Here is a 72,089-nt window from a genome sequence, read left to right on the forward strand (position 1 = left end):
CATGTGACAAAAGTCTGTACAAAATTTAGTCAACACTTCAGCATAGATGGGAGTGGGCCAGGAGGCCTCACCTCTCCTGGAGGGGCTACTGGCAGTTAATGTCAGCTGGGGGCAGGGGTTGGTGGTTAGGGGGAAGGGAGTGTCATTTTCTTCTGTGGTTTCCTCACTGATATGGTGCCCATGCTCTAGTAAATAACCCCCTACTCAAGATCATATGAACAACTCTAATTACCTCATGGGTCACATGCGGGGCAGCTACCTACCAACCCCACAGTTCCCCAGAGTTTTCTTGAGTGCAAGCAGCAGGAAATATTAGATAGAAGGATTTAGATTGTGGAGATAAACAGATAGAAAATACAGGATATAAACTTGTTCCAATGGACCCTGACTGTCTCTGCCCCAGGGTATTTATAGAGACGCCAAGAGGTGGAGCAAAAGACCTACCCCACCCCCCAGCACAGCCAAATGTAGACCATCTCAGACACCTGCACTCAGGCATGTGGTCCAATCATCCTCTCCATGCAGACCCGCTGGGTAAAGCCACGAGGAACCTGAAAATGGGCTCCCACAGTCACACACAAAACAGAATATGAAAAGAGAAGGAGAGCCGGGCGGTGGTGGCGCACGCCTTTAATTCCAGCACTTGGGAGGCAGAGCCAGGCGGATCTCTGTGAGTTCGAGGCCAGCCTGGTCTACAGAGCGAGATCCAGGAAACGTGCAAAGCTACACAGAGAAACCCTGTCTCGAAAAACCAAAAAAAAAAAAAAAAAAAAAAAAAAAAAAAAAAAAAAGAAAAGAAAAGAAAGAAAAGAGAAGGAGGATATGTTGTAAAGATGGGGTGGTGAAGGAGAGGAACAGGATGGAAAACAGCCAAAATCCACTATATACACACATGTATGAAACCATCAAAAGATTTTAAAACAAAAACAAACAAATCCATGTTCACTTTAGAAGCTGTTTTGATTTCTACCTTGGTATTTGGAGAAGAAGAATGCCAAGAATGGTATAAAAGAGGAAAAGTTGCTTTTGGTATTTATTTTCACAATTACTTCCTGCAGTTCTTGCCTACTCAACAACTTTTGGAAAATACAGGCATTTACCGGCATTGCATAGAACCTCTGCCTCCTCACAGCAGCCCTGCTCTCATATGTCCTTGTAGCACCAAAGCTAATACTTTTCCATCTCCTGGGCTCCCCTTTTTCATTCTGTCTTCTCTTCACTCACAGCTCTAGCTGTATCTTTAGCAGGCTGGCTAATTTTCACAACAATGCAAACGTTTACTGCTCTCTGTGTGTCTGTTATTGTGAATTGAAGTACAGGCTCTGAGAGCATCCTACCATTGAGTGATAGCCTCACCACTGTCCTTATTTCTCATTTTGAGACAGGGTTTCACTAAGGTGTCCAGCATGCTTTCAGATTCACTCTGTGGTGCAGGCGGGTCTTGAATTTGCAATCCTCCAGCCTCAGGCCTGATTGTCAGGAATTATAGGCTTGCTTTGCTGGGTCAGGCTCTGAGCTCCGATTTATCACAAACTATAAACAAGCAAAAATTTAAAAATGCAAATATTGACCATAGTAGACAAGTAATTAAGATTGACTGTGCTGCAAAACCAGCTTCAAATCTGAAGATTTTAGTGATTAATGACTTAAGTACATGCAAGCCCATGTACTACCACAAACTAAAAAACTTAAGATTCAAACAGACTTTTTTTTTTTTTAAATGCTTGTATTCAAACCCAGTGCCTTGGAGGCATTACACAAGTATATTACCACTGGGCAACAACCCTGCACCAAATCAAAATTTTAATTCTTTCATCAGGTAAAGTTAGAAACATCCGTAATCCAAGAACTCTATAGTTGAAGAACTCAAGACTGTAATTTTGAGTCTTTCTTGAGATATAATGAAACTGCAGCTCAAAAAAAAAAAAAAAAAAAAAAAAAGACAAGAAAAAAAAAAGAAAAGGAAAGGAAAAAACAATCTTCCACGTACATGATACAGGCTAAAATTTCTATTTGTGTCAAAGAAATTCATCAAAACATTAAAAACACATAATACACAAACAGAATATATTTTAATTCATTATTACACTGATTTCCATTGGAATACCTGTGTGACATTCGCCCCTCTAGAGCTGGTTAAGATAGCAATCATTACTATTTACATCTATCCTCATCTCTCCAAGGTCACAACTTAGGAATGACTATTAAAAACAATCATTTATTGACTGATTTTCCACAAGTACAGAAGGAAATTGAAACTAAAATCTATACATTTTGACGTTTGTATTTTATTTTGCTTTTTAACATTAAGGGTATTGGCGTCCACAGGTACTAAAAAGCACATTTGGAACAAAAATGAGCTTCAGTTGATCATATTTCATAATAATCAAAGTATATTATTTTAATATAGTTATATAGCTCCAACGTACCATGTATTGTCAATGTCCTGTATAGGCTTTGGTTTGATGTAAGGTTCTGACTCTAAGAAGCTTTCATTAACTCGGCAGTAGTACTCATTAGTGAAATCAATTCTCTGAGAAAGTTATATTTAGGTTAAAAAAAAATTTAAGTGCTATACCTAAAATTTGAATTAACAGAATTTAATAGCTAAGTTCATTCTTCCTATTTTCCTTCCTTTTAACCTATTCACCGTGTGTGTGTGTTTGTGTGTGCGTGCGTGTGTGTGTGTGTGTGTGTGTGTGTGTGTGTGTGTGTAGGCCAAGAGGTGGAAGTCAGGTGTCTTCTTCAGTCACTTGTCTCTGTCTTATGGAAACATGCATGCAGGTGCCTGAGGATCCAGAAGATGGTGCTGGATGCTGTGGAGCTGTAAGTGGTTGTGAGCTGCCTGAGGAGGATCATAGGAACCAAACTCTGGTCCTTTCCAAGAATGGAAATGTGCTCTTCACCACTGAGCCATCTCCAGCATTCCGCCTTGTGTTTTGAGACAAGGTCTCTCAGTGAGTTTACTGATTCGTTAGACTGACTGGACAAACCCCCAGGACACTCATGCCTCTGCCTCTTTAAACCAGGGACTCAATATTTATGTCTCTGAACGCAGTTTCTTAAATGGGTGCAGAGGGTCTGAACGGAAGTCTGCATGCTTGCATAGCAAACACCTTAATGCCTGAGCCATTTTTCTAGCCCCCCATTTCACAGATGCTTTGGGTAATCGATTCTGTTTCCTATTCCAGGGAAAATCTAGTTCTTAGTTGCATACTACAAACTGCTACAATTATTATGTTCAACATTTATTGTGCCTAAAGTCTCTTCAAGTTCAAACAGACTAGCAAAGGGGCAAAATACATACATTTGTATAGTTAAAACAACTGCAGAACAGCCAAGTAAAATATATGTGTCTATATGGTAAAACTGGGAAATACTGCAATTACTTTCTCTAGGGTCTTAGCAATTCAATTCTAAAGTATACTAATTAAGGGTGCTTAGGATGTGATGAATTTAGGGCAAAGCCAAAATATCATATTTCAGTGTAATGAATACTGATGGTAATTATTATATATTCTTTGCCAAAAGAAATATATAATATATCCCTCATCACAAAATTAAATAAAGCCAATGCTTTATTTAATATGTAAATATACTTGAGATTTAGTTTCTGACCTTCATAAAATGTTAATGTCCAGTGGAAAATTGTGTGGTGATATTTTATCTGTGTCCCACAATAAAGTTTATCTGAGGATCAGAAGAAAAAGCCAGGCACTATAGTAAACATAGAAGTCAGGCAGTGGTAGCACACACCTTTAATCCTGTCACTCAGGAGGCACAGATTCCCTCTGGATCTCTGTGAGTTCAAGGCCACACTGGGAACAGAGCCAGACATGGTGGCACACACCTTAATTCTAACACTAGTTAACCATAAAGGTCTGGAGGTCTGTACAGACAGGCAGGAAGTGACAGAGCTGGGCAGGAAGAGGAAGTGATGTAGATCGGTAGAGAAGAAGTGAGATGGCAGAACAGAAAGGCACATAGGAATATATACATTGTATATATACATATATACATATATACAATGTACACAGGAAGTAGGTCTCTTTGGCAGAGGATCTCCAAGCGGGTAAGAACATGGCTGGCTTCTTTCTGCTTTTATGATCTTTCAGCTTTTCACCCCAATATCGGCTTTGGGGTTTTTATTTAATAAGACCTTTTAAGATTCACGTTACAATATTGGAAAAACTTCACTTGACTTAATAACAGCTTTAAGTGTAAGTAAAACAGACAGATGCAGCAGTTAGCTTTGGATTGAACAGTGAGGTCCCAGAGACAGTGGTGTGCATGTGTTCTTTAGTTCTCTACCCCTGACTGTTGCAGTCTGAGCTCAGTGATGGGTAAGTTGGGAAAAGAAAATCATTCTCAACACTAGTCAGATTAAACTTGAAGTGACACTCTACAGTACCACCACTAGCACAGCAGGCCAGGAGAACGGTAGTGAGACGACCAGATATAGGCTGAAGCTCAACATTCATTAACGTTATTTTGACGCATTTCTCCAACACTGAATCTAGTCTTTACAAGAGATGGATTCATGTTCATCCCACTTCTGGAGCACACTTCATTCCAACAGGATCTATCTTGGTAGAAATATAGTTAGTCTCATGAGATAAAATTGTGAAGCACAACAAAAATGTTCACAGGCTGACTCTAAATTTAAGAAAATCTAAGCCATCATTCTAATTTATAAAACTATGAATTTTTTAGTTAATAATGGAAAGAACACTTAAAATATTTTCGAGGTCCCCAAATTTTATAAGATTTAAAGATCAATAAATATATCTAATCTTACTTGAGAAATAAGTAGCATTACAATTAAATAATACTCCAACAGATTCTAGTAGTTTTCATTAGAGATTGGGGTTCATTCTAACCCAGTGTTTGATTAACTGATGTGCAATAGCTCGGCTTGGTGGTACAAAGAATGCTTGCTGCTTCCCTTTGGTAAGAACATCCATAACCTAAAACACAACCAGAAGACAACACAACACATCAGTGGAGCCGCTAATGTTGCATTTCCAATTGCTTTGGTGAATCAGTGTTTCGGTTTTTAAACGTTCCAGGAAGGCATATCAAAACAAGGCCATGAATAAAAACAAAATATATCTTCTGTATTTAACTTCAAGGAGAAGTTAACTTTTTGGTATAGATTCCTTTTCCACAATTCCTACAAAATGCTACATTGTGTCCTTTTATTTCTATACAAAATTTGGGCTTTGTAAAACAAAACAAAACAACAACGAAAACAATAAGAAACCCCAAACCAGTCCATTAATTTATCTCCTTTACTTAGGGATGTAATTTTAAAAAGTTCTCATGAATATATAGTATGACATATTTATGCATTTAATAACATCTATGTCTTTCTCGCCCTTCAGTATATTTCTTTCTTCCTTCTCTTTCTACATATATATATTTAAAGATGGAGTCTCACTATACAGTCCAGGCTGGCCTGGGACTCACTATATATATTGTACTCAGACTCTTGGCTATTCATACGCTTCGGTATCATCTTTATATATACACAAGAACTTCAAAAACTTCAAGCATTTTTTACTGATTTTTGAGAGCTATTTGCTTTAACGTAAATATCTGAGATTAATATTTGTTATGTCCGAACTAATTTAAATACTTTGAGTTCACTAACAGAGATTATCCTTCATTCACCAGCCAGTATAAAATGTGAAAATTGGAATGGCACAGATTCGTCATTCTAGGAGAATCTCTCAGAATGAGTCAAACAGGACACATCAGCAACACACATTTTTTATATGGAATTATCAATTACATTATAATCCATTCATAACGAGAGGGCGGCAGTCACTCATTCAACTTGCTGGAATATGCTTCCTTGCTGCATGCCCAAACCAATACTATCAGGGAACAATCAATATAATAAGGAAATGAGATTGAACTTTACCTGTTCTCTGGTGAACCATCGGGCATCCTCTATTTCATTCTTGTCAACTTTAATTTCTGTAGACACTGCCACAGCTAAACAACCAATCATTAAGGAGGAGGGCATTGGCCATGGCTGACAAGAGACATACTGAACATGGCCAACTTTGACTCCGCTTTCCTCCTCCACTTCTCTCCGCACGGCGTCTTCTATTGTCTCCCCTAATCAGAAGAGGCAAAAGAACAGCAGCGGCTCAACATGACTTGGACACTGGGAACTCCAAACAGGGCAGACATTTGGAAACCGCTCTGGAGAGAGCCCCCATTCAATGAATGCTAATTCTAGACTGGAAGTGAAAAAAGCCTTACATTTGGAAGTCTGTGGCCACAAATAGAATAGCAAAATGCCAACAATCAACTTCCGTTTCTTAAAAGCCCCAATTTGGCAGTTCTGTAAAAACAATAATTACAAAATCTGCAACTATCTATCACATACTCCTGACTAAACGTTATTAAAAATGTTATTACCTCATGCATCACTATTCATAAGCCATTATTTCATGAGTTTTATAAATGGTTAGTTTTGCCCTCCATTAAAAATCATCTTTTATTCTGAGATGGGGTCTTATGAAGCTCATGTTGGCTTTGAACTTGCTATGTAGCTGAGGTTATCCTTCATCCATAGAGTCTAGTGCCTCCACTTCACAAGAGTTGGGGTTGCAGACAAGCATGTACTATGACACCCAGCTTCCATCAAAACCTTGAAATTCAAATCACAATGAATTCTTTCTAAATATTGTTTTACTTGTGAATAAATGTTCTGGGTTTGTTGGAGCTTCAAATAATAAAAAGATATTAAGTAAAATTAATTTGGATGTTTAGGAGTTTTAAAATTTATAAGTATTTAATGAAACATATTTTTAAATACAGCTTTTTTTTTTTTTTTCCCAAGATAGGGTTTCTCTGTGTAGTTTTGTTGACTGTCCTGGATCTTTCTCTGTAGACCAGGCTGACCTCGAACTCACAGAGATCCGCCTGCCTCTGCCTCCTGAGTGCTGGGATTAAAGGTGTGTGCCACCGCCGACTGGCTTAAATACAGCTTTTATTTCAAATAAGTTGATGCATTCTCTAAATATAAGTTCTTGTATTTGTTACACAAAATACACAGTTAAAATAAGCCATAGACTAGTTGAAAAGATTTGCCAGACCATAATAACAATAAATGCCTAAAATCAATTTTAATTAAGGCTGAGAAATGGAAACAAAACAGACAAAGAACACAACTATCTACAAAGAAAAGAAAAGGAATACTGGACGTGTAATACACATTTGACAATGATGTTCCATCAGCAGAGCAATGGGAACACACACGCAGGAATGACACACTACTTCTTACCTCTCTGAAGGACAATCTATAATTTGAAACCCCAGGCTGGGCCTGGTGGCACTTGCCTATAATCCCAGGATGTGGTAAGCCCAGGCAAGAGGATAAATTGGAAGCTTATCTGAGCTATAGAGCAAACACTCTTTCAAAGTGTGAAAATTCCAAATTGTGAAAAGTCCAAGGTGGTAAAGATATGGACTAATGTAACATTCAAGTATTGTTGGTGGGGGTGTTATCAGGGAAAACTTAGAGGCACTTGACAACATTTCGTGAAGTCTAATATGCTAATATATGCAGTGGCAATTCTACTCTCTATATACACCTGAAATAGCTCTTGCAAGTGTACATAAAGAGAGGAACAAAAATACTACATACAGTAATGTTTTAAATAGTCAAAATCCTGAAATAAATTAAATATCCACAGAACAGATGAATATACACCAGAAAATTAATGTGTGAAATACTACTTAGTAGTTTAAAATGGATTACACTTTAAAAAAGTATTCATTTTTTTCATATATTATGTTTTGATTATATTCTTCCTTCTCCCCCATTCTTCCCAGATCCTCATCGTCTACTTATCCACCTAATTTCATGTCCTCCCTCTCTTGAAAAAGCAAAAAAACAAAACAAAAACAAAAAATAAAAACAGACGAACTAAGGAGGGGGAAGAAGAAGAAAAGGAGGAGGAGGAGCAGAAGGAGGAGGAGCAGGAGAAGGAGGAGCAGGAGAAGGAGGAGGAGGAGAAAAGAAATACCAAAACAAAACAAAAACACATGGAGTTAATTTTGTGTTGGCCAATTATTTTTGGGAATGGGACTTGTCCTAGATTGTGGTTGATAGTCTCAGTGACACTCCATTGGAGAAAACTGATTTTCCCTTTCACAGAAGGTATCTACTGCAAATAACTTTTTTGTTAGAGGTGGTACTTTGTGTCCACATCCCCTTCTCAGTGCAACATGGTGTTTAGGAGCAAGGACTCAGAAGTGGAATTGCCTGGGTTTGAATCCCTTCTCTATCACTGTGATTTGGGACAAGTTACACAGTCCTTGTGTCATAGTGCCCTCACCTGTGAAAGCCTTGTAAAAGTGCCCACTTTATAAGGCTGTAAAAGGACCACAAGATGCAATATGGGCAAGCTTCCAGCTGAGTGCCAGGTAATACATGCTTACTATTATAATTACCCAGCAGTGCAAACTAACACTGTATGTTGAGATTAAATTTTACTAATCCAGATATCCATTCACTTACTCTGGGATACCTAATAAAATCCTATTACATGTGAGGCATTGGCTCTGACTGTTTGATGTGTAAAAATGGATGAAAGAGAACATTATATCTCACAGAACTGATGTGCTACTGAAGCCGATAATCTATACATTATATATGTATTATAAGGTGGTGTTGATCACTGTAGGGAAAAGTCAGGTAGGATGCCTAGGATTGTGACTGCAGGTATAGGGGTTAAGGACAATGATATAACCCTTAGAAAGGGTGGCACTTACATCTAGCACTGAAGAGAGGTGTAAGCCACCTGGATTGCTGGTCAAAAAGTAATGTATGACAAAGCATATATGAAATTTTTTTTAAAAAACAAATACCTTACTTGTAAAAATTTGAAAAGATACAATGCTTAAAATTTGTGATTAAAATATTATTTAAAACATTTTGGGGTTGGCCAGATGATTCAGCAGGCAAAGGCATTTGTCACCGAGCTGGATGACTTAAACATACATGGGCCACACATGGTTAAGAAAGAGAAAACTGACAGAGTTGCTGTCTGTCTTTAACAGTGCACACCCTCATATATGCATATATATGTGCATGCACTAAAGACAATGTAGTAAAACATTTAAATGTCTCCATTTTATAGCATCGTATTTATTGGAGACTGTATCTCATATGTGATCTGATTCAAAATTCTAAAAATTATTCAGAAAAGGCTTACCAGGTTCAATAAATCCAGCGAGACAAGTAAACATGCCTGGGGGAAATCGCTTTTGCCTGCCTAAAAGACATTTGGTTCCATCTGGATGGATAACCTGCATGATTACTACTGGATCTGTTGAAAAAAACAAAAAGAAAAACAAAAAACCAGACACACAAGTAACGGGAAATATAATTAGACTCATTATGCAATAATAATATTCAGGTATATCTCTTACAAGAAGACAATTCCTGTTTACATATGACACCTCCTTTCTGCTCTAATGTGCTTGACAAATATCTGAGAAATTGCATAGAATACTTTCAGTAAGTGAAAGGAAGATGGGTTTTGCCATCCTTACTTCCAATCTGAGCAATATTTATTTTGTACTTGGGTACACTAGGCACACTGAAAAATTCAAATTTTACTAAAAAAAAAAAAAAAAAAAAGTACAGTAAATTGCTTTCGTCCTTTCATACCAATGCTCAATAAAATGCTTTTAAAAGTGAGCATGGCTCCTTAGTTAGCTTTGAATCACTAAAATAACAACACTTAGGTAACAGTTAATCTTTCTAGCAGTCACTAACTTAAAACACCCTCCTCACTAGATCCTGAGGAGAGCCAGGAACTAAGTTCCTTAGCAAGGAAAGATACAGCCATTAAGTCGCCACTTCCTCCCTGAGACTCCATCAGGAACTGCCAAGTCAATCTACTTCCTTTGTAATTTTAAGGGCTAGATTATGGAATTTCTCCAGGTAGAACAGAAACACAGCAGCAACTAGGAGGAGAGTTATAACCACAAGACTGGGTAACGGTCTAACAGGAACAGAGCACTGGAGACTTGATTATTCCTGAGTCAAGAGGAGTCACGCTGACTAGCTTTGAAATGAAGCATCCCAACACAGCAAATTCATGAACTAATTAAACTAAAGGTAAGACACGACTCATTGTGAACAATGCAGTCTTTTTACTGAATAACCATGACATACATTCAATAAAAATGTTCCTTAAAAACTTTCTTTCCAGTCTATCGTCTGACCCAAGATTCCAGGTAGCTGAGATTTCATTATCAAAAAACAAATATCCCCACCCACCCAAAAAAAAACAAAACAAAACATAAAAAGGCTTGAGTTTGCAGAGGCAGCTCAACAGTTAAGTATGCTTGCTGCTCTTAGAACCAGAGTTCATAGCCTGCCACCCACACTGGGTAGTTCTCAGTGAACTATGACTTCAGCTCAATAGGATGACACTCTCTTCTGGTCTATAACAGCACCTGCACACACATGTTCATACCTATATGCATGTACACACACATATATACATACATACATACACACACACACACACACACACACACACACACACACACACACACACTTTAAAAAAAGAAAAGCCTTACCAACTCTTGGATAAGATGTATTGTGGACGCCATGGAGACTAGGGCAGTTTTCTCTTAAACACACTCTTTTATATCCACCTTCTTCGATTTTGGTTGCGCTGCCACAGGTTGGGCAGAACTTGTATCGACTATGCCATGCAAGAACAGATCTCGCTTGAGCTACGACCCCTTTTAAAAAGAAGTATGAGAAGTCTTATTTCCATGCAAACTGGAATAACACGTAGGTACCATGCTCTGAAGCTACAGTGAGCACATACATTGTTTTCTGAATAGCTGCTTGACCAATGGCTTTCGTATTTATTTTTATGGTGTGTCATTATTATTAACTTTTATATTTTGTTTTTAAACACTTTATTGTAATAATCTCACAAATAAAATGATCACATAGCTAGGTTATGGTAGCCATTCAAAAAAGCTACTTTTATTTTCAACTTAATTTTCAATATAACAAGTGAAAATCTATGTTCATCACCACTATTCTATCTGCTTTCTCTCTTCTAGGCCACTGCAGGAACGAATCCACTCTTAACAAGGCACCTCGTCTCCACTCTACCTATTTATCTAAAATTCATACTTTATGAAGTAGCTAGCATTAACCTTGTTTTTTATAACACACACACAAATACACGCATAAACACACACACACACACACACACACACACACTCACACAATGTGGGTGGGCAGAGGGAGGCACTATTCCTGTAGCAGCAATAAATGGGCATTTAGAATAAAACTCTAGTTGTTTTTCCTTTTTTATTTGATATTAAAAAGCCCACCAACAGAAAACAAAACAGCTGAGGTCTTTGGCATCATGTTCAAAGTACTACAGGGGCTCAAAGGTTAAAAAGAATTAAACGAAACCATCACACATGGAGGTTCACTCTAAGGAAACTATCTTGGCTGACTAATGCCGCTGCCAGCACTAGAAGAGTGTCCTGGAGTGACAGCTTGAGGGAGTTCTCATGTTTACTGCTCACAGGCATGTGCCACCCAGATCTCACACACACACACACACACACACACACACACCTCCATACTCGCTTTAAAACCGGACCGTTACCGACAGAGAAACATTTCCTTTCCTCACCAGCTTCTTTTTCTTTCAACTGCAAAAGAGCTGGCATCGGAGGGTGAAGAAAATAACAATTTTCATGTCTTTGCTTAAACTCTTCGGCGGCAGCAGGTTCTATACCGAGAGCAAACCAAGCAACCAAACCATCCTCGTCCTCCACCGGGACTCCTCCAGCGTAACTGTGCGATCCCTTCCGCCGCATCTCAAGTTCTACTCCAAGGAACACCAAGGTGACCGTCTCAGGCTGAGCCAAGTAATCCTTCACATCCGTGTAGTTCAGCTGGCAGAGCTTGACTTCCGGCTGCTGTGAACTCTCTTTATTGCCGCCCAGAGTGACCAAGGGGTTTAAGTCTGAGAAAAGGACATAGACTGTGGCCGGGTGGCTCTCCTTAGCCTGCAGCCAGTCAGAATTATTTCTTTTGTCACTTTTCCGGTCCAGTAGTGTTCTGCTAAAATAATTTTCACATTCGTCTACTTCATTGGTTAGGAACCAAGGCTTCTTCCCACCTTTTGCATTCGCTAACATGTTAGCTATATGCTTATAACCCCAAAATACAGCGATATCGAGCGCAGTTTGCCTTGATTTATTGACAAGTGATCTGTCACATCTAGACAGAAGAAGAAAAATGGAAAGGAAAATCAAATGAGAAGTAAAGCTTTTCTCTTGTATTTTACTAAAATATATACATAGCCCCACTACTGAATGTGTGTATGCACTTTTTTTTTTCTTCCATCATTTGGTTCATAGCTCACTACTGAAGCTTAAAAGAATCATGTAACAATTGTAAGAAATGAAAGGTTAATGATAGTAGACATCTAAATAAAAAGGAAAATGTGTCTCTATATGCCATAAAGAAATGCAAACATTCTATATACTCCATGGTAGCCATAAGGAGACTCACACTTTTTGTTTTGTTTGGTTTTTCGAGACAGGGTTTCTCTGTGTAGCTTTGCACCTTTCCTGGAACTCACTCTGTAGCCCAGGCTGGCCTCAAGACTCACACTTTTTAGAAGAAAGGCATTAAACTCCCCATGGACATTCTTTTTGACAAAGTATGAAGGGTTAACTTATCAACTAAGGAAATTATTTCTCAAATGTAGCTCAGAGCTAGAGAGCTTGCCTGATAGGCATGAAGACTTGTGTTCAATTCCTAACACTGACCAAAAAAAAAAAAAAAGTTGCTTTAGTGAGAAATTAGGCTATCTTTCATATGATAAACTGAGCAATGAGCTATTTTTTTTTTTTTTTTTTTTGGTTTTTCGAGACAAGGTTTCTCTGTGTAGCTTTGCGCCTTTCCTGGGACTCACTTGGTAGCCCAGGCTGGCCTCGAACTCACAGAGATCCGCCTGGCTCTGCCTCCCGAGTGCTGGGATTAAAGGCGTGCGCCACCACCGCCCGGCCTGCAATGAGCTATTTAATAGCTAATCAATATAAAACTGTCTACATAAAAATGTGTGTTGTTGGTTGTTTTTTGTCTTTTGGCTCTTTGGGGGGCCCACCATCCCAAATAAATCACACACACACACGGAGGCTTATTCTTAATTATGAATGCCTGGCCTTAGGTTGGCTTGTTTCTTGTCAGCTTTTCCTAACTTAAATTAGCCCGCCTGCCTTTTACCTTTCTGTATCCTTGTATACCTTTCTTTCTCACTCCATTGCTGGTTGTGTAGCTGGGTGACTGGCCCTTGATGTCCTCCTCTTTCTCTAGCTCCTAGATCTCTCCTCTCCCAGATTTCTCCTTCTTTATATTCTCTCTGCCTGCCAGCCCTGCCTATCCTTTCTCCTGCCTCTCTATTGGCCATTCAGCTCTTCATTAGACCATCAGGTGTTTTAGACACGCACAGTAACACAGCTTCACAGAGTTAAACAAATGCAACATAAACAAAAGTAACACAGCTTAAAATAATATTCCCCAACAAATTGAAAGGACACAATAGGTCCTTTTAGGTGGTACAGCCCTAAGACGTTTACCCTTTCTCAAGCAGAAGCTGGACAATATCAGGGTGCCCATTCCTTGCAGCATACATTAAGGCAGTCCAGCCATTTTCGGAGGTTGAGTTGAGAAGAGATGGAGAATGACTGAGTATCCCTGCCAACCTGGCAACATCCCCTTCTGCAGCCGAACAGTGGAGTTCAGAAATTATTTCCTGTTTTGGATTTCTTGTTATGGACGACATTTCTTCCTTAAAGAAAAAAAAAAAAAACAAGAAAAAAAAAACAAGAAAAACCTTATTTGCAGTTGCTTTTTGCATGAGTGGATGAACATTATTTAAGTGCTAATCTTGGAAAAACAGTACGTTTCCAAACCAATACACCTGTCAAAAGATAATTCATAGTCAACTGTTATTGCCATGCAGATTTAGAAAATTTTATCAGTTGAGAATTATAATTCAATATGTGCCCAAGAGTCGGTTCACAGAATAACAAAAGAGCTCTGGTAATAGAGGTGAGGGTCTTAGGATGGTAGGAGAGCAGTAAGAACACAAAAAGGAGTGGGCATCTGTTGTGGATATCTTTCTGTAGGAGGTACAGAACAGGGCAGGGGCCCAGAGGAAAGAGGGTTAAAACACACAACATTAGAGGCAGATGTTTCAGCAGCTGATGAGTACATCCTATCCTGTGTCATAGATGTCATCTCGCAAGGAAATTATGGCTCCTCAGTTATTCAAGAGCTTTTAAAACTTCACATGAAAACAATTTACTGGTTAACCTTACATAATTAATTTTGCAATCCATATGGTACCGAGCTTTGTTCATGGTGTGAGGTAGACTAGATCAGGACTGATTTTCATCCCTGGATAATTCATGACTCAGCACTGTTCTTGAAATTATCTTTGTCTCATTGCACTGCATGGTTATCCTTGTCACAAATGAGATGACAACGCATTTTTGTATCTGTGGTTGGAAACACATTTTGTTGGCCACTATAGTCCTTGAAGCAGTTTTTAAAATGATTAACCTCGTCTGCCTTGGTCTTCTGTTTTGTTGTAAACAAAGCAAAGCCATGGTTCTTAATTTGTAGTCCTGAGTGGTGTTAAAAAAATTAGCTTGAAAATCGTTCATGTTTCAACTATCTGCTAACTACAAAATATTCTTTCTTTTTTTCTTAGTACTACTGCAAGTTCAACCCAGAGTCTTGTCACTTGGATTTCGAAACAGCAATCAGTTTAGCAATAGTTAAATCTGCAGTGTAGTCTGCACAGAGTTGAGGAAAATAAATGATAAGTCAAAGATTAACTTTTTGATCTGGCATCTGCTTTCCTGATTGTGTCTTCTATTATTTATAAATAGTTTAAAACTGTTCAAGGGAACTCAAAAAACTTGCTTAAAATCTGTTTGCAAATGAAATCAGGTGTAACATAGCTGATTTATTTTACTTATTTTCCCACTTTTTCATACTGAAGTTTTAAAATACTTTAAAATATTGTAGCCACGGCAGTAATAAACCAGGACTTTATTTTGAAGCGCTGCTAAGTGCCTTCCAAACTCCCTTTCTCTTAAATCAGATCCACAAACTCCTGCTACACAGCTTTGAGAACTTCAAAGGAAGTTCACGTTGACTGCTTCACTGTTCTCTGTTCAGAGGTCGTGATTTCAGAGTTCACGGTCACTCCCTCACTGTCCTCATAGATCAGCCCGGGTGACTGCAACATTGGTCATCCAAGCATGGGTCATACACTACCATCAATGCAATACGTACGCACAAAACATTCTCTGGACTAAGACGTGAAAGAAAATAAGCCCCCTGTCCTTTAGCGTCCTCAACACCGAAGTCATTTAGAAATACTGCCAGGACTCCTTCGAGGGAAGGCAGCTGCAGTACCTGTAAATCATTTCTTATTGGCAGGTCCTGTGGAGGGATTAAAGCCTTGCTCCTGCTTTCCAAGGCTATTCGGAGAGGACCATCAGAAGAGACTTGAGTTTTAAGGGAACCAGATCTTAACCAAACCAATATCCATTTTTACTCAGAAGTAACCCGGGGCCCTAGACCTGCCCAGCATGGCTCTAGCAGGCTATAATAAAGCCTCAGAGTGGACCTGTCAATTAAGCCACCAACCATCCTTTAATAAATCCCACTCACTGGGCTGTCAAGACCAAGTTAACCCATTAAGAGCAAACCCCTCAAGCACGGTCTTTGCATACGGCCAAATGCCTTGAACAGTTTTTTTTTTTTTTCCTTCTTCTTCTTCTATTGTACGCTTCCTTCTTTCAAGGAGAGACACATCCGAAGTCGTCTGCTTTACCCCCTAGAAAACTTGGCTGGAGATTTTAGCAGCTATGGCCCGCAGGCAGGGACAGGTCGGCGTCCCGCGCCTGCGCCCTCTAAGCCCGCGCCAGGCTGCGCCACCAGCCCGTGAGGGACGCCCAGGGACAGCCCGCCCTGGAAGGTCTCGGGGCCGACTGACGCTGCTGAGGCTACTAACCCAAGAGTGACCAGAGAAACCGCAACCGCGATGCAAGACTCCACTGGCAAAGTCAGCTCTCACAGTTCCCAGGGCTGGAGGTAACCTTCGGGACTTCCGGCGGAGGGCCACCGTCCTCGCACAGCTTTATGGGAGATGTAGTTTAAAGACCATCCACTGTGCCTGGCTGGAGATTGGGGCGGGGTCGGGGTCCGGGTGGGGACCAGGACTTGTAACTGAAGATGGGCTAATCCCTCCCTCCAGATGGAGGTGTGCAGAGCAAAGTGCTGACGATGTGATAACTAGGTCTGTGGAAATGGTCTTGTTTTCCAGTAGTTCTCATCCAGCTCCCGAACTTGGCTTCCTATGATAGAGTTCACTGCCACTGAGTTTTCTATAGTGTTGTATAAAATGTTGTACAATCTGTTCACACATTAGATTAGGAGCAACCTCTACATCTGTCGATTTATTTTCATCCGATCTATCTTGTTTTCCCACTTTTTTTCATGCTGAAGTTTTCAAATACTTTAAAATACTATAACTAAACTGTAATCTTTCAGGACTTTATTCTGAAGCAGTGACGAGTGTCTTCCAACCTGCCTTTCTCCTGTCACTTTCCACAAACTGGACTCTGTGAAAGACTCAGCACACATTATACGGAAGATGCCACCAGAGTCTGCCTACTTACTGTGTAGTCCTTACAAAATTATGTGTGGAGCTTCCGCCATACCTCCTGGATTATAGGTTTACATAAAACAATGCATGAAAAACTCTTGCGACCAGAGTCGACATCCACAACACAATATTGTTGCTTTTCTTAATTTAATTTCCTATGATTTCATCTTCCAAAACCTAAAAAGTTGTGTGACTCTTTGAATAGCTTGGTGTGTAGTGAGTGATCTTCTAATCCCCAAACCAGGGAATTGTACTTGTCAATCAGCAACACCTGAGGTGTATCTTGAGACTGAGCATTGCTTCCTCTGCTTCTCAGCCTCTTTCTCACATTAAAATTGCATATACCTATTGACAGTACCTGTGTGATGCTTGAACTGGGACTAAACCCAGAGCCTCATGTGTGCATGGTAAAGATTCTATTAGTGAGCTACAACCTCTGATACTTCCATGACCTGTTTTTCCCTTTGTCTTTTGCTTTCTTTCTGTGAGTAGTTATTGTGGTAGTTTGAATAAGAATGGCTTCCACAGGCTCATACACTTGAGTCCAGTTGGTAGAACTCATTAGGAAGGATTGGGAGGTATGGCCTTGTTGGAGGACGTGTGTCACTGGAAGTGGGATTTGAAGTGTCAGAAGCCCATGCCATTTCCAATTAGCCTTCTCCGCCCCCACCTCTGCCTCCTCCCTGCAGGGAAGTATGTAAGCCCTCAGCTATGGCTCCATTGCCCCACCTGCCTGACTGCTGCCATGCTCTCCATCATGATGTTCATGGACTCAATTTGCAGAAACTGTTAAGTACTCCCCAATCAACTCTTTCTTCTGTAAATTGCCTTTGTCATGGTGTTTTGTCACAGCAGTAGAAAAGAAGGAAGGTGGATTATAATTACCAGACACAGCTATTAGATATTTCCCAATCCCAGGCTTACTCTCCTTCCTCCACCATTTGTTGGTGACAATATCTTTCTTGTGGTTCTTGCTGGAAGCCTCCTCCTCTGAGACCGCTCTGAGAACATCGATGGCCACCCTTTAGGCTCCCTTGTGGACTCCACTCTCAACCTCTTTACTGGATCCATGAATATTTATGGGCTTTGAAGGTACCCTAAGTGGCTGTTCCGAACCTTCAGGAAAAACACACACACACACACACACACAAAAAAAAAAAAAAACAACAAAACAACAAAACAAAACAAAACAAAACAAAAACAAAACAAAACAAAACAAAAAAACAAAAAACGTACCCTCACTCCAACAATTGCATGGGGAATGAGCCAGACCATTTTTCTTCATAGGTTTTCCTCTTGTCCCTTGACAGCCAGTATTGTTCTGAAGCAGTGACATCATCCTCTGTATGGTTTAAGAAATTTAGTGTAAATAAGGCCTCGTTTAAAGAACTGGTAGGAGTAGAGAATTCTTCCCATTTTTGGCTTTTCTAATTATTGTTTGAAGCATCCATGGACTATTTCTCCACTAGTTTGTCCCTGTGGGTTGTAAGGAATTCCTGTGTTGTGAACTATTTTATGTTGGGCATGAAAGTTTTGAAATGCACAAGAGTTAAAGCTTGAGCACTGTCTGTCTTGAGGCTCTGTGGACACAACAACAGTGGGTACATTGCTTAATTCTTTGCCTAGCCTGTTCTCAGGAGAAGGAAAATTCCTTGCATGGAAGAAGAGGCATTTTGATAGTACAGAGCAAGCATGGCTATTGTGAGCTTGTATTAAGGTGGACTGCATAGTGGCAGGGAAGCAGATAGAGACCTGAAGGCCAAGGTATTGTCTTATGTATTACCTGTCAGCCAGTGGTCAGGAAGACCTGAGTGTAAATTAATATAACCAATGTGGTGATTCAAGAGTTCCTGAGTCCTGTGGAAAAGATGGTATCACTCTTGATCATGGGTCCAACAAATATAGGCTGTCTCCCAAGGCTTGCATTACTCTTACTACATAGGGGCCGTCACTGTAAATATTGATGGGAGAGAAGGCAAAAATCTTCTAAAACTGTGAAAACAGCAAAGAGTTCTGCTCATTAACCTGAGGTATGGGATATGCATTTTATTTTAGAACCTGGGGAAGAGTGGTAAACAACTATGATGTTTCTAGAACCATCTGTGTAGACAGTGTTAGCTGAAGCAAAGGATTGAGATTGTGTGACTTTGGAAAAAATAAGCCCATTAGTGGATGCAAAGTACAGCATGGTAGAAGATGAGAATCAAACTGGCCAGGGTAAGTCAGTGATATTTTACCTAGCATTTGTATAATGCATTTGTGCTCCCTCGAGGCTAATTTTGACACACAGTCCTAGTAAGAGTTAAGTACCATGGAGGGGGAATGTCCCCAAATGTCTTGCTGTTGCAGATTATCTCAGTAAGGGTCCAGGCGATTTTAAGATGGCTAATGAAAGAGGCAAGGCAAGTCCCACCTCTGACTAGACTACTGGCGGTAGCCACATCCACTGCAGTTAGAGTCATCCTAGCCTGGGAAGTAAGATGATGTGGAGAAAAGGAGTTGGCATCTTCTTCTACAATTTGGAAAAAGAGAAGAACATTCCTAGGTAGTAAGGTTAAGTGGGAGTCTGGGCCAATTAACATCACCCACTAGTTTTTGATAATCACGAAGAGTTTTGAGACATTTCTTGCAAATTTCTAGCTTTTGAGAGAACACAGTGTTCTCTCTGATTTTACATAGATATTGGAGTGAAGATGGCTTTTGACCCTTCCCTGGAGGGCTGGCTGGCAGTTTCAGAGGTTTAGTCCATTATTGTCCTGGTGGGGAGCATGGTGGTGCACATGGCACCGGAGCAGGAGCCGAGAGCTACATCCTGACCCACAGGTTGAGAGAGACAGACACTGGGTTGTTCTGTGTACCCAGTCTGTAACTGTTTCTCCACCAAAGCAGTGGCAGCAGTCAATGTACCCCACCTCCACCTCAAATCCTACTATGCCTAGCAACAAGGCCCATATACTCTTGTAGGGATGGCTTGGGTCCCCATATTAGAGGTTGCTATAAATTGGTTGGTGGAACTGAGATTCCATCTTCCGCTGACTGATGTTGTTACCTGACAGAGCTGATGACTGGTGTTCTTTGGTTGCTGAGGGTCATCTGTCTGCCCTGTTGATTCTTGGGACTCCATTGGGTGATACCCCCCCCCCCCCTACTGTTTGGTTGGGCCAGGGCAGGCTACAGAGGCTGTTTCCCCAATTTTCCCAGAGGTTATCCATTAATATTTGTTTGTGAACAGCATTCATTATCCCAGTGGATTCCTTTCTGACAGCTCAAGCATAGGGCTGTGCAGACCATTCAGGAGATACAAGTGTTGGTTTTTTGCGGTGCTCTTACCCTGTGAGGAAAAGTCACAAAACACGACAGAATCCACTAACATGAGTTTTATTAAGATAAGGGAGAGGGACAGATGTGGACAGGTCTGTGGAAAGACATGTGAGTGAAGTGGAGCCAGGAATCATGGCACCGGGTTATAAAGGCTGGGCCGAGCCTGCGTGCACAGGCCCATGTAGCTATTCCACACATGCGGGTAGATCACATGGTTGCACTGCGTGCTTTATGCAACCACGCAAAGCCACAGGGTCCTGGTCACATGAGACGTTTTTGACCAGGAAATGGCTAGGCAGAAGTGACTAGGTCCTGCCGGGCATGCGTGACCATGCCTAACCTTAGGGGCGTGTTGTGAATCCATATCAACAAGGCCCTGCTTCTTTTTTGATTGAAATCCCTTTGGTAGCTCTTATTGGCAAAATGTCCTGTTTCTTCACATGCATAGCATGTACCACTTGTTCCCCCAGGGCATACAACTTCCTTAAGGGTAGTTGAGAGAGAGCCACTGACCTTGAAGGTGGCTAGGACCTATATTGGCATACAATCTAATCATCTTTTGTACATTCAAGCATCTATAGAAACTCCTGAGGGCCTTCTTACAAGTGTTGTTAGCATTTTCAAAAGCCAATTGTTTCATAAGCACCTTTTCGACTTCAGGGTCATTTAGAAGGAGCCCTGCATCTTGTAAGAGCTGGGCCATAAAATCTGTGTACAAGTATTCCAGGCCCTGGTGAATGTCAGTCAGTGACAAGGTTTTTTTCCTTTTAGTGGGCAACTGTCTCCATGCCCTTACGACAGCTATACTAATTTGTGGGTAGGCCTGTGTAATTTGTAATTTGTTGGCAGGGTAATGTTGTCATTGGTACCTAGAAGCATGTCTGGGGTTGTAGAAATTCCATGGTGTAGAAATTACGTTGCTGCCGGTCCTAACATAATGCTATAAACCCAGTTTTAAATAACAGGTAAAGCCCTGGGTTGATGTAAAACTTTTACCATGTTTAACTACTCAGAGGGAAGCCAGGGAATGTTACTGAGGACACTCTGAACAAGTCCTTGGTTAAATGGAGCAGGAGACCCAGAAAGCATACAGGACTGTTTGATCTTAAGGATTTGAAAAGCACAGTCTCATGGTGATGCAGCATTTCCTCCAGGAGATTTAGTTCAGGATGCTCAGATATGGGTAAGCTGTCCAACCACAGTGTCTTCCTCCTAATCTCTCCTAAAGCAGGCCTGCTGGAAGGAGTGAGACCACTCCCCCTTGAATCTTTCCATGGCCCAGACTCAAGGAGCAATATTGTCATGGGTTGGTGGCTTTGTCCTCCTAAACATTCTCCTCAGTATCGGCATTTGTGGCATCAGGCAGGTTGGGACAAGCGTGAACTGAATCACTATCTGTAGCTTTTTCCCAGGGAGAAGTGGCTGATTCTTTGTAACCTGAAGGGGAAGACCTTTGGGAATGATCTGGCAAAGTCTGTTCTCCTGTGAGGTAGGGGCTCTGCACTTATGGATCACAATGTAAGGTTCTACAGACTGAAATTGATAATGGGAAAAATGTTTTTGTCGTCCCTGTATGTAACCCAGCTCTTGTCCTATTCTTTCCCAAGTGGCTAAATGCACTGTTTCATGTTGTGTGATACCATTTTAAGATGCGTTATGTTATCATTTCTGGCATCCTCCAGCCACACCTGGGGTCCCAAGGCCACATATGTGCCATCAGCATTCAGACAAAATGCTTAGTTACCCCAGGGCCTTCTTATGTAATCTACACCCATGTGTGGTGTGGTTACATAAGCCCCTATACACATGCATGTGCTGAGATACCTTTAAAAGTGGACCCACCCGTCCCACACTCTCTCTCCCTCATGTTTCTTCCAGACGGGCCTTTGCACCCCCACTTTATCCCTTTCTCAGACTCTCTACCAATAAAACTCTTTTTTGTTTTTTTGAGACAAGGTTTCTCTGTGTAGCTTTGGATCCTGTCATGGAACTCAAGCTGTAGCCCAGGTTGGTCTCGAACTCACAGAGATCTGTCTGCCTCTGCCTCCCGAGTGCTGGGAATAAATGCGTGCGCCACCACCGCCTGGCCAATAAAACTCTTGAAGTGGGTTTCGTTGTATATTTGTAGTCTGTTCTCCTTGTAGTAAATACAACATTTTACATTCGTTTATGCTGTGGAATATTTGTTTAATGATGCACAGATGGGTTGCATTTGTTTAACTCTGTGAAGCTGTGTTACTGTGCCTGCCTAAAACACCTGATTGGTCTAATAAGAGCTGAACAGCCAATAGCTACGCAGGAGAGGGATAGGCAGGGCTGCCAAGAAGAGAGAATAAATAGAGGAAGAGGAATAAATAAGGAGAGGAGGATGCCAGGAACCAGCCACCCAGCAATATAGCCAGCCACAGAGGAAGAAGGAAAGAAAGAGATATAGAATAGAGAAAGGTAAAAGCCCAGAGGCAAAAGGTAGACAGGATGATTTAAGAAAAGCTGGTTAGAAATAAGACAAGCTAAGGACGGCATTCATAAGTAAGAAAAGTCTCCGTGTGTTTATTTGGGAGCTGGGTGACAGGCCCCCAAAGAGGAAAGAGTCAAAACAAAACAAAACAACAAAAAACCCTACAGTCTCTTCTTCTGGAAACCAGTATATCTCCTAAACATAATCTAAGAATTGATTGTCCTGTAATATTTTTACTCTGTATCCATAGATTCTCAAAATCTCTCACAGTACTAACATGATTGCCTTGCTCTAGATTTTGCTTGTCTCATATTGCTGACACCCACGAACTGAAATGTGCATCTCTATCTTTGTATTTGGTCCTTTGTCCTTGCTTCTTTCTCTACTTTGGTTTCTTCCTTTCTCTTTATTTCTTCCTTTTCCTTTATTCCTTTTACTGGCTAAGAGTGCGTCTCTTGGGCATGCCCCCCATTGGACTGATGAGAGATGGGTGTGTGGGTTCATGCAGATCTGTGGAAAAAAGACTCAGAGGCATTTTAAGAATGAATCTAGCCTTTCATGGCTTCAGGGGGTCTAGCCTCCGAAAGATGAAGCACTTTCCCTTCACCTAGGGCATTTGTATTTCTCTCTATTTACAGTTTAGCCAGTTAATTTCCATATGCTCAAAACAACCTAAAAGGAGCTCCCAAAGATACAATGCCAAGTGCAATTCCTTGATTTCTCAGGTACCATGGTTTTCTGGGTTTCCTGAACCAAGTTTTGCGTAGGCTTTGTATCCTTGGGAGACTCTCAGACAAGAATCACACAGGGCGGCTAGAGAAAGGAAAGGTATCCGTTAAACAAAGGATGGACTAGGGCTAGGTACTATGCTCTGGAGCAAGGCCAGGTGCGGCTCAGCAGGAAAGCAGCCACAAATCTATTGTTTTCTTCTCTTTTATGTTTCTTGTCTCTGTTGTTATACAGTGCACTTCCCCATTAGACTATAGCTACCACATGAGGACACCCTCATCTTTCTCCTTGACTGTTTCTTCCTGATGTACAGTTTTCACTTGGCATATTCAAGAGTGAATATTTGCTGATGTCGAACAAATGAGTGTCTTCATATTAAATCTGGTATAGTTGGGATATTGCTACCACACCTTCTCAAATAACATTTACCATTCACTTGATATCCTGTGGTTACATTTACTTCATGCTTGTAGCAGTGAGGTAGTGAAATCTCTCAAGGATCTTCTTGTCTGATGAAGTAATTAAGGGACAAGCAATTGCTTGTGCTATAATAAAGTAGAGAACTCATTGAGCGTACCAAGTACAGATGTACAGGGAGGGGTCAGAAAAGGTATAGCGGAGATTAAGTGTTTATCTCTGCTCTAGCCTTGTTGGAGAGGCCATCGGCAAAGAAAGTATGACTCAAGTTCCTTGCATATAAGCATGGCCTTGGGGTTTGATAATTTTTAGTTAATTGTCAGAAGTGACTGAATTGGCGACCTTATGCCTGAAGCAGTTAAGGGGCAGTCCGTGACCCCACAGATCTTAGTCACCTTGCTATTGCAGTCTGGAAGCACATTAAGATAAAGTAACAAGGATACAGGACTGTCATTTCACCCTTGGCAGACAGGTGTCAGGGAATGCTGGCAGAGCTTCAAGAGATTGGTGTGAGCAAGAAATAAACCTTTGCATAATAAGCCATGAAATCAGGTTTAAGTTGGCACCACAGCACATCACTGTCTATTCTTAGCAGTACAGAACAAAGCAAGGAGATGACCCCGAACTTGTGTTGAAGGGCCACTTCTTTGCTAGAAGCTTTTCCTCACCTCCATGGAACCTGGTCATTAAAAAACAATAGGAGCTGAAAGTAAGTTGAATACTCCACATGCTAAGCGGGGTAGTAGTAGGGTGTTCTGTTGTCAGAGGCATCCGAAAAAACACGCCATAAAATCTTGACATGAAGTTTTGATATTCAAGAGTCCTGGTTGGGTGAGTGATGACATGGCTCACTCAGCCCTTGCCAGCTTCTCTCTCTGCATTATGGCCTCCCCTGCTCACTCTGCTTTTGCAAACTTTACCTTCCCCTTTTACTGAAAATGACAGCATGTAATCGCAGTCAGCAGAGATGACCAGAATAAAACATCTAACCCTTTGCAATGTGTACATCCAGAAGTGCCCTTAATCTTTAAATGCACTCATTTAATGGTTTTTATGGGTACCAAGCCACTTTTGTTCACTTTAAATGGTGATTTCATCTGTCTTATGATTTTCCAAAAACAATTTTCCGTTTTTCACTCTTGGAGGTATGTGGAAATGACTGTATTTTTCACACAAACATCAATTTAGTTTATGCATTTAGTTCCCAAACATCACTTTATTTTTATTTACAGATCATCTCTCCACTTTTGCTGTATGAGTTATGTTTTATGAAGCAACAACCCATGATGTGAGGAGGAATTGGTCTGATCAGAGACAGAATTAACATTGCTTGAAAGAGCAGCATTCTTCCTGTGTACTCGAGTTAATTGATGCAGTAATTTAATCACCAGGCTGCCGTTCACATTTCATGTGCAAGTCACTTACACTTGATTTTTTTTCTCTTTTTTAGTATGTCTAGCTTGATGAGCGTTTAAATGGATTTGTAGCATTTTAAAATGTCCTCAAAACAGACTAGACCATGACATCCATCAGATTCTGTATTCAGTTTTAGTTTAGTTATTTTTGAAGCTTTCAGATGAAAAAAAAATCTACATTTAATATTCTGCAACAGGTTGTTCCATCACCTTGCCAAAGCCCAGAGGAGTGCAACATACTTTATTTTATTTTTTTGAATTTCAGTATTCTCTTTTTTTTCCTCGGGATATTTTTGACCCTAGATCCTTTTTTCCTTTAAATTTGATGGAGCTGTGATCATGGCTCTGACCTCTAGCCTTGAAAGAAGACGAGTTATGCCTCTCAGGAGTGATGCCTCAGGCACTTTGCAAGTCGGCTGGCAGGGATTATTTCCCAGGCTGTGAAGTGATGACCTTCTGGTGAGAGTGGATGTCTGCAGGGCACGTAAATTCTCCCAGCCATGATTGAGAGCCTCAGGTTTGTTACCTGCTCTATGAATCAGAGTCCATTCTTTCTCTGCCCAGGATGGGTAATTTAGTGCTGCATTTAAAGCCCCATGTTATATGTGCACACGTGGGTTAATTTACTGTTGCAGGGGATTATATTCTGTTTTTGTGCCCGATATAAGGTTACTTCAGATGTAAATCTAGAATTTTGGAATAAATTACTAGAATGAGGTGCCCGTGATCCGAGGGCACCTTACATATTATTTCTAAACAAAGTGTTCTGTCCTGCTCTCCCAGCTGTCCACAACGTCCCTGATTTTAGTATCACAGAGAGGGTTTCTGTTGCCTCCTCAGCTGTCATTACAACAATAATATGTTGCTGATTGCTAAGATATTTTCAGAATACATTAAAAAGAGGAATAACATTTAGAGTGATTAGTAAACACTTTGAATCTGTAAGAGAACATTTGTTTTTATTCTCTGAACAGAGCTGTCAATCTGAACTCAAGGCATTTACAGAGTTTTAAAAAAATTAATATTCTGTTTCTTTTTCTAAGGAATACAGTCATTCCAAAAGTCATGTATTTGTGTAAATATGTGCATCTCTCTCTATATATGTACATAATACATATTCATACATATAAATGATGATAGAAAGATGGATGATAGGTAAAATGGATTTTTTCAGCATTTTCTAATGACTTTTAATGTTGGGGTCAAAATGCTTTATCTATTTTAAGTTCTTATGAAAGATTCTTGGGAATATATTTATTGTCAATATACTGTTTAGCTAGTTCCAATATAAATCCAACTGACAGGATTGTGGGAAAGATAGAATTGTTACTGAAGGTCATGTGAAATACTTGGAAAGCCAGGATGAAGAATGATTACCTGTTTAAAAAGCACTGGTAGTGATAGCTCATATCATATTCCATTTTGTCTTAGTTCAAAAGTTGTCTGCTGTTGGTAAAAATACCTCCAATTTAAATCACACAGAGCTCTTGTGGCGGCAGGACTCCAATGAGATGCTGCCTATGAAGGAACAGGCTGGTTGACCTGCAATAAAATTTAAAATCTGACTCATTCAATCATTCAAAAATCCATACGGAATTCTTAAAATGTTGATGAATAGAACTGGAAGGAAGAAAAAATGGATCAAATTCTGTTACCAAATCTTTTCCTTTTTCAGAATTTAAATTTAGTGAAGATCAGTTATACAAAATATTTCTAATTTGTTAAAAAGACATTTAACCTCCACTGGATAAACCTCTTACATTGTTTGTTACCATTCTTTTTTACTTACTTTCTCATTTCCTTAGCAAAGGAAGTTCGATACATTTGGATACTGATTTATTTGCAAACCCTTGCCCTATGGAACCCGTCAAGCATAGAGGGAAAGAGAAACAGTACCACATTTGCCAATTCTCCAAGATGATGCAGGAGACAATGTGGTCCTGGACTTCACTGTATGTTAGCCAGTCATCTGCCCTTCACCTTCATAAATCAAGAAATCCATGGAGTCTATTTAATGAGCAAAGGAATTTATTAGGGGATAACCCACTACAGCACGGGTATTTATCGTGGGGTCCTGGAAAGCCGAGCTATGTCTCATGCTGATCTTCTTCCTAGTCCAAGACCTGCCTGGTCAGTACCAGCATCCAAACCACAAGAGAGCAAAGAAAGTGCATCCCAGGTCTTAAGGGTTCCTAGTGGCCACGCCCCAGGGGCATGTACTTCGAGGTCGTAGGCAGGTATAGCAGTTAACAACAATTATTTTAACAATCAATATTTCTTTGGCACTCCTGTATTTGTCTTGTGTAGCTCTAGTTCCATTTATTCATGACTTTAGCAAACTCCATCAGTCCCATTAGCTGTGTACCTCAGAGAAACAATTAGGTAATTACAGAAGCCATCGTATCTCAGCTTATATTTCTTTTGTTAGAAATATCTAACTCTCTTCTCTTACATGGACCATTTTTTTTGTGAATGTCTCACTTTATATACAAGACTAAGCCATGTGTTTGCATCTCAAGGAAACAACTATATCCTACTGTCTACTTTTGCCGAAGCATTGTCAACTAACATTTCTTTACAGTATGTATCTTTTTTTCAAACCTTTTAAAATTAGTTCTTTGAGAGTATTGTACAACACGTTTTGGTCATGTTTACCTCTCTCCCACAGCTTTTCCAAGATCTACCCCTCTCTCCTATCCACCTAACTTTGTGTGTTTAAAAAAATAATTTAACCACTAGGACCACTTTGTGCTTCATAAATAGTGTGTGAATGTGTGGTCTTCCACTGGAGTATGGTCAGCTTGCCAGAGGCTACATTCTTAAAGAAAATTGTCTTTCCTCCTCATAGCAGCTAAAAATTGACAATAGCTCCATGGCTAGGGGTGGGACTTTGTATGCAACTCCTATCTCTATGTAGGAAATACCACCTCTTCTGTATTACCAGCAAGATTAAGCATTCTTTTGAAAAATAACTATCTTTCCATCTTTACACTTTAAAGTCTTTTTTTTAATTTTTTTTTTTGTTTTTTTCGAGACAGGGTTTCTCTGTGTAGCTTTGCGCCTTTCCTGGGACTCACTTGGTAGCCCAGGCTGGCCTCGAACTCAGAGATCCGCCTGGCTCTGCCTTCCGAGTGCTGGGATTAAAGGCATGCGCCACCACCGCCCGGCTAAAGTCTTTAATACACTTTAGTAGTTGTCATATCCTTCACAGTGTGTCAGGTTGGGAGGAAAGGAAGTGGAGGGAAACAGAGGAAGGGAAGGGGAAGATTAATAGGTGTGTTGTTAGGAGAGAGGTAGGGGCCAGGGCACAGTGGTCAAATGTGCTTGCTGCTAAGGCTGATGACCTGAGTTTGATCCTCAAGATCCACGTGCCAGAAGGAGAAAACCTGTTTCCACAAGTTGGCTTTTGACGGGCATGCAAGCTCTATAACACCACAAACAGGAACATAGTCAGCAAAAAATATAAGATATGTATTCACTGGTAGAAGTATGATTTTAATCTATATCTCTAGGGTTCTTGCATGAACAGTGGTAAATATTGAAGGAAGGAAACTTCATTAATTATGTATCACTACCAATCATTATCTGAATGTTCCTTTCTCTTGGTTTTAAATATTCACATGTAACATTCTTATTGAAAGCTTCATTATTGTCATTGAAAAATAATATTTTTTTTTCTCTCAGCCTATACTTCTGTGCTCTGCCTAGCTCTTGGGTCAGTAGTTTATATCTATAGACCCAGGCTATTCTCAATCCTGGTCAGAGAGACGTCTTCTTGTGATGGGCAGCAGTCAGCAGAGAGAAGCATTAACTTGTCAAAATGCCCAGAAAAAGAAACTGAGTGCTCTGTCTTCAATGGGGCATAGAAATTAAGTTCCTCTGCCAAGGCTCAAGGAACACTGCAGAGGAAGAGGCAGGAAGAATGTGAGAGCTGGGGGGTGGGAAGAACTGCTGTGAAATGCTGTCTTCTGGATATGACATAGCTACCACACATGAACCAGTTGTAGTTACCTGTACAGGACCCAAACAATATCAAGCCAGCCAATCGCAGCATAGATGAGGTAAATGATCTCCAGCACCCCCCTTTCCTGCACCTTCTGAGGAACTGTTGAGGTACATAGTTTCTGGATAAGGAAGAATCATCATCATCATTATTATTTTGTGATGTGGCCACTCGTTAGGTGTCCCATGGTCCAGTGCATGGCCCCATACTCATGCAATACATGTTGCACTAACTCGACTTAATGGATTATGAAAAAAGGATATGAAATTGGGAGGGAGGATGCAAAAAATTAGAGGTGGGGGGAGATGGTAGATATGACTGTATTTTGTTATATACATGTATAAAATTCTCAAAAATAAAGAAAATTAAAAATGATACTTTCAGTTTTATATAATGCCACTGGACTAGCATATGCACATAAAATATCAAAGTCCTTCAAGTTCTTCTCCAAGCGAGTGAGGATAGAGCAGATCAGAGGAAGCACATTACGGGTAAGGATAATGTATTTTGATGATATTCAAATTCATTCAGCAAAGTCTAAGTAAGTCAGAGCAGATTTGCTGGTTCATCAGTTGTGCTGCTTCTGCATTCTTAGTAGTAAACTGTAGCACATTTTACAAAGACTCAATTTTCCCCACAGGTCACAGCCCTAGGTTAAGCCTAAAGAGCAACTTTCATTATGGATCACTTATTGAAAGTGGGCTGAAGCAATTACAGTAGTTCTCTGGAGAAGTGTAGCAGCTACACATTCGACGTTGGAATCGTGCATGATAGTGGATTAGTTACTTAATACTTTAGCTATTATTGAAACATATAGCTGTCCCCTTGGATTTACTGACACTGTTAGAAAGGCAACAGATACATAATAAAGAGAAATCTTCACCAGGACTCTTAAAAATTAAAATGTAGGCATCTTCCAATTATTGTTTTGGTAAGGTAACTTGCTTTGGGAATTTATAGAAGCTGATATTCATTGATTTAATCCACAATAGTAACCATTATTCAATAGCACGTTGACACCACCAATTTTCCATTCTTTTGGTATCTTAATTTTGAGCAAATTTAGGTATTGAAAATGTAGGGTAGTTTCCATTATATTTAGCATATCTGAACTTTGTCACTTCAAAATTAGGATTAAAATATAAGATCTTTTCATAATCTAACAACCAGAATTTTAATTCTGGATCATTTAGGGAAAACTAGTTCTTTGAAAGAATCTAATAATCTCTCCCCAAGTGATTGGCTTGAGCAAATAATAAAATTTTATCACCTTTCTCTGATATTTTCTTTTCTAATTCTTAGAATGTTAAACTGGAAATTATATGAATACATCAAATTTTAGTTGTTTAAATTAAACTATATTTTGTGATTATTTTTTGAAGTTTATAAATATTCGAATTTGGAAATACAGATTTTTGTCAAGTAATGAATGGTTTCTCAAACCATGGATTGAAAAATTTCTACTTGAATAGCATATCTTTTCAACAAAAACAAAAGTTCATGAAAAATTGCCAGTGGTGTTTGAACCTTAATCTATGAATTGTTCTTTATTTTATTTAATTTTTTTTTATAATTTGATTTAATATTACATATCAGCCACGGATTCCCCTGTCCTCCCTCCCCCCTCCCCCCATCCCACCCCCATCCCTATCTCCTCCAGGGCAAGGACTCCCTGGGGATTCAGCTCAACTTGGTAGATTCAGTCCAGGCAGGTCCAGTCCCCTCCTCCCAGGCTGAGCAAAGTGTCCCTGCATAGGTCCCAGGCTCCAAACAGCCAGCTCATGCACTGAGGACAGGTCCCGGTCCCACTGCCTGGATGCCTCCCAAACAGTTCAAGCTGATCAACTGTCTCTTATCTAGAGGGCCTGATCCAGTTGGGGGCTCCTCAGCTATTGGTTCATAGTTCATGTGTTTCCACTAGTTTGGCTATTTGTTCCTGTACTTTTTCCAGAGAAAACAGGACCCTAAGAAAGACACAGGGATCTCTCAATGACAGAGAAATAGATGAGATCTACGTGAGCAAACTGGATGTGGCAGGGGGGTAATGAAGGGCAAGGGTTGAGGGATAGAGAGCTTAGGGGGACGGGAGATCCCAGCTGGATCAAGAACAGAGAGGGAGAACAAGGAAAAAAAGACCATGATAAATGAAGACCCCATGGGAATAGGAAGAAGCAAAGTGCTAGAGAGGTCCCCAGAAATCCATAAAGATACCTCCACAATGGACTGCTGGCAATGGTTGAGAATAAGCCTGAACTGACCTACTCTGGCTATAGGATGGCCAAACACCCTAATTGTCGAGCTAGAAACCTCATCCAATGACTGATGGAAGCAGATGCAGAGATCCACGGCCACACCCCAGGTGAAGTTCCGGAGTCCAATTGTTGAGAAAGAGGAGGGATTGTATGAGCGAGAATTGTTGAGACCAAGATTGGAATTGTTTTTTAATAAGTATTTTCACACAGTCGTTATATATTTACATCGATAACACCCTGACTTATTTTACATTATCATTGTTATATATTTTAATGAATTATCTAAGTAGTTGATGATGCTAGAGATGAAAGATAGAGCTGTGTGCTTGCTAAGCACACACTGAATTATACCCCAGACCTTATGCATTCATCCTTAAAAGGTATGATAGATATGTACCGTCTACGTATTCTGGGTGTATTCCTGTGACATACTGTGTCGCCGCAATGATTTGTTCTTGGTGGTGTGGCCATTACTTGCTGTTATATCATTACTGTATATTTGTTCCTGGTTTTAACTTTTCCCGCTATATGTTTTCATCACCATGAACAAAATCTGTTTTATAAGCTCATATTTTCTATCCCCATCAGTGAAATAAAAATGGATTCTTCAAAGACAACAAAGAAAATACATCGTAGCAATTGTTTTAGTTTTATTTCTGGTTGCTGTGATAAAATACTCTGCTAAAAGCAACGTAAGGAGGAAAGGGTTTATTTGGTTTACGATCCCTGGTTACAATTGATCATGGGGAGTAAATCAAGGCAGCAGGAACTTGAAGCAGTTAATCAAATTACTTTCATGGTTAAGAGCAGAGAGCAGTGAATTAATGCTTGTATGCTCGTGCTCAACGACTCTCTCCTTTTCTTTTGGCCCAGGGCACAGCCCTGAAATGCTGCCACCCACATTCAGGGTGGGTCTTCTCACCTTAATTTATCCGTCTGACTAAGAATATCACTCACAGGCATGCCCATAGACTAATGTAATCTAGATAATTCTACTTTTTGCCATGTGGACATTCAAAACACAACATGGCAGCGATGGAAGTAAAGAATTCAGAAGAGGGATACATATGGACTGAATTCACATTCTTTTTCTCAACAGTTTGATTTCATTGTACGTCTGTATAACAGCATTAAGCTGAGAGTTTTAATACTGCCTGCCTGGGTTCGAGCTCCTTTTGCTGTATATAATGTATGATTTTGAGGCAATTAATTAACCTGTGCCTCAGTTTTCTTATATAAATGCTTGGATGGTTAATACAATTTTCTTCATACAATTGTTATATGGTTTAAATGTGTACATATATGAAAAGGATAGAGTAATAGTAGTTATTATAAATCAAGCATTTGGTTATTTCTTAATCCCTTTATGGGTATGGAAATTAATATAAGTTCTTGGAATAGAGAATATTTACCTGTTGATAACTACTAGAATACTAAGGCGCACTGAAGAAGTAAGTTCTCTTATGAATGTGGTTTATTGTGGTTGTCATAATGTGGCTAGTGATGAAGTATCCATAGTTTTTAACAGAATGTGGTGGCACAAGCCTGGAATCACTAGATGGAAATAATATTAAGGCCAGCCAGGTTTACATAGAAAATTCCAGGCTAGTTAGGGCCACATAACAAGACTTTATATCTCTAAAGAAAAAAGAAAAGAAGAAAGAAAGCACATGGTGGTTCAATAGTCTGAACTTTGTGCTAAGGTTTATGTAAGGGTCTAGATAGCCATCAATTCTCTGGCTTCATTCATGACCACATGGCTCCCTTTTTAAGATTAGGAGTCACAGTTATATGCTATAGCCTTGGATTGAGACCTTTAGCATGTATAACGTAATGGCAACCCAAGGTGCCTGAGAGTGATCCACAATTAAGTAACTGTGATGCCTTTAAGAAACCAGAAAATATACTGTGATGTTTCCTACTTGATGCAATAGGCAAAACTTTTATTTTTCTGATGAAATCTTACCAGCTTAGAGAATGAATGTGACTTATCTGGAACCACACAGCTGACCAAGTGATGGAATATAGAGAACTGGTGTCACATTTATGTAGCTGGAGAACTTCTCTCCAGCTCCCGCCAAACCCCGCCAGTCCTGGAGCCCACTTATAAAATAAACACACCGGCTCTTATATTATTTAAACTGTTCAACCATTAGCTCAGGCCTACCATTGTCTAGCTCTTACTCTTATACTAAGCCCATTTCTGTTAATCTATATGTTGCCACGTGTTCCGTGGCTTAACCTGTTGCCTCTACATGAATGGCAGCTGGTGTCTCCCTTTCCTCTACCTTTCTCTCCTTTTCCTCTCTCCTCTCTCCTAGTCCCGCCTATACTTCCTGTCTGGCTACTGGCCAATTAGTGTTTTATTTATACAGAGCGATATCCACAGCACATTTACTTTTATATTTACTTGATATTTTTATAGTTACAAAAACTCTATTAAATATGACATTGTTTTAAGAAAAAATGTCGCTTCAGGGGTGATGAGATGCCTTTGCTGGTGAACGTGCTTGCCACCAAGGCTGATGACCTGAGTTTGATTCTTGGAATCCACATGATGGAAAGAGTCTTGAAAACTGTTCTCGGGCCTCCATACGCACACTGTGGCCTGTGCCTTCCTAAATATATCAATAATTTCCATTCAATACATATAATGGTTCTACTTTGGTAAAGCTACCTTTTTATTACATTTAAAGCAATAGTCATAAAATGACTGAGAGTAAGGCTGATATTAATAGCTGGTTTTGTTGGAATTTTGGGAATTGTGCTGTTCGAAAATCTCAAAATCTTGGCATTAGGTGGTTTACATAATATGCAAGGAGAGTATAAAACCTGTCAAGAACTTTTTTCTTAATGTTTGTTTTGAAAAGTAATGCTCAGGTTTTAGTAAAGAATAGACGCTAAAATTAAAATGTCTTTGAAATATACTTGAAGAATAATTGGTTTATTAAGATTTATTTTTTATTTATGTGCATGTGTGTGTGTCTGTCTACGTGTACCCACTAAGGCCAGAAGAAGGTGTTGGACCTGGAGTTACCAGTGTTTGTGAACTGTTCAAAACAGGGCAGGAATCAAATGAGGGTCTTCTGGAAGAGCAGTAAGTGTTCTTAACTCCTGAGTTTTCTCTTCAGTCCTGGAAATAGGCCTATTTGATAAATGTATTATCAAGTTTTAGAAATTTAGATGAAATATAAATGTATCCTTTCGTAAACACTGTGGGCAAAGAATTTTAGAATCATTAACAGCGTGGTTGCTTGAAAACTAAAAGGGTTTATTTAAAGTGCAAGCTTATTAGTAATGAGTAAATGAACCTCACAGTGAAATATTCATATTCTTATCCATTACCATTTTTTTCTAGTGAGAATCTATTTGAGACATGCATAAGTCAGTCTAGTGATGCTATATTACAACTAACCCATTCCCAAATTCCAGGTGTAACAATATAGACCTATTTCTTGTTCATGTAATATATCTATTGGAGGAGGATGGCTTGGAACATTGTCCTTACATTGTTATTTCTTTTGTGGTCAAAGAGGAAGAAAGGCCATAGAGGAACTGCAATGGTGCTAATTGTACGGGGTAGAGTGTTATAAATATGTTACAATCACATCTGATTGTCCAAATTATGTCACACAGTTAAGCATGGGATAGAGGGGGTAGGATTACATTTCTTTCCATAAAGGATTGCAGAAGGAATTCATAAGACACACAAGTGAATACTTGGAACTTATAATATAGTCCAGTATAGGCATCTTTATAAGTCCTGGATATAGACTCTATTCAAGATAAATATTATGATTTTTTTGAAGTGTGCTTTTTTAAAAACTTGGTTTTACAACTAGATATCTACATCTTTTTGTGTTTCATTATTGGCCAGGATTCTAGTTTTTGTCGCTGTTGTATCAAAAGTTTTCCTGCATTGCTTATGTCAATCAGTTGATGGAGTCAAAGATTTTGGCATTAAGAAATAGAATCCCACATGAAGCTTGGGCTATTGCAATGGACAGGGGTATTTGGAATGCAGGGCCTGCCTATTGGAAGATGTATACAGAAGCATCACTGTGCTCCTAGAGGGCTAAGTAGCTGCCAGCAGTTACTGACTTTCTTTTTGTGGTCACCCCTTTCTTTCTTTTCTTATATATGTGTTTTTCTTCTTACTCTTTCTTTATATATAGATGTTTCTGATTATTTCCATATATTTAGCACTTAAAGGTAGCTCCATATGTTACTTCAAAACACACCAAAGACTGAACTATTGTTTCTAAGTCTCCATTCTGAGTTCTCAGAGGAGAGAAGCACCAGCTGGTAGAGGCCACAAACTAGCTGGGGTGGTGGAATTTAAGTTTCTATGGAGAAAGGGAGTAATAGGGTGGACAAGTCAAAAACTGTCTCCTGCTCAGTGGTTAGGTTTCCATTTCAATGACAGGTTGAAAATGAAGTTTCATTTTAAATAGTAATAAAGTCCTCAATCCTCATGAAGAATGTATTTGAACATTCTTTGGTTTATTTTTTTCCCTATCTTCTGGGAAACTAAAGTTCTTTGATAATGGTTTAAAGGCAACTAAACTGTCAAGTTTGAAGCTATTAAATTGTTAAAGAAAAAAAAAGCATAGACATTCTCAGGTTCTTTTATAAGCTTTGTTGCAGCCTCACCCCAGAGACAATGTTAGGTCAGTGCTCCAACAACACAACTGGCACCTCCTGAAAGGTCTAAGGCTGCTGTCAATCATGCATCTCTGAAACATGGAGGGGAGGGGAGAAATCCTTACCACTGTCTACAAAAATATTCCCGCCATTCCTAGACTTCAAAACACGTATTAAGTCTTCCTGTCAAAGTCAGTGTTCTTTCAGGCCCCTGAGGTTAAACTATGTCCCCAGGGGATCAAGGTCCCTTTTGTGGATTGTTGGTCTCATTGTTAAAAATATTTTTAAGAAGACTTGGAAAGAAGCTCCAAGACTGTATGCATTTCAAAGCAAACAACGAGGAAGCAAGCTGTAAACCTTTACAGCTGCTAGGAGGAGGAGGCAGATCATAAAGAGGGAGAGTACAGTCATGGATGGAAAAAGAAGCCATGGCTTTTGAATTAGAATCTGTGGTGGTTTGAAAGAAAATGGTCCCCAAAGGGAGTGGTGTTGTTGGTAGTTTTGGGCTCTTTTTTGGGGGAGCCTGCCACCCAGCTCCCAAATAAATCACACACGGAGGCTTATTAGTATGTATGAACATCCAGTCTTAGCTTGGCTTGTTTTTTGCCAGCTTTCCTTAACTTTTTAATTATCCCATCTACCTTTTGCCTCTGGGCTTTTCCCGTTCTCTTACTTTTGTAAATCTTACTCTTACTCTGTGGCCTGCTGTGTAGCTGGGAGGCTGGCCCCTGATGTCCTCTTCCTTCCTCTCTCATTCCTACATCTCTTCCTCGATTTCTCCCTCTATATATTCTCCTTGCCTGCCAACCCTGCCTATCCTTTCTCCTGCCTTACTATTGGCCAGTTCCTTATTAGACCATGTTTTAGACAGGCATGGTAACATAGCTTCACATAGTTAAACAAATGCAACAAATTAAAAGTAACACACCTTAAAATATTCTACTACAGAGTGGAACTATTAGGAGGTATGTCCTTGTTGGAGTAGGTGTGACTTTGTTGGAGGAAGTGTGTCACTGTGGGGGTGGGCTTTGGACCTCCTTTGCTTAAGCTATGTCCAGTGTTACAATTCACTTCCTGTTGCCTGCAGATCAAGATGCAGGAAACTCAGCTCCTTCTCCAGCACCACGTCTGCCTGCATGCCACCATGACCCACCATGAGGATAATGAATTAAACCTCTGAAACGGTAAGCTACCCCCAATTAAAGGTTTTAGTTGAAAGGAGTTGCCATGATGTCTCTTCATAGCAATAGGAGCCTTAACTTAAAAAGAATCTGAGGAAGTGGGCAGGTTCAGCAGTAGAAGTGTGTCAGCAGGTTAGAGTCAGAGGGCCACAAAACAAGAGTGAGGATGTCTAGATTCTGTAGAGTCTCAAGGCTACTATGTTTAGGATTTTGGACTGAATTCAAAGAAGCGGAGAGGCTATGTTCTTTTACTTAGAACTCAGCAAAGTAGACCAGCTTCATCTGCATTGGAGCAGTCTCAGGGCATATAACTACACTATCTCATTATGGGCACAATTATCCTCCTACCTTAGTGAGCCTTCAGGTGAATCGGCTTCCCTGAAAAGTGATCTCCTGGCCTGTTGTCTTAATTACGGCTTCTATTACTTTGATAAAGCACTATGGCCAAAAGAAAATTGGGGAGGAAAGGGTTTACTTGAGTTTACAGTTCCACAGCATAGTTATCAGTGATAGCAATCAGGGCAGAAACTCAAACAGGGCAGGTGTCTGGAGGCAGGGACTGATACAGAGGCCATGGAAGGTGCTACTTTCTGGCTTGCTCCTAATGGTTTTCTCAGCTTGTTTTCTCTATCCTTGTCTTTCTGTGTTTCTCCCTCTTTCTGTTCCTTTCTCTTCTTCCCACCTCCCCTCCCCGCTCTCATCTGCTTTCCTATAACACCAGGAGTACCAGCACAGGGGTGTAACTGAGCTTCCCACATCAGTTATCAATGCGGAAAATTTACCATGGGCTTGGTGGGGGAATTTTCTCAATTGAGGTTCGCTCTCCCCAAATGACTCTAGCCCCTGTCAAGTTGACATAAAACTAGCTAACACCCCAGCCAATCGAGAGAACAGAAATACGTCCTTGTAGTCTTATGTTTTGGGCAGCTTAGAATGTCATGTCTACTCTGGATCAGATATAGAACTGAGATTCTAATCTCTTCACCAAGAGGAAGTACTTCTTCATTAATGGATATCCACAAAGTTCTGATATCTCCAACCTCCCCAATTTCATGTGGTATTTTAAATCTTAAAGAGAGGAGGCAATGGTGATTATGAGGGAGCGCTCTACCCCAGGTGGATTCCAATCCTGTAATGCCGGCATAGCTGTGTCACAGCTGCAGGCCATGTCCGTTCAGTGGCCCCCCAGCCTGTAATCCCTGGATGGATGCTTCACAGCTGCAGTAGTAAAGCAACTCAAAAGTGTCATTTATAGTTTCCTTTTTCTCAACTTTTTATTTAGAAGTTTGTGTAAACCTAAGAAAGACAAAAAAAAAAAAAAAAAAAAAAAAAAAAAAAAAGGTTAGGACAATGAGTTCCCATATCTTCATTGACAAGACTCATCAGTTTTTGACCATTTAGTTTCATCTCTCCATCTATGCTTATACCTTCCTGTGTACATTAAACATTATTTTCTCAAAAGGAAGTTTCCCAGCTCCTCCAAAAAGATCCTACTGCCTTAGCTGCTGCCGTGTCTTGCCTCCTCTGTACTATACCACCTCTTTTTTTGTCTTATTAAAACATGCTTGTTAAAACAACAACAACAACAAAAACCCAAATCAAACGTGAATAAGCACGAAAGATCAGAAGCCATTTCTCCTGTTATAGCAGAGGTATGATTTTACCTTTGCCAGGAAAACAAAACAAAACAAACAAAAACAAACAAAAAAAACCTGTCAGCAGCTTGCTCAGAAAATGCCTTTGGCATCACGTTGACGTTCATTTTCTAGACAATGTGCTTGCACTATTTCAATAATTGTTTACTTGCTTAATTTTTTTTACTTTGAAAAAATTTTCATACAGTATATTTTGATTACGGTTTCCCCTTCCTTCAATTCCTTCCACGTCCTCCCCACCTCCTCACCCACTCCACTTCTTGTTTCTTCTCTCTTATTTCTATTACTATATGCTGGAAAATTATTTGTAGCCAACAGCAGGTGGCAGTGACAGCTAAGGAAGGGTCGCCTTTCTGGTATCCAGCTTGAAAAGGCGTCATCCTTCAAACCTTTGTGAGTAATACTGTTAACAACAGATATTTAAATAAAGATGCCTATTTGTCTCTAATTAAATTCATTTTAGAATTACCTTGGAAATAAGTTGAAAATTGTTAGGTAAATGTATTTTAAATTGATGTTTTAGACCCTGCATTTTGTTATCATTGTGGCTCAAGTAATGGAGAATACCCATGTTGTTTTTACCTCCTTTCTCGTTTATTTATAGCCAGAAGAAAAGAGAACACTTTCAATTAGAGAAATTAGACAGCTTAAATTCTGTTAAAATTTATAGGAGAAATGTCACAGCAACATCATTTATTTCTATTGATGAATAGTGGTTGTTTTGGAGTTTTATGGCAAAGTTCAGTAAAGCAATTTTTAAAACAAAACGACTGCGGTTCAACAGGGTAACAATTTTTAGAACATTTAAATTGCTCTTGACATTTATTAGAGTAACTAAAAAGTCTTTAGTTATTTGTTGTATAACCAGAGTTTCTGTTAAAATTCTCTCTTCCATTTCAGGAAAACTAGATAAGAAAGACCATTTCATTTTCATTATGTTTTCTATTTGACTTTTCATGTTTTTACTCATTTTACTAGCAGCAAAGAAGACTCTTTGAGGATGGCTTTAAAATCTGTTTCATGTTGCTCGGACTTTGATAATTCTATATGGGTTTTCAATAACTTACATGCGACCTAACCAAATTTTCATGTTTATATGTCCATCTATCACTTAGATATCAAATTGGTTTGTTATTAATAGGTAGCAGGTTGATTTCTGTTATTAATGTCTTCATTAGGCTTGTAAGGAACTCAGAACGCTTAAAATCAATAGGATTCTGGGGTTACACAGTTTAATGGCGTCATTGCTCAGATGAAGAAACTGAGCTCCAGGGGAGACTGTAATGAGGGAAAGACTGAGTGACATGGACAGACCTTGTTATAATCTGACGATCTCTGCTGCCTCAGGAAGGACACAGATGAAAATTATTGTTTACTTCAAGCTCTTAGGACACCTGCTTTCCCTGGGCCTTGCATTTCTTTTTAGGAAGAAAATGAGTTAGAGCTAAAGATGTAGCTTGGTTGGTAGAATGTTTGCCCAGGATACAGGAAGCTGTGGATGGCATTTCCAGTTCTGTATAACATGGGTCAGGTGGTACAAATCTGTAATCCCAGGATTTGGGAGGTTGGGGCAGGAGAATCAGAAGCTTAAACCCATAGTTGGTTACCTTGTGACTTCAAGGTCAGCCTGGGATACACGAGATTGTATCAGAAAAGAAAAGACAGACAGAAAGAGAAAATGATATCATTCTTTTTCTAAGAATCATTAAGACATCACCCTTCAACAATAAAGATGGAGCCAAGTCTTAACTTCTATTTTTATTCAGAATTACATTAGAAGTAGGAAGTCAGATGTGACTGTCTATGCATTGTCTGTAAGTTAAATCATTTTCAAATAGAAGCACTGTTTCTTAATAAGACATCAATAGTTTATTGAATTGATAACTCAAGCAAACACGTTTTGGGATACTTTTCAAATTTAGCTATGATTACATTCTTAATCTTTACTCTATTAAAACCCATGATTTACATACAGTGGTACTTACTAAGGTTAGGAAAATCACTGTTTCTTAAAAATTCTCAGGTCAAGTGTACAGTCAAATAAAAGTGCCTTAGAAATAGAATTTTATTATTTGTCTTTTGTAATCTATGTCTTAAATTACAGTACAACTCATTTCAAATCAATGTAATAAATTGATTTGTAAATGTTTCAGGCAGGACAGCTTTCTTTGGATTTTTGTCTATTGAATCATCTTTTTTTCTGCATAATTAAGTCTATGTTCTTGGCCTTTCACAGAGTTCAAACTGGTCTTAAAAGGCAAAAGTGTATGTTAAAGCAATATTATGCACACCCATTATTCTTAGTCTTATAAATATTGAAACAGAGGTTTTGTGTGTGTGTGTGTGTGTGTGTGTGTGTGTGTGTGTGAGAGAGAGAGAGAGAGAGAGAGAGAGAGAGAGAGAGAGAGAGAGAGAGAAATAGAAAAGAAAATAAATGTGAATTCCCTAGGCTTTAGTGTCCTTTTCTGAGGACATTTTATTTAAAGTATTTTAATTCTTGAAAAACCTGAACTTGATGCCCCCAAGTGCCTAAATTGTTTGAATACACAGTGACTTTCATTATTTTTATAGCAATGGTTATGTTTAATTTATAGCCTATGACAGAAAGTAAAAAATATGGTAATTTGAATTTTGAGAATTGCAAAAGCATTTGCAGTTAATACATAAATGGAAATAGATGTTGTGAAATATAAATTCTACTAACAGTCATTGAGTATAGTCTGTGCATCAGGCACTGGGCTACTTGCTTTTTGGTGTCTGCAAGATACCAAAACATGTTTCATGATGCTAGGACATTTTATCCCAATGAAAAAGGAGAGAATTGTTTATAATAAAGGGAAATAACTTTGCAATTACTCATTATGAAAGGTATAATTCTAAATAAGGAAATAGGAATGTTATATGACTGATGAAAGGCCTGGAACTTTATGCTAAGTAGCTTAGAACTTCTACATAAGTCTGCTTTGGAACAACTTTCAGTGGCTTCCTAGGAAGATTTTCATGTAAGTATGAGTATATTTAATAGTTATATAACTTGAATATACACTCAAATGATGCAAAACTCCAAGTCATTGGAAGTTAATATTTAACATGAGTTTTAATCCATCAAGTATTTGCACAGTAAACTTTTATTGGATGGGTTAACAAGGTGCATTTTAATAGTGGTTATTCTCAATGCCCACTCACAGAGCATATTTAGGGTTTTTAAAAGGTACATAGTTTCTTAAAAAATTAAGATAGGTTTCAATTTTCTGTGCTAATTATTGTGAAACAATGAATACAAGACAATGCTGGTGCCTGTCATTTGGCAATGTCATAGGATGTTCAGGGTTTATCAGACAGCAATGTGGGATTATGTATAATAGCATACATGGTTGCATTGTGAGACAAGTGTCTCCACCCTCTTTAGGACAGTAGATTTTGGAAGTACAGTTCCTAGACGTTTAACTTTGGAAGACTATTTCTGGAGCTAAAACCTTTATGTTCTTGTATATGTATCTTCCGTGTTTGTATACAACACACATGGAGTTATACATTTTCATAAAGATGTGACCTTGCAGAGTCAGAGAGCCTTGCAAATCCTGTTTTTGCCTGACCCCAGAAATAATTACATTCTCAGACAGACCACTCAATTTCATTTTTTTAAAAAAAGGCATTATTTATTTATTTATTTATTTATTTAGTTAATTGTGTGCTTACTTGTGTGTCTACATGTGGGTATGTGTATGTGAGTTTAGGTGCCTTCAGAGGCCAGAGAGGGTGTCAGATCCCCTGGAGCTGGGGTTTTCAATTTTCCTTGTAATTTATGAATTAATGAAAACCTTAAATATTTGGCACACCATCCTATATAATATCTTAGTTAAGTTTGAGATTACTTTGTATTCTGTCTCTCCAGATGTTACTCAGATGGGATTTCTTCATTGTTGAAGAAATTCCTACTATGTGTAGCAGGAATCTTAAAGGTACTTGTTAATAAAATCAAATCTGAGGCCAGTTATTGATGTGAACGTTGGAAGATCAGAGAAGCAGAACAAGCCACAGCCACCTCACCTCACCAGTTCCTCAGCTGATCCTGTTTCCTCAGACTGGATGCCTCTGAGTCCTCATCCAGAATGAATCTCAGCTGAACTGCTGCTCAAAAGCCTGAAAGCTTAACCAGCCAAATGCTTCTAGTTCCTGGTCCTCACACCTTATATATCTTTCTGCCATCACTCCCTGGGATTAAAGGCTCACTTTCTGGATTAAAAGCATGAGTTACCATGCCTGGCTATTTCCAGTGTGGCCTTGAACTCACAGAGATCCATGCCTCCAGAAGGCTAGGATTAAAGGTGTGAGTGCCACCATTTTCTAGCCTCTGTATCTAGTGGCTGTTCTATTCTCTGACCCCAGATAAGTTTATTAGCATGCATAATATTTTGTGGAACACAATACCACCACAACTATGTACCCTTAATGACAGTAGTTGAAATCTGTCTATCTATCTATCTATCTATCTATCTATCTATCTATCTATCTATCTATCTATCTATCTATCATCTAATTAGAGTGAGTCTCATGTAGACCAGGCTGGCCGATAATACACTATGTAACTAAGCCTGGCCTTGAACTTCTAAGACTCATGTCTTCATCTCCCAAGTGTTGTGATTGCAGCTATACACTACCACACCCAAATAATAGTTTCATTTTGAAACCCAAATAATTGCTGCAGACACACACAGACACAGAGACACACTAATGTGGGATATCCAGCACTTCTTTTCTGCTGAAAGGATGGATGTAATATAGACTAGGAATACAAGATTCAGAGAGAGCTGATGTTGTACATTTCCAATGTGTAACATTAGCACGGGAAGAAAAAAAAAATCACATAGCAATGCCACACTTGTTGTAAACTTTTCAGACAGTAGTTCTCTGATGGGATCAGCTTCATCAGTTGTTTTCCTTGAGCAGAAAGCCTGTGTCCTTATCACTGTCAACAGCATGAACTCAGGAATTAGGCTTGTGATGAGAGATGGATATGAGCCAAAGTATGTGACGGGCATGTGTGTAAAAGACACAATGAAGCTCAGTATTTGCTATAATGAATATTTGCTAATAAAATGGAGGCAATCTTATGATTAAATTTTTCTTTTTTATTAAAATTTTAAAATTTATTTTACATTCATTTTACCACAGTTTCCCCTCCTTCCTCCCCTCCTGTTCCTTCCACTACCTCCTTTTTACTCCCCCACCTACTCCTCAGAAAGGGTAAGGCCTCCCATGGGAGTCAACAAAGCATAGTATATCAAGCAGAGGCAGGACCAAGCTCCTCCCCACTGTATCAAGGCTGAGGGAGGCATCCCACCATAGGTAATAGGTTCCAAAAAGCCAGCTCATGTGCCAGGGACAGACATGAGGGGTCAGGATAAAATTACTTATTTTCTAAGTGTTACATAAACATAAAAGTGTAAGTAATTGTAGCAAGGAAGGCCGTTTTCATTATTGATACCAAATGTAATAGAAAGGTAATCATTCATCATTAGATTTATGATGATCTATGGGTGAAAGGAGTTTAATGTTTCTGAAACAGCATATAGCTAGGTTACAAAGTGTGTGTGTGTGTGTGTGTGTGTGTGTGTGTGTGTGTGTGTGTGTATGTGTGTGTATGTATGTGTATGTATGTATCTATGTGTGTGTGTTTAGTCTTGCTATGGATACTTAATGAGAAATCTTCATTTCTATGATTCTTTTTCCCACTATTCTTTTTAGGATATAGGACTGATGACAGATTTCATTTCTATGTCTTGCACAAACAGGCTCAAATAGCTCATAATGACTTTATCATACTAGTATCAGGAATTAAGAACTGTGATATCAATTGGTGGTTTTACTGATGAATAATTTTGTGCCTAGAGGCAGAATCTTAAATTCCTATTAGCTTGTTAATATGTCAGACACAATTGGAAAATATAGAGTGTTTCCTAATTATTATCCCACTCCAACTCCACATATTTCTATTTTCTCAACTGTGTGAAGAGGTGTGAGCTTCAATTAATGTTTGGGATTATAAAGGCTTGGGATTATGAAGATTTAAAGGCGCAAAGTGTGTAAATGTCATTATTTTAATGAAAATTCAAATTTACAAGATGAGCCCTTTGACTAGCCTTGAATAACTTGTCTTTAATAAAGAAAATCTGAAAATGACCATTAGAGGGTGCAGGGGCATTGCAAAAATGAAGGAAGTCTTCCCAGAGTAAAGAATAGCTCAGAGTGCGTTGCCATCACCAAAAGCTTAATATCTCAGAAAACATTCAAACCTTTAAGAGTGTGTCCTTGAACATGTGATGAGTGTATACTCCTCTGAGGATAAGCTGACTTTTATTACTTGATTTCTTCTGTCTGGGCAAATTGTTACCTTAGTGGTTTTTTAAGAGCTTAAATGCAGTAAATTTGCAAAGTGGTGTTAAAGGGGTAGAAGATGCATTGAAGTTGCAAACAGCTTTGGCTTTATTAAGTCATAAATTACCGTTTTAGAAAAATTTAGATCATTGCTCTTGCTCCTCATCTGTAAAAATGACATTTGATTGGGGACAGGAAATTTATTCTTAGAAAAAACTTGGGGAAGTTTTCTGAAAGAAAGGACTAAATGCTGAAAAACAATTTAACTAAATACAAAATGGAAAATTTCCATTTATTTTCAATTTTTGGTTTTAAAATTATTTGCCAGGTTTGTGGAACAGATCTGTATGCCTACTAATAGAATAATCAGACCTCTATAAATTAAAAAGAAACAGATCCGACCTAAACCAAATTTGACAGAAGGAAAATGCAAATTGCTTCTAAATGTGCAGTAATGTTTTGTGAGTTTTCATTGTGTGGCTGGCCTTAGTTGTTCAATTAAGTGATGTTAGGGGTTGGGGATTTAGCTCAGTGGTAGAGTTCTTGCTTAGCAAGTGCAAGGCCCTGGGTTTGGTCCTCAGCTCTGGAAAAAACCAAACCAAACCAAACCAAAACAACAACAACAACAAAAAACCCCAAAAAATTAAGTGATGTTAACTTTTTTTCAATGTAGTAGATTTTGCTTATTTGTTCTGTGATAAAGATAGAAATTTTTGAGCACTGTATTTCCTATTAGTTATGAGGAAAACATATAAATGATTGTTGGACAGCTAATTTTAAGGTTATACCTGATGGAACTACTTTAGAAATAATCTTTATGGTGATTTTTATGTTGGTTTTTAAAAATAAAATCTACTCTTGAGGTGACTCATAGGAGGTAATGAGTCAGTGAAGATTTCTCTTGTTCTTGTAGGTTGTCATTGACCAAAGTGATGCCCCAGAGCTCACAGTGATCCTTGTTTTTTTCACTGTCAGGGTCCTTCAACCACCACAAGACCCTAAGAGTCTGCCTTCTTGTTTCATGGCCAGCATTCATGAGAGCTTGGTTAAGATGAGGTCAGGTCACCTGGTGCTCTGCATTGGCATATGTTTGGGAAGCAGATTCACTGAATTTGCTCATAGAAATGGGTGTCTAACTATAGCCCAGGTTTCTAAGAATAGCAGAGTCCCTGCTCTTACTCCTGAGCAGTTTCATTACAGAGAGGTAATTATGGAGAATGCATGAATGTTAGAAATAATCACTGGGGTTTGTGGTCATCCAGCTCCTCATCTGACCTTCACATTTACAGTTAAAATAGAGGAAGATGGTTAGCTTAGAAAATCAATTAATCCTTGATGAATTTTCAAAACTGTATGTTAGCCATGATTTGGGAGACCTAAAGTTTCCAGAATTAAATAAAAAATACAATACAGAACAAACACAAATGAAACCCCAAAATACTGAAAACCTCAGCTATATAGCATAAGCTATGAATATTACACACATAGGCAATTCTATTCTAAAATAAAAAGGAAAACAGTTACATCAACCCAGATTGCATGCCTGAAGGACAGAGAGGTTAGGTATACTGTAAGGGCTGGGACAAACTCCCTACAAAGCTATAAGACACAATCTTTTAGGTCTAGTTAAACCACTTAATTTTAAGTTACTATTTGCCAGGTATTGATCAACTAATTCTTAGCTAGCATATACATAGCGATAGGTTTTTAATTGACATCATTTTTTTTCATATGATGTATTCTGGTCATTCTTTCCCCTCCTCCCAAATCCTCCCAGATCCTGCTCACTTCCCTACCCACCCAAGTCCAAGCACTTTCTTTTTCTCTCTTTAGAAAACAAACAAACATGCAAACAAACAAAGCAGAATAAAAACAAAAAACAACAAAGAAAAACCATAAGAAATACACACATTTACACAATCCATAAAAATGTAACTCAGAAACCATTATATACAAGCAAAGACCAGTAAGATGAAAAAAAATATCCCCCAAACAAAGCAATATAGGACAAAAGCTCTACAAAAATACCATCAAGTTCATTTTGTGTTGGTTATCTACTGCTGGGGATGGGGCCTTAAGTTAATATACCCAGTGAGACTCCATGGGAGAAAACAGATTTTCCTTTTGTAAGTAAACGTCATTTGAAAATAGCTTCTTGACGAGAGATGGGAGCCAATGTCCACTTCCCTGTCAGTGCAGGCACGAGAATTTTAAGGAGGTGAAATTCTTTTTAGACACTGTCTCTACTCAGGAGACAATGACACCTTAGTGTTTATACTAAAACACTCTGTTCACCCTGAGTAATTTCAGGAAAGGTCAAGCTCAGGTCTAATGGTGGTATGAAGATGCTTGTGTTTTCTAATTTCTGTGAATTGTTGCTTCGTATGGCTCATTATGCTACTTTGGCGTAATGTTTAGTAACAGTCATTTAATTTTGATCCTTAAATGCACAGAATTGGTGCTGTTTTGACAATGTCAGAGTGGCAGGGAATTTCATTTTCAAGAAGAGGAAAAAAGCAATACTGGAAACAATGAGTTAATGTTAGGAATAGTTTCATGTTTATAATGTAAATTTATCCTCTCTCCACTCAGGAGACAGTGAGGACGGCCCAATATTATTTAGTTCACTCACTAACCTTTCTTAAGAATTTCATGCTCTCCATCATGCTCAGATTGATGGTTAGCTTCTTTAAAGGTGTCCAGGGACAGGAAATCTATAAGTTACTTGGTGACTCATCTTAGTGGGGGAATAACCCTCATATATTTAGACAAGAAACAATGAATAAGATTTCTGTTTGATGTGAACATGGTTATTTATGACGAGCTTTCCCGGAAGAAAGGCGCAACTACATATTTCTTCTACTCCTTTATGGAGAAGATGCATGATCTCTGGTGGACATAAAATTTTTCTGTGTTCTGACTGAAATAATTTTGATCTCATGATTGTTAAATGAAAAAGAACAGTAAGAATAGTTGCTAGGTAAATGTATAATTTGTGAGAATGAGAGGTTGGAAATATTTCGGAGTTTCTTCTTTATGACGTAAAATCACAAAACAGCAACAACAAAAAAACAAAGCCCTATAGTTCTTTGTTCAACTCTCCTGGCTACATCCACTTTTTCCAACCTTCTGCTATTGAACACAACCTTTGATATTCACAAGGTATGGAACTGTCTCAAATGCTGTGATAGCAGATCTTAAAAAGAAAAAAAACTGACTTAAAAGGATGAGGCTGCATTGGCTTAAATTCTCACTGAAAACCCAGGGTAGAGTGGCTAAGTGGTGGGTACAGGAATGGCATTCCAGGAAGAATCACAGAGAGTAGACTAGCCTGACTTTATAGTATCCTAATGCTGGGTTTTGAAGCTTTCTGGTGTGTGGGGCTTGATAAACCTGGGCTGTGTAAAATCCAGCTATTATAGTTTCTGGAGTTGTGACAAATAAGATTTTTTTAAAATTGCAAAATACCAGAAAAATTTACATCTTAATGTTACTCTTCATCTGTAAATATTAACAGTTGTCATCTCTCCTGAGTGTGGAGTGAGGGGCAGCTCTTTTGCTGCAGTGTCCAGCGAGGGACAGGGCCATCTTTCCCAGGGCCAGTGAAGGGCAGGGCCGGATCAGCATGGCCCTCTCATTTCATCACGCTGGTTCCTATGGCCCCCTGAGGTGATGTGGGCCACAGACATCAACACAGAACCCAGGTGCAGTAGGACCACAGTCCCAGACATGGCCCTTGGCAGCAGCTTGGGCCCAGATAGCATCCTGGCTCCTGGCTCCAGGTAGAAGCACAGGCCACTCAGATCAGGATAGCTCTGGTGGTGGTAGGGCCCATGGACACCAAGGCCACAGGTTGTGGCCCGACTCCAGGCTTCCGTGTGATCTTTGGTGGCAACATGGGACTCAGACTCCAACACAGACCCCACCTGCGGTAGGACCATGGACCCAGACATGATCTTTGTCAGCAGCCGGATCTGGATGTCACCCTTGCCCCAAGTGGGGCATTTCGCTCAGATTGGCATGGCCCCAGCAGCAGTATGTCCTCGGACACTAACATGGTCCCAGACCTCGGGGATCTGCATGGACTTTGATGTTAATAGGAGCCTCAGACATCAACACAGACCCTGGCTGCAGTAGGGCCATGGATCCAGATATGACCCTCAGCTGCAGCTCTGGCCCATTCATCCCCATGGCTTTAGGTAGCAGTGCAGGCCTCTCAGATCTTTATGGCTCTGGCGACAACCTGGACTCAGATGGCTGACCTGACCTTGGGCACCCACACAGCCCTCAGTGACAATATGAGCCATGGACGTCAACCCAGTCTCAGGCTATAGGGCCATGGACCCAGACCTGGTCCTCAGCAGCAGCCAGGGCCTGGGCAATACCATGATACTTTGTATTTTGAGATGTTATTAAAACATCTTTTCAGAACTTACTAAGATACTCATTCAGGATTACTTAAGACTCTTTAGTGATTTCCCAATTATTGATTCAAACCTCAGAATTTCCCTGTATCCCAGAAGTAGCCTACACTCTCTGTCCAGCCCATCTTTCCAGTGCAATGTCTATTTTTCTCCCCTCAGTTCAAGTATTGCTTCCCTGATGTTGTTCATTTTTAGTACTTGCCATTGAAAGACTGGATGGCCAAGCCAAGGCCATAACAGGCTCCCCTAGCAGCCCTGACATGGACTAGACCTTAGTTTTGGTTCACTAGAACTGGCTGGAGCTGAGCAAGCGATTCTCAGGAAAACCACAACTTAGGGGCCACCAATCAACAGATGGCCCCCAGCCTCCTGCTGGCTCAGCAGGCACCCCCAAGCCCCTACTACTGGCTCAGCAGATGTCCCCCAGACTTCTGCTAGCTAAAGATAGCTTTTCCTACTCTCTTGTCAACAAGCCCCTAGAAACTAGACGCCCACCCCCCACCAATGGGCCCCTAACCACTACAGTCTCCTACCAATCAACTCCCAGACTAATCTTTGCTCCACCAATCAGCACCAGATTAATTCCCCCTCTCTGGAATTCCCCTAACTCTGCTTAAAAGGAGCTTGCGATGCCCCCTTTGGAGTCACTATTTGCCACCCCAACATGCTGGAAATAAACACTCTTGTTAAACTGCATACATGACTGTCTGTTGGTCTTTCTTGGGGGCTTCTCGGATCCTAACAGCTATCCCATCTCTTCACCCCTTATTTCCTGTTCTATCTCTCTTCTTCAAGGTCCACTTGGACATCTTGTAAATAGTGTTTTGTTTTTCACTTGATGGCATGCATGGAAACTGGTATTTATATGGTATACTTGTTTTCCACTCAGTATAATCCAGTTGAGAAACTAGTGTAGCACAGAGCCAAGACTTCTTAAGTACTTGATGAAGCAATGCTATTGGAAGAGTTACTGCGTGTTGCCTTTGCTGTTGGTTTTTAATTGGCGCTGTGAGGAAAAGTCACAAAACACTACAGAATCCACTAACAAGAGTTTTATTAAGATAAGGGAGAGGGACAGATGTGCACAGGCCTGTGGAAAGACACGTGAGTGAAGTGGGGCTGGGAATCATGGCGCCAGGTTATAAAGGCTGGGCTGCGTCTGTGCACACAGGCCCATGTGGCTATTCTACGCATGCACATAGATCACGTGGTTGCATTGTGTGCTTTACACATTGCGTAAGCCACGGTCCTGGGTCACTCCAGACATTTGACCTTGGAAATGACTAGGCGGAAGTGACTAGGTCCTGCTGGGCATGTGTGACCATGCCCAACCATGGGGGCGTGTTGTGAATTCATATTTTTGCTTAGTCATTGTTATAAGGATGCTGACATTTCCCATCATCACTTCTTTTCTTCGTGGCCTGTATCTCAAAGGAGTCATGGGTGCCCCCACAGGAGTCCTAGACAGAGAGCCTCCATTTTCCATTACTAATCTGGAAATAAAAGTATATTTTGGAACGTTTATACTTTATTTATAAATGAAGATTTTGAACTCCTAAAGGTCCAAGGGACCGGCTTATTCATTTATGTATTCATAGCACAAAGCATAAAATTTGTGTTCAATAAATGCTAAATAAATATCCTTCAACTACACTTTTCATTTGCTGTCTAAATTGACTTACTCAGGATGGTGGGTAACAGAATTTTTGCTGACTTTTCATGCTATTTATGTTAATTTACTTTCAAGTATTTAAAATGCATGTTTATGTAGTTCATATCGTGAATAATATAATTCATTTATGTTCACAATATAAATTCCTAGAGAAGTAATGCTTCCTCCCTTTTCTTTTTTAAAGAGTTTTTAATTTTATGTGTGTGTGTGTGAATGAATGTGTGTGTGTGTGTGCACAAATGTGTGCAGGTACTTTTGAAGGTCAGAAGTGACTTGTATCCCCCTTGGAGCTGGAGCACAGGAGTTTTGTGAGTCCTCATATGTGGATTCTGGGGTCCAAAGTCTGGTCCTCTGATAGGGCAGTAAGGCCTCTGAACTCATAAAATTAAAAGAACAACAACAAAAAAACCCCAAAAGGTCTGAATTGCTGAGCCATCTCTTCATTCCCTTTATTTTCTTGATATGAAACCACTTTGAGAATTTGAAGGTAGATAAGGATTTTTTTCCCTTTTGGAATATTTTTTTCTTTATTAAGAAATTTTTTATTTATTTTATGTACCAATCACAGACCCCCCCCCCTTTCTTCCCTCCTTGGGTGGGGTGGAGGCTGAAGGGGCAGGATAAGGATTCTAATCCTAAAATGACTAATGCCTACCTTATCACATAGTCACATATGGTTACATTGGCTTCATGTAAACTGTGCCATATAAAATGGCCAATTTGTGTGTAGTTCTTTGGTATATATAATAAGTAATTAATTTTCTTAAATATTAACTAAAATATATGTGCAAACCTCAAAGCTTACACTCTCCTATTTGAGGAAACAAATATCGTTAAAAAGACGTTATTTTTGTAAAGGAGCAGAACTCACTTTTAGAAGAAATTTGATGGGCATGTCTTTTTCTCTCGTGTCAGGGTTTTTCTACCAGGGACTTGAATTTTTAAGATCGCCCAAGCACTCGTAGATCTTAAAGAGTCCCTCTCACATTTGTGTCAGCAAAAGCTGATTCAGTCTGTGCTGGTAATTCTTGCAGTCTTCCTCTTCTCTTTCTCATTTTCACTATTCACATTCCTTTAAACTACTTACTCACTCTTAAGATAATTTATTCCTTCTACAAACATGAGGTTACCTCCTAATTGTAATCCTTGTTACTAAGCTACTTGAGTTTATAATAGGAGCAGACCCAAGTGAGCCCATATATGATGAGTTAGTTGCTATTGTGCCTTTCCCCAACATGACCCCTGAAGGTTCCATAACACTCTGTGAATGGTGCACAGTTTGACCCCCACCTCCTCAGCCATGGTTCACTCTGGTTCAGCATGGTTCAGCAAAGAGAGTGCCCTAAGCCCCCTATACTCCTGAATATCACCACATTGCCAGCTCTGTGTATCATGATACGCTTATCTCCTTATGACAAACTTGAGGATAGACAGGAAAGCTCTTGGTTCTTGTGGGTTAAGCAATTATTCTGCATTCATTTCATTACTACAACTACCTAAGAGAACAGTTCTTAAAATAATCACACATTATATTGTCTGTATTGAATACATGTGTTACTGCTGAAACATATTGGGTTTATGTACCTGATCAACCTGTTTCACTTTGTTAAGTAGATGAGAATAGCATTCTTGTTTATGTCAGTGACACTGAGATGTTGGGTTCCATAACTGCTAATCATGTTGTTCCCCAAGCAAAGATGGTTACATGACAATTTATGTATTGATAGTCAAGGTTTACATGATAAAATATTAACTATTCAACATTTAAAGTTAAATTACCCTCTCTGGTAGTTTGAATGTAATTGGCCCCCATAAGCTCACGGAGAGTGACGCTTTTAGGAGGTGTGGCTTTGTTGGAGTAGGTATGGCCTTGTTGGAGGAAGTGTGTCACTGTGGGGGTGGGCTTTGAGGTTTCCTATGCTCAGGATTCTGCCAAGTGCTCCAGTTGACTTCCTGTTGCCTGAAAGATATAGGACTCTCTCAGCACCATGTCTGTGTGCATGCTGCCATGTTCCCAGCCATGATGATAATGGACTGAACCTCTGAAAGCAAGCCCCCTCAATTAAATATTTTCCTATTAAGAGTTGCCATGGTCATGTTGTCTCTTCATAGCAATAAAAATCCTAACAAAGACAACCCCTCCAAAAAAAATCACATATTTATAACTGCTTTCTCTTCTGGAAATCATTAGTACAAATGACACCATGCTTTATGCCCCCATTTGCCTAAATTACCTTTAAAAAGTCGAGAATATTATTCATTGCTACCTGGGCTTATGATGCATAAGCCTGAATAGGATAAACCCACCACCAACCTTCACTCAGTATGCCAACCGTGTTCACTCTGCTCTTACTGCATCATCAAAACTTTAGCCCTCTGGTGTCTTACAATTCCCTTTACCCCCTCTCACTAACGCCTAGCTCTCTCTAAGGACACTGTTAACTTTACTTTCTTGCCAATAGTGCCTCCCCACTTAGGCTTTCTTCCATTTCCTTGTTTCTGCTAGATCACCCACGTCTTCCTGGTCCCACAAAAGACACAGTCCTTCTTGAGTGTTTACCAATTTCTTCTGCATTTATTGAAGCTTTGAGCACCCAGATTGCTATGAGAGACTTCACAAGGGAATTAACCCACCAGAGACTGCTGAGCACCTCCTAGGCCTCCTGATTCCTGACCTTATCTCCACCCATGTCATTCCCTAGACTGTGGATTTTGCCAGTAGTTTCATTACTATCTATAAATTAACCTTGACTGTCAACTTGATTGGACTTGGAACATCTAACTGATGCACCTCTGGATAGGTCTGGGTGGGTCTTTCCAGAATAGATTAACTGAAAGGATAAGACATTTTGCCAAAGTGGGTAGAACCTTGCAGTGGCAACCCATGCATAAAAAAGCCCAAGGGGGGGAAAAAATCAGTGCTTCTTGCTTGTCTGTCCTCATTTCTTGCTGGAGAGTGCATCTACCCAGTTATTGCTGTCGCTGCCAACCTTTACTGATACCAGTCATTAGCTTCTTGGCCTTTCAATGTAGACTGATGAACAGAGATAAGAAAGTTTCAGGCCTTTATTACCAGATTGAAACTCCCGAGGCATCCAGTTTCTTGGACTACAGATGCTAAATTGTCTGTCTATCATGGCAATCATTGCTTGACTACTTACCCCAGATTATGAAAGCCAAATGAACAAATCAATATATATGTATGCCTATATATATGCATACATAATCTACATATATATTTATATGCTATAATTCTGTTTCTCTAGAACCTCATAATACATTGTCAAAATATTGAATTGAAAAACCAGCTATTAGTGTTATTTTCTTGCTTGAAAAAAACTTTGCAGCTTAAATAAAACCATTAACAAATTTTGTAGTACAGGTCTAAGACACCCAAAATGGGCCTCACAAGCTAAAAACCAAGGTATAAGCAGAGCTGAGCTGCTTTTCTTACAAGAGATAATATGTTTCCCAGTGTTCTCAGCTTCTATGACCATCTGTTTGCTGTGGCTTGTGACCCTCATTCCTTCTTCAAAGTCAGCAGCACAGCATATTTCTCTTCTTACAGCATCTTTCTCTTTGGCCTTCCCTTGGCTCTCTGATCCTTGTGATCTTCATTGAAAGAATTCAGACAAGATACACAGAATACAATATAGATGATAGACTATATTGAAAAGTGAAAAGTGGAATACCCTAAAGGGAGAGGAGTGGGCAATGGTCAAAGAGTTCATTGTGGGGGAAAATAATCTCTCAGAACGAGAGTACGTAATGGCCCGAGAGACCATTGTATAGGGCTCACTCTTAAGAGGTGAGAGTGAAGAGCGGTCAAAGGAATCATTGTGCCAACTTTCATTTTTAGGTTGGTTATATAATACTTCTTCAAGTCTCTAGAACAGATAGCTTTACCGAGGAGGCATTTTCCTGTCCAGATGACAGAGAGACCAGTTTGGATTAATTCTTTAGGAAAAGGACAGTGATGTATCTTTCTTCTTTACCCGAAAGTCTCTCGTGACAAAGTGACTTTACAATCTTTGGGAAACTTTGTACTAAATCTTTAGGAGGGGAAACCATAGTACTTCCTCCCTTCTTGTACATGGCATTCAAAGTTATTTAATTGATATTTATCTGGTTTTTTTTCCCATCATTGTTTTTCACTTACAGAATTAGTGTGTTAACAGGGAGGTAGGGCTGGAAGTAGGTTATGAAAAACACGTCCCTTTTCACTGATCTTCAGCTGTCAATTTCTAACTATCAAGTAACCTGTCATGATGTACAATTTCTATTGTCACGTATTTCTTCTCTTTTTATTTCCATGTTTTCCTCTTTTAGGAGTCTTTGTGATTATACTAGGGCCACTCTGATAATCCAAGTAAAGCTCTATACATCAAAATCCTTAATTCACTCACATCTACAAACTCCCTCTTGCCATGGAGGTAAGGTAACTTATTCACAGGTTGGGTTTGGCTTCTTAGCCAGTTTATATCCTATAGTCTGTCAGTACAGTCACTTCCTGTAGACACTTCCATGGCTTCTCTTCCCACTCCCTCCTGTGCTCGCACCTTCGGTAACTCTCAACTTTTCTGTATCCCTTCCTCTGTTTCCTTCCATGTGGAGGGGTTTTAATGAGAGGCCTTTCCTATCTCTATTATCTCATTCACTCTGCACTAGGGGATCAATGGTGATTGTTTACTTATGAAACTCAAAGCGATTGAGAGAATCTCTTTCTATCCATTTGGGGTTAGCTGACTACCAGAAGCATAAGTCTCCCCCCAGACCACTTTTTGCTATGCTTCTGCAAGAGGAGTCTGGTATGTGGGAAATGTGCAGTTTTCTTTTCTTTTTTTTTTTTTTACCAGGAGTAAGAAGTTGGTATTTATATTTATTTTATATACTATATTTTTTTTTTTTAAATTTTTATTTTGCAATACAATTCAGTTCTACATATCAGCCACAGATTCCCTTGTTCTCCCCCCTCCCGCCCCCCTCACCTTCCCCCCAGCCCGCCCCCCATTCCAATCTCCTCCAGGGCAAAGCCTTCCCCACAGACTGAGATCAACCTGGTGGACTCAGTCCAGGTAGGTCCAGTCCCCTCCTCCCATGCTGAGCCAAGGGACCCTGCATAGGCCCCAGGTTTCAAACAGCCAACTCATGCAATGAGCACAGGACCCGGTCCCACTGCCTGGATGCCTCCCAAACAGATCAGGCCAATCAACTGTCTCACCCACTCAGAGGGCCTGATCCAGTTGGTGACCCCTCAGCCATTGGTTCATATTTCATGTGTTTCCGTTTGTTTGGCTATTTGTCTCTGTGCTTTATCCGACCTTGGTCTCAACAATTCTCTCTCATATAAACCCTCCTCATTCTCGCTAATTGGACTCCCAGAGATCCACCTGGGGCCTAGTCATGGATCTCTGCCTCCAGGTCCATCAGTAGTTGGATGAGGTTTCTAGCACGACAATTAGGGTGTTTGGCCATCCCATCACCAGAGTAGGTCAGTTCGGATTGTCGCTCGACCATTGCCAGCAGTCTGTTGTGGGGGTATCTTTGTGGATTTCTGTGGGCCTCTCTAGCACTTTGTTTCTTCCTATTCTCATGTGGTCTTCATTTACCATGGTCTCCTATTCCTTGTTCTCCCTCTCTGTTTTTGATCCAGCTGGGATCTCCCACTCACCCAAGCTCTCTTTCCCTCGACCCTCGCCCTTCACTACCCCCACTCCTGTCCAGGCTGTTCATGTAGATCTCATTCCATTTCTCTGTCGTTGGGCGATCCCTGTGTCTTTCTTGGGGTCCTGTTTTCCAGGTAGCCTGCCTGGTGATGTGAGTAGCAGTCCAGTCATCCTTGTTCCACATCTAGTATCCTGTTATGAGTGAGTACATACCATGTTTGTCTTTCTGAGTCTGGGATACCTCACTCAGGATGATTTTTTCTAGATCCATCCATTTGTCTGCAAACCTCATGATGTCATTGTTTTTCTCTGCTGAGTAGTATTCCATTGTGTATATGTACCACATTTTGTTTATCCATTCTTCAGTTGAAGGGCATCTAGGTTGTTTCCAGGTTCTGGCTATTACAAACAACGCTGATATGAACATAGCTGAACAAGTGCTCTTGTGGTGTGGTTGAGCATTCCTTGGGTATATGCCCAAGAGTGGTATAGCTGGATCTTGGGGGAGATGGATTCCCAATTTTCTAAGAAATCGCCATATTGATTTCCAAAGTGGTTGTACAAGCTTGCATTCCCACCAGCAGTGGAGGAGAGTTCCCCTAGCTCCACATCCTCTCCAGCATAAGGTGTCTTCAGTGTTTTTGATCTTAGCCATTCTGACAGGCGTAAGGTGGTATCTCAGAGTTGTTTTGATTTGCATTTCCCTGATGATTAGGGATGTTGAGCAATTCCTTAAATGTCTTTCAGCCATTTGAGTTTCCTCTGTTGAGAATTCTCTGTTTAGTTCTATAGCCCATTTCTTAATTGGACTGTTGGGCATTTTGATGTCTAATTTCTTGAGTTCCTTATATATTCTGGATATCAGTCCTCTGTCAGATGTGGGATTGGTGAAGATCTTTTCCCATTCTGTAGGCTGTCGCTTTGCTTTGTTGACCGTTTCCTTTGCCCTACAAAAGCTTCTCAGTTTCAAGAGGTCCCACTGATTGATTGTTTCTCTCAGTGTCTGTGCTACTGGTGTTCTATTTAGAAAGTGGTCTCCTATGCCAATGTGTTCAAGACTACTTCCTACTTTCTCTTCTAGCAGGTTCAGAGTAGCTGGATTTATGTTGAGGTCCTTGATCCACTTGGACTTAAGTTTTGTGCACGGTGATAGATATGGATCTATTTGCAGCCTTCTACATGTTGATATCCAGTTTTGCCAGCACCATTTGTTGAAGATGCTTTCTTTTTTCCATTGTGCACTTTTGGCTTCTTTGTCAAAAATTATTTGTTCATAGGTGTGCGGATTAATATCAGGGTCTTCAATTCGATTCCATTGGTCCACATGTCGGTTTTTATGCCAGTACCAAGCTGTTTTTATTACTGTAGCTCTATAGTACAGCTTGAAGTCAGGGATCGTGATGCCTCCAGAGGTTGTTTTATTGTACAGGATTCTTTTGGCTATCCTGGGTTTTTTGTTTTTCCATATGAAGTTGAGTATTATTCTTTCCAGGTCTGTGAAGAATTGTGTTGGTATTTTGATGGGGATTGCATTGAATCTGTAGATTGCTTTTGGTAAGATTGCCATTTTTACTATGTTAGTTCTGCCTATCCATGAGCATGGGAGATCTTTCCATTTTCTGACATCTTCTTCAATTTCTTTTTTCAGGGACTTAAAGTTCTTGTCATATAGGTCCTTCACTTGCTTGGTTAGTATTACCCCAAGGTATTTTATGTCATTTGTGGCTATAGTAAAGGGTGATGTATCTCTGATTTCCTTCTCCGCTTTTTTGTCCATTGTATATAGGAGGGCTACTGATTTTTTGGAGTTGATCTTGTATCCTGCTATGTTGCTGAAGGTGTTTATAAGCTGTATCAGTTCCTTGGTGGAATCTTTGGGGTTGCTCAAGTATACTATCATGTCATCTGCAAATAGGGAAAGCTTGACTTCTTCCTTTCCAATTTGTATCCCCTTAATCTCCTTATGTTGTCTTATTGCTCTGGCTAGAACTTCAAGTACTATATTGAATAAGTATGGGGAGAGCGGACAGCCTTGCCTCGTTCCTGATTTTAGTGGAATTGCTTTGAGTTTCTCTCCATTTAATTTGATGTTGGCTGTTGGCTTGCTGTAAATTGCCTTTATTATGTTTAGGTATGTTCCCTGTATTCCTGATCGCTCCAAGACCTTTATCATGAAGGGGTGTTGGATTTTGTCAAATGCCTTTTCAGCATCTAGTGAGATGATCATGTGGTTTTTTTCTTTGAGTTTGTTTATATGGTGTATCACATTGACAGACTTTCGTATGTTGAACCATCCTTGCATCCCTGGAATGAATCCTACTTGATCATGGTGGATAATTGTTTTGATGTGGTCTTGGAGTCTGTTTGCCAGTATTTTATTGAGTATTTTTGCATCAATGTTCATGAGGGAGATCGGTCTGTAGTTCTCTTTCTTTGTTGTATCCTTGTTTGGTTTGGGAATCAGGGTAATTGTAGCCTCATAGAAGGAGTTTGGTAATGTTCCTTCTGTTTCTATTGTATGGAACAATTTAGAGAGTATTGGTATTAACTCTTCTTTGAAGATCTGGTAGAATTCTGCACTGAAACCATCTGGTCCTGGGCTTTTTTTGGTTGGGAGACTTTTAATGACTGTTTCTATTTCGTTAGGGGTTATTGGACTATTTAAATAGTTTATCTGGTCTTGATTTAATTTAGGTATGTGGTACCTATCCAGAAAATTATCCATTTCTTTTAGGTTTTCCAGTTTTGTGGAATAGAGGTTTTTGAAGTATGACCTGATGATTCTCTGGATTTCCTCAATGTCTGTTGTTATGTCCCCCTTTTCATTTCTGATTTTGTTGATTTGGATGCTCTCTCTCTGTCTTTTGGTTAGTTTGGATAAGGGCTTGTCTATCTTGTTGATTTTCTCAAAGAACCAACTCTTTGTTTCATTAATTTTTTGTATTGTTCTCTTTGTTTCTATTTTATTGATTTCAGCTCTCACTTTGATAATTTCCTGGCATCTATTTTTCCTGGGAGACTTTGCTTCTTCCTGTTCTAGAACTTTCAGGTGTGCTGTTAAGTCACTAGTGTGAGATTTCTCCAGTTTATTTATGTGGGCGTTTAGTGCTATGAATTTCCCTCTTAGTACTGCTTTCATAGTGTCCCATAGGTTTGGATATGTGGTGTCTTCATTTTCGTTGATCTCTAGGAAGTCTTTAATTTCTTTCTTTATTTCTTCCTTAACCCATTGGTGATTCAGGTGGGTATTGTTCAGTTTCCATGAGATTGTAGGTTTTCTGTAGTTTTTGTTGTTGTTGAAATCCAACTTTAGACCATGGTGGTCTGATAGAACACAGGAGGTTATTCTAATTGTTTTGTATCTGTTTAGATTTGCTTTGTGACCAAGTATGTGGTCAATTTTAGAGAAGGTTCCATGGGGTGCTGAGAAGAAGGTATATTCTTTTTTGTTAGGATGGAATGTTCTGTAGATGTCGATTAAGTCCATTTGAGTCATGACATCAATTAAGTCCTTTATTTCTCTGTTAAGTTTCGATTTGGGGGATCTGTCCAGTGGTGAAAGTGGGGTGTTGAGGTCTCCCACTATTAATGTGTGGGGTTTTATATGTGATTTAAGCTTTAATAATGTTTCTTTTACATATGTGGGTGCCCTTGTGTTTGGGGCATAAATGTTCAGAATTGAGACTTCATCTTGGTGGATCTTTCCTGTGATGAGTATGTAATGCCCTTCTTGATCTCTTTTGATTGATTTTAGTTTGAAGTCTATTTTGCTGGATATCAGGATGGCTACACCCGCTTGTTTCTTAAGACCGTTTGATTGGAAAGTCTTTTCCCAGCCTTTTATTTTTAGGTAGTGTCTATCTTTGAATTTGAGATGTGTTTCTTGTATGCAGCAGAAAGATGGGTCCTGCTTTCGTATCCATTCTGTAAGCCTATGTCTTTTTATAGGTGAATTAAGTCCATTGATATTGAGGGATATTAATGTCCAGTGATTGTTCATTCCTGTTATTTTTTGGTGGTGATGTGTGTGTACTTTTCTTCGTTGGGGTCTACTGCTGTGGCTTTATCTATTGCCTGTGTTTTCGAGGTTGTATCTGACTTCCTTAGGTTGAAATTTTCCTTCTAGTGCTTTCTGTAGGGCTGGGTTTGTGGATAAATATTGTTTAAATCTGGCTTTGTCATGGAATGTCTTGTTCACTCCATCTATGACGATTGAAAGTTTTGCTGGGTATATTAGTCTAGGCTGACATCCATGGTCTCTTAATGTCTGCATTACATCTGTCCAGGACCTTCTGGCTTTCAAAGTCTCCATTGAGAAATCGGGTGTTATTCTGATAGGTTTGCCTTTATATGTCACTTGGCCTTTTTCCTTTGCTGCTCTTAATATTCTTTCTTTATTCTGTACGTTTAATTGTTTAATTATTATGTGGCGAGGGGACTTTTTCTGGGGGTCTAGTCTGTTTGGTGTTCTATAGGCTTCCTGTATCTTCATAGGCATTTCCTTCTTTAAGTTGGGAAAGTTTTCTTCTATGATCTTGTTGAATATATTTTCTGTGCCCTTGAGTTGGTATTCTTCTCCTTCTTCTACCCCTATTATTCGTAGGTTTGGTCTTTTCATGGTGTCCCAAATTTCTTGGACATTTTGGTTCATGACTTTGTTGACTTTAGTGTTTTCTTTGACTGATGAATCTATTTCTTCTATTGTATCTTCAACGCTAGAGATCCTCTCTTCCATCTCTTGCATTCTGTTGATTATACTTGCATCTGAAGTTCCCAATCGTTTTCTCAGATTTTCTATTTCCAGCATTCCCTCTGTTTGTGTCTTCTTCATTTTTTCTATTTCCTTTTTCAGGTCTTGGACTGTTTCCTTCATTTGTTTCATTGATTTTTCTTGATTTTCTTTCAGTATTTTATTGTTCTCTTCCAGGACTTTATTGATTTCTTCTAATTTGTTTGCCCTTTCCTCTAGTTGTTTACAGCGTTCTTCACATTTTTTTGTCTTTTCCTCTACACGAGCCTCTAGCTTCTTCATGATGACATTCATAAGGCTATTTTCTTCTGCTTCTTCCAATTTCTGATGTTCAGGTCTAGGTGTTGGAGGAGGGCTAGGGCCTGGTGATGGTGTATTACTATTCATTTTGTTGTATGTATTTCTGCCTTGACGTCTGCCCATCTCCTTGTGGTTCGTTCCTGGCCTTATCCGCACACTTGGTTCAGAGCTGACAGATTCAGGAAGTCTCTCTCTCTTGTCCAGATGGGAGCTCTCTTGTCCAAATTGGAAGTCCGGGGCAGGATGGAAGCTCTTGTTCAGAAGGGAAGTCCGGGGGAGGATGGGTGCTCTCCTCTCTCTCTCTCTCTCTCTCTCTCTCTCTCTCTCTCTCTCTCTCTCTCTCTCTCTCTCCTCCAGATGGGAAATCCACGGCAAGATGGGAGCTGGGGGCCAGCCTCTAAGTCTCAAGAAGAGGCTTGGGGCTCAGGCGGATGGGCGTGGGGGCAGGGCGTGGAGACTGCAGGGTCTGCCAGGGGTCTTGGAGAAGGAGATCCTTCCCGGTGGGGCTAGAAGGGCACCTGCCCGGGGAGCAGAACCTGGGGCCAAGTTGGGCAGGTCTTCCCCGGAGTGGCTGGTGCCCAGGGATGGGGTAGGGGGCAAGCTAGGGCACTCACCTGTGCTTCAGAAGGGAAGTCCTGGGCAAGATGGGAGCTGGGGGGCCTGGCCTCTAAGTCTCAGGCAGAGGCTTGGGGCTCAGGCGGATGGGCGTGGGGGCAGGGCGTGGAGACTGCAGGGTCTGCCAGGGGTCTTGGAGAGGGGGATCCTTCCCAGTGGGGCTAGAAGGGCACCTGCCCGGGGTCCAGAACCTGGGCCCAAGTTGGGCAGGTCTTCCCCGGAGTGGCTGGTGCCCAGGGATGGGGTCGGGGGCAAGCTAGGGCACTCACCTGTGCTTCAGAAGGGAAGTCCTGGGTAAGATGGGAGCTGGGGGCCGGCCTCTAAGTCTCAGGAAGAGGCTTGGGGCTCAGGCAGATGGGCGTGGGGGCAGGGCGTGGAGACTGCAGGGTCCGCCAGGGGTCTTGGAGAAGGGGATCCTTCCCGGTTGGGGTAGAAGGGCACCTGCCCGGGGTCCAGAACCTGGGCCCAAGTTGGGCAGGTCTTCCCCGGAGTGGCTGGTGCCCAGGGATGGGGTCGGGGGCAAGCTAGGGCACTCACCTGTGCTTCAGAAGGGAAGTCCTGGGCAAGATGGGAGCTGGGGGCCGGCCTCTAAGTCTCAGGAAGAGGCTTGGGGCTCAGGCAGATGGGCGTGGGGGCAGGGCGTGGAGACTGCAGGGTCTGCCAGGGGTCTTGGAGAAGGGGATCCTTCCCGGTTGGGGTAGAAGGGCACCTGCCCGGGGTCCAGAACCTGGGCCCAAGTTGGGCAGGTCTTCCCTGGAGTGGCTGGTGCCCAGGGATGGGGTCGGGGGCAAGCTAGGGCACTCACCTGTGCTTCAGAAGGGAAGTCCGGGGGAAGATGGGAGCTGGGGGCTGGCCTCTAAGTCTCAGGAAGAGGCTTGGGGCTCAGGCAGATGGGCGTGGGGGCAGGGTGTGGAGACTGCAGGGTCTGCCAGGGGTCTTGGAGAAGGGGATCCTTCCCGGTTGGGGTAGAAGGGCACCTGCCCGGGGTCCAGAACCTGGGCCCAAGTTGGGCAGGTCTTCCCCGGAGTGGCTGGTGCCCAGGGATGGGGTCCGGGGCAAGCTAGGGCACTCACCTGTGCTTCAGAAGGGAAGTCCTGGGCAAGATGGGAATGTGCAGTTTTCTAACCCTGAGAATAAATGACTTGGTGTGGTCTCTAGAATTTAGGGCTTCAATGTTGAGAAGTCATGTGCATAGGCATCAGGTACATTTCACTAAATAGGTATTATCAATAATAATTGTGACATTTACTTTCTTATTTATATTTTTCCTCAATGAAAATATAGAACTATTTATCATATATTGAGTTTCTTCAAATTCTGAGCAATCTGATTAAAATAATTCCTTTCCATTCCTGATTACCTTGTCCTGCTTTTTATTCCACAATGTTTGCCCACATTTTATTTATTGCCCATAGTGTATTAATTTGTTTATTCAGTTAAATAAAAGGTCCAAAAGTGAAAGAGGTTTGCCTTTATTTCCAATAGATGGAACGGTTTTTGGATCTTGCCAGATTCTCAATGTATGTCACAAAATTGTTGAAGGAATAAATATGGAAACATCTCCATTATACAGGGTAAAATTAATTGACTTGGAGATGAAAATAATAAAAAGTAAAAATAGGTATTACATGCATATTATGGTTTTGATCTAAAAGGTGCCTCCACAGGCTTATGTGTCTGAATTCTTGGTTTTTAACTGGTGGCACCTATGGAACCTTTCAGGATATGAGGCTCAGCCAACAAAAGTAAACTACCAAAAGTGGGCCTGGGGAAGTTTCTATCTACTTTCAGTTCTGGCTTGTGCTCCCTGCTTTCTGATCTGCTAAGATGTGGACAGCTGTATAGCCAGTTGTTGCTGCTATAGAAGGAGGGTCCAAGATGCTCCAGGTATCGTGATTCCCCATCATGATGCTCTGTATCCCCTGAGGCTGTCAACAAATAAACCTCTCCTTCCTCAAGGTGTTCCTGGCCAGCTGCTTTTGCATCAGCTATGAGAGAAATAACAATGTCTTAAAAGTTAAAACCAATGGAAGTCACCAAAATATCTGCATACTAGAGTCTTTTTTAACTCAAGAAATTATTCATGTGTCATGTGTGTATATGTGGGTGGGCACGTACATGCCACGTTACAGTATGAAGGTTGGAGAATCTCTGTGAGGGTCCTGGGGATCAAACAAAAGTTGTCCTTTTAGTGGTTAGTGGTTAGTGCCACTGCATCTTGCCAGTGTGTGTGTGTGTGTGTGTGTGTGTATGCATTTATATATATATATATATTTATATATAAATATGTATTTAGATATATATTTATTTATATATATAAATATATATTTAAAATATATTTAAAAACTGTTTATAATAACCAACATTGTCAAATCTTCTATTTTAAGTTGAGAACACTAGCCTGCATATCAGCCAGAAGTGAACAATGATTTGATTGTTGGTGATAACTTCTTCTCTTTATAAAAATACATGGCTGTTTCAGCCCTTCTCCCAACTTGGACAATTCCCTGGCCTGTCTATATCTTACCTGTCTTTTTGGAAATGAAGGACTTCAAAATCAGACAACAGGCCTGGATCATAGCCGTTGCTATCCCTTCATTAGATACTTTGATTCCGATATCTGTAGGTCCCTCTAGTAATCTGTTTAGTTTACTCAGACCGTTATCCAGAATGCCTGCCACACAGACTCAAGTGGGTAACATTAAATTGATGTGTGTGTGTACAAATACCCGCACCTGACTTAAAGACCTCAAAAAAAAAAAAAAATTGGTACAGGATGAAGGGGCAGGAGGTGGGGCTTCCCTGTAGCTTCCACTGTGCTACAACTTCAGCAGGGAATAGCCAGAACTGATGTCAAAGCAAATAGATTCTACTTCCTTAGGTCCTACTTCCTTCTAACTCCCATTACACAAAGTTATTTCTTTTTGATATAGCAAAAAACAAAAAACAAAAACGCAACCTGGACTGCTAGGTCACAGAGGCCACTCTGGTGAAGTGATCAGCCATGCCTTGTATTCTATGTAGTGCCTTCACCAATCTGCTAAACCTCTCTCCTCTAAATTCTATAAATGTAAGAGGGGCTTTTCCTGGGTCTCCTATCCCAGCTTCCTCCACAGAGGGTGGCCAGTGTTACGGTGGATGCAACTTGGAATCATTCTCAGTATATCACTTTATCGGTATTGGAAAGAATATTTATTATTTAAAACAGTGACAAGTATGACAGGCGTTCTCAGTCCGAGCTGTTGTGACCTGTGTTAATGCCAAGGCTCCTGCTGAAGTTCATTGGAATGAAGTTTGTGTTTATCTGGAGTTGATCTTCATAGTAGAGTCTGAGATTGCTGTTGCCAATGGCCAACATAAAAGTCAGTTCTCCAAAAAGGAATTTTCTAAAATTTAATTTCTCAAGTGAAAATTCTTTGTATGTCAAATCTATTAATTTAATAATATTTCTTTTAAGAATTTACAAAGATTACCATAATTTATACTGAATAGAAAGTTTTAAAAGTTTCCTAGTTTTTGTTTTTCTTCCTAAAAGTATTTTAAAGGATGTTTTTAACTGGTTAATTTTAAGGAATATAGAATGATATATTCATCATATATATAATACCTAGAAAATAATATTTCTTCATCAATAACAAATATGAAAATGTTCTTAGTTTTTGACTGCAGATATTTTTATTGTCATTTTTCTTATATCATCATATTTTAGTACTGCCAAGAGTCCTCTGCCAATCTTTCATTTATATCTAAGTTTATTTCTGAAATATGATAGGAAAATTTAATATATAGAGTGAGTTTACCTCTTTATAGCTAATTTTATGCTTTAGCCATTATTATTAGGGTTGTAGTTGATTTATTTCTTCTTCAAATTCTTGTTTCATGTGCATTAAATCTTGTGTAGTCACATAGTACATAGTATTGATAACAATAAATTCTGGTCATCATGACATGCTATTTTTTGATTAGTCCTTCCTGACTCAGAGTCTCTCTATGTTCCAGTTTGCCTGAAACTGGCTCCTTAGATTAGGCTGGCCTCAAAATTGTGGTAAACCTCTACTTTTCTCTCCTGAAGGCTGGGATATCAAGAAATCACCACTGTACCTAGCTTCATAATTTTACCATTTAAACAAATCTTATAATGAATCATTTCTAAGTTCTTACATTCAGTTATTTTTTTGTGAGAAACCAGAATAATTTTGAATTTCTTTTGATTAAATTTTCCCTAATTTTAGCATTTTTAGTTTTCTATTGACAATTTCTCAACTAGCATATCAGTTTGCTTTATTTCTAGTGATCATTTATCAAAATTTCTGTGATGTAATTATAACTTGAAAAATTATTTTCGTGGAATTGATTGTGGCAGAGAATTTGAGTGAAATGTCCTGAAAATTGTCATCTAATCATAGAGAGTTGCTTTACTGAGATGAATTTAATGTGGAACTGAAAAATAGAGTCAAATTCTCACAGTCTCATTGGAACACTGGATCCTGCTGTGTTTAAAGGCAGAGGTTCCAAATTGGCTTCCCACGGACGGGGAACTGAGTGGCACAGATTATCATGCAGGAAATATGTTAGGGAGTGCTTGCAGGGTCAACATCTGGGAAGCCAAGTGAGGGAGACTGACTTCCAGCCAGCGAATTTCTCCCAGTGACTGGAATGCCTTAGCCTTGCTCAACACTTTCCCTAGTACCAAGGAACTAAGGAAGCCGAATTATAATTACAAGTTTACATTTAAAAAAAATCATGAAATGAAACAAGTAGGTGGTCGAGACTTGCAGTAAATTCATAGCTAGTGGCAAATTCTTAGGAATATTGCTCATTAAAGGACTTCTTCCTAGTGATTGTTCAGGCTTTTGGGATGTTGGGTTTCTCTCCCATGGAACATGTGGGATAGAATCACAGAGCCAGTTTTAGCCCCCCCAAACTCAAAGTTTCCAGGTCTAGTATTCACCATGACTTTATCATAAAGTTTGTTTCTCCTACTTTCTGATTTTGCTAGAAGATCCTCACCAGCTCCTCATTTGTGAACTATAGAGTCCATCTAATGCTTCTTGGTTCTGACTATTAAAATAAAACAGATATTTTCTTACAAATATGAATGGATATATGCATAGTTTTACTGAACAGAAAACAGACTATCTATGGAAGGACTATCTCTAAAATGGGGCTTGCCTTGTAGTCCTTAAGGCATAAGCCTGCTCTCTCACTTTAGTTGGACTACATGTAATATGCAGGCAAGCCAGTTGTTCCTGAGAGACTTGAAGAAGACAAGACATCTTTGTGACAGACGTCAGAGGTGGCTACACAGAAAGTTTGTAGAATACAACACAGAACAAGCCTTAACAAATTCTCTGAGTATGTTTCCTGTTCTTCATAAAATTTTCCATGTATTTTAATTAGTTTCTTAAGTGTTTATTCAGCTGTAGACCCTACCACAAGAAGCAAGAAAAATAATCACATACAAAAATTTCTTGAGTATTTAGCATTTACTAAAACGATTGGAGAGAAAAGACCTTGGTGGGCTGACACTTGAGCTGGAAACCTGCAGTGTAGCAGTGAGCTGATGTGAAGAGTCCCAGATAGGAAAACGCTAGCATAGGAAATGAACAGGAGAGAAGGGGAAAGCCTCAGGCAGGAGGCAAATCATATGCAATATTACAGACAAAAGAAAGACATTTTAATTTCTATTGTAATTGCAACAGGATTCCATTGCAGGCATTTAAATGAGGTAACACTATATAAAATGTCTGTTGTGAATTGAGAGGCCATAATGTGTCATGGATCAAGAAAAGTGGCAGAAAGTCAGGTTTGCTAGGGTAGAAATTGAAAAGGGAGATGGTGAATGCTGGGATGTGTGGGCTGTCAGAGAACGTGATGAGAAGTGGTAGAACTGACATCAACTTTGAAGGTCATGAGCACAAGACTAATGACTGAGATGATGTTGGGGGAAGTGGTGGTGAGGAGACAGGAAACACCAAGGATGATTGCTCTCCTATTTCTTGTTTTCCTCAAATAGTCTTCTCTTCATTGGATATTTCCCTGACTTTGCATTCTCTCTGCCTCACCATATAGTGTTAATAACGATCCCCTTCTCCTGTGGTCTACAGCAATACTCTTGGGGAAGCCAAATCTGTAAGTTCTTATTGAGAGGGGGCCTTTAGAGATTCTTCACTGAAACATCCACCTGGACAGTATCCTTGTGTGTATCTATCTGCCTCTGTTCTTGAAGCTAACTCTCCCTTTCATTGTTCAACCTATCTCTCTGGTCTTCCCTCCAACCTCCCTCACCTCTACAAAGACACTTTTGTTCTTCAAAGATTGTCATTTTTCTTTAGTTTTCTCCATTGTCATCAATGGGATTAGTGACTGTGCTTTCATATCTTTGTACTCCTATTTTAGTATTGGAGTTTTTTTTTTTTTTTTAGTATTTCAGTGGAGTACCTGACCTGTTACATTTTCATTGCTTTAATTTTTTATCTCTCAATATAATCTAAGCTATTCAGGAGTAAGGAAAATGTGTGTTTTCATCCATGGATTTCTGACACAGAACATGCTACATCCTAGACACTACTAAAATGCTTATTCAATTAAATGAACTATATGCATTTCAATTATATTTCCATTTATTTTAGTTGATAACCACTTAATAAAAATATTAGAGAAAAGCAACTAACCATAATTTCTTACAAAACAGTTCTTCTGTGTGTTTAATGTTCATTTGAAGGGACCTTGAAAATGTTGCATTGTGCATTTCCAATCTCCAATATCTTTGCTATACTGGAGCTAACAGATGGCTGAGGAAGTTAAATTTTATGTGTTTAGTGTAGAGAAACAGATGAATATTCATTGGCATCTAGCCTTTTTTCATGAACCTACTAATATCAATTCTTGAAAGCTCCAGCTTCATGCTACTTGAGGAAAACTTGTCAACAGCTCATTTAGAGCTCATTCATTCATGTGAACTTTTCTGAAAGATGGAGTACCAAGCAACAGATAGGCTTCTCTAGAGAATCACCGAAAAGTGATTGCAGAGATGCTGGCAATGAGAGTGATACTGTGTACAGTATAACCTGAGCTACTTAAATACAGATCCATCTTCCGAAAACATGTCCACTTCTTTCAAAGAAAAGTGTATTTTTTCTTTTTCTAAATTTAGAAGATAAAGCTTATTTTAAGAAAGCAGACTAAAGAAACAGCTTGATAATTAGGTTAGAAAATGAGAGGCAAGAATATGTGTCAAAGGTTGGCAGGAAGGAGCAGAGAGATAAATGCCCCTATCACATTTTCTTAAGGTGATGATTACACTAACTTTAAGGCTAACTGAGAGACAGTATTTGTTGGTAAATGTATTTTAAAAGTAATAAATCTTTAGCAGGGTCAAACAAACATTTTTTTTTCTGTGATAATCACTGAAGGGAAATAGAAATGCTTATGTTTTGATGAAGAAGTCAATTGAGTATTTAATGTATTTAATAGTTTTTAATGTATTTAATGGCTGGCTCTGCCTTAAAGGCTAGATGCACAATGAAAACATCGGGAGAATTGTGCTACGTTCACTAGCATCTAAAGAAGTGTGTAAATTGGAATAAGTCTTAATTGTATTTGAGTCTCAAGTGTCTTACTGCTGAGACATTTTGGAAACAGCCTGGTATTAGGTCATCTTAAAACTTATCTCTCAACAAAACTTCAGCTCCATCCTTATTTCTCTGCCTCCTTTTGTCCCCAGCAAAAGAAAGAATTATCTGCACTTGCAGTCTCCAATTCCTTTCTCCATGTACCTCTTGTACTCACTCTTCTCAGGCTATCAAGCTATCGCCACTCCACATCCTGCCACTGTTGCTTTTATCAAGGTCAACAAAGACCCTCAGGCACTGAATCCAATTCTCAGTCCTCATCTTCCTTCACCCATTAGCAGCATTTCACACGGATGACAATTCCTATTTCCTGAACACTCTTTCTTCACTCAGCTCCCTGGATACCACACTTGCCTGAATTTCTTTCAGCAGTACTCAGGGTCTTTTCTCTCTTCATTTTCATTTTTGACTTGTCTGTATTCATCTTGACCCTTTAGTCTTCCCTTGGCCTGGAACTCAGGTCTTGGACTTCTGTCTGTCCCTCCTACCTTTTTGATACGTTCTGCTTCCTGGATTAAATATTATCCAGTGTTGGCAACAGCAAAATTGCCATCTTTGATCCAGGACATTTCTATGATTTCAGAATTTCATACCTAATTGTTTGTGCATTTACATATCTGATAGCTATTTCAAAATGGAGTACTGCCATTATCTTCCATTCATATTTGCTTTACTTAAAGTCTCATGTATGTGAAGTAATACTGGCTCCAACTTCCTCTTTTCTCAGGACCAAGCTATAGGTAACCTTTGGGCAACTCACATGATGATCATGCTTATATATAATCTTTCAGAAAACATATTGACCCCCTTTCAAATACATCCAGAATTTAACCATTTCTCAGACTCTCTTCTGCTACTATGGAGATCCAATATGGCAATATCTCTGAATGGAGATACTAGCATTGTTTCCTGTCTGTTCTCCCTGGCACATACTTTCTTTCTCTGGTATATTTTCATATTGCAAAACTAGTAGGTTGACTTTATTCAAGGCAAAACAATAGTGTAGTTTAAAAGAGAAGTACATGTCAAGATGGACAGTGGGGGCATTCAAGGACCTTGAGAATATTTTCAAGTAGCAACTTCAAGTATCTTGTGAAACTCAGTGAACGTGGAGGCATTGAGCTGATACCTAAATAGAGCCTTCACCTAGACATTTTAACATCTTTGGTACAGAAAGGTACAAAGTAATGGGTAAGATTGTCTGAAATTCTGGCAAAAAGTATAGTATGATGATGATTACCATGGCATCATTAACTACGTGGAGTTGCCTTAATATTTTAACGAATAATGCATCCTATCAAAAGAGAATCATAAACACCAGCCCAGCCACAACAAATTTATCTCCAGTGGTATATTACTTTCAAAATATGCTAGGGCAATGGCGGCACAAAGCTAGTGGGAGTAAAAAAAAAAAAAACAAAACCACTAACTGATTTGACTCAAGGCCCACTCCATGAGTTGGAAACTGTACTGAACACTGCTTGGGTGACCAAGAACCTGAGTCAAGTTAGCCCAGGAACTTAGGGTAAAAACAAATAAAGCTAGGCAAACAAAAAAGACAGAATATAGTGATAAAATTACTTCCAATGACATTCTGCTATACTCAGGTCAGTGCCTTGTTTCACCATCATCAGAGAAGCTTCTTCCTGTAGGAGTTGAGAACAAATATAGAGACCCACAGCCAGACATTATACAGAGAGTGAGGACCTTAGAACACTCATCCCCAAATGGGATGTCTCCATCAAGTCTCTCCCCTCAGAGCACAGGGAATCCCATAGGAGAGGAAGCAGAAGCAGTAAAAGAACCAGA

General features: G+C 39.8%; 1 protein-coding gene across 1 annotated transcript; it reads right to left on the minus strand.

The window, feature by feature from the left end:
• Positions 1-4,343: 4,343 nt before the first annotated feature.
• Nudt12 (nudix hydrolase 12) lies at positions 4,344-13,865 on the minus strand. The gene is made up of 6 exons (XM_059278474.1): positions 13,660-13,865; positions 11,703-12,295; positions 10,615-10,782; positions 9,237-9,350; positions 5,927-6,126; positions 4,344-4,967 (listed from the first exon to the last, which is right to left on the minus strand). The coding sequence occupies exons 1-6, from the start codon at positions 13,863-13,865 to the stop codon at positions 4,857-4,859; spliced, it is 1,392 nt and encodes a 463-aa protein (XP_059134457.1). The 3' UTR covers positions 4,344-4,856.
• Positions 13,866-72,089: the final 58,224 nt, after the last annotated feature.

The sequence above is a fragment of the Peromyscus eremicus genome, chromosome 13, assembly GCF_949786415.1.
Source record: "Peromyscus eremicus chromosome 13, PerEre_H2_v1, whole genome shotgun sequence".
Lineage (NCBI taxonomy): Eukaryota > Metazoa > Chordata > Mammalia > Rodentia > Cricetidae > Peromyscus > Peromyscus eremicus.

Bases quoted from the DNA above. Each gene is read 5' to 3' on its own strand.
- Nudt12 (XM_059278474.1), bottom strand. From the start codon at position 13,865: ATGTCGTCCATAACAAGAAATCCAAAACAGGAAATAATTTCTGAACTC. The intron at 12,296-13,659 runs GTAAACGTCTTA...TCTTCTGTCTAG, and splicing joins CAGCTTCTGCTTGAGAAAGG to ATGTGACAGATCACTTGTCA. The intron at 10,783-11,702 runs GTGAGGAAAGGA...TCTTTTTAAAAG, and splicing joins GTTGAAAGAAAAAGAAGCTG to GGGTCGTAGCTCAAGCGAGA.